Source organism: Colletotrichum orchidophilum, assembly GCF_001831195.1.
Source record: "Colletotrichum orchidophilum strain IMI 309357 chromosome Unknown Scaffold_53.1, whole genome shotgun sequence".
Lineage (NCBI taxonomy): Eukaryota > Fungi > Ascomycota > Sordariomycetes > Glomerellales > Glomerellaceae > Colletotrichum > Colletotrichum orchidophilum.
In genome coordinates this window covers 7995-68942 of record NW_019173009.1, presented here as the reverse complement: position 1 = coordinate 68942, position 60948 = coordinate 7995, and the positions used below count along the sequence as shown (strand labels likewise).

The 60948-nt window shown below is 53.1% G+C and overlaps 12 protein-coding genes across 12 annotated transcripts in view; 7 read left to right on the top strand and 5 right to left on the bottom strand.

The window, feature by feature from the left end:
• Window positions 1-2540: 2540 nt before the first annotated feature.
• CORC01_06850 (chitin synthase 4) lies at window positions 2541-6273 on the bottom strand (the record flags this gene model as incomplete). Its single annotated transcript, XM_022618489.1, has 2 exons — window positions 2541-2974; window positions 3027-6273. The coding sequence occupies 2 exons, from the start codon at window positions 6271-6273 to the stop codon at window positions 2541-2543; spliced, it is 3681 nt and encodes a 1226-aa protein (XP_022474968.1).
• A 10215-nt stretch (window positions 6274-16488) lies between these two features.
• CORC01_06849 (uncharacterized protein) lies at window positions 16489-18819 on the top strand (the record flags this gene model as incomplete). The annotated part of the gene is made up of 1 exon (XM_022618488.1): window positions 16489-18819. One exon carries the CDS (start codon window positions 16489-16491, stop codon window positions 18817-18819), a length of 2331 nt encoding a protein of 776 aa, XP_022474967.1.
• Window positions 18820-24045: 5226 nt separating this feature from the next.
• On the top strand, window positions 24046-26160 carry CORC01_06848 (uncharacterized protein; the record flags this gene model as incomplete). Its single annotated transcript, XM_022618487.1, has 6 exons — window positions 24046-24259; window positions 24529-24643; window positions 24705-24895; window positions 25012-25295; window positions 25358-25894; window positions 25990-26160. The coding sequence occupies 6 exons, from the start codon at window positions 24046-24048 to the stop codon at window positions 26158-26160; spliced, it is 1512 nt and encodes a 503-aa protein (XP_022474966.1).
• Window positions 26161-29327: 3167 nt separating this feature from the next.
• Window positions 29328-32524, bottom strand: CORC01_06847 (uncharacterized protein; the record flags this gene model as incomplete). Its single annotated transcript, XM_022618486.1, has 4 exons — window positions 29328-29867; window positions 29918-31622; window positions 31676-32124; window positions 32186-32524. 4 exons carry the CDS (start codon window positions 32522-32524, stop codon window positions 29328-29330), a joined length of 3033 nt encoding a protein of 1010 aa, XP_022474965.1.
• Window positions 32525-33789: 1265 nt separating this feature from the next.
• On the top strand, window positions 33790-35888 carry CORC01_06846 (OPA3 family protein; the record flags this gene model as incomplete). The annotated part of the gene is made up of 4 exons (XM_022618485.1): window positions 33790-33855; window positions 33945-34651; window positions 35209-35427; window positions 35543-35888. 4 exons carry the CDS (start codon window positions 33790-33792, stop codon window positions 35886-35888), a joined length of 1338 nt encoding a protein of 445 aa, XP_022474964.1.
• Window positions 35889-42898: 7010 nt separating this feature from the next.
• CORC01_06845 (uncharacterized protein) lies at window positions 42899-43452 on the top strand (the record flags this gene model as incomplete). Its single annotated transcript, XM_022618484.1, has 3 exons — window positions 42899-42956; window positions 43016-43332; window positions 43393-43452. 3 exons carry the CDS (start codon window positions 42899-42901, stop codon window positions 43450-43452), a joined length of 435 nt encoding a protein of 144 aa, XP_022474963.1.
• Window positions 43453-45334: 1882 nt separating this feature from the next.
• Window positions 45335-46822, top strand: CORC01_06844 (2-oxoacid dehydrogenase acyltransferase; the record flags this gene model as incomplete). Its single annotated transcript, XM_022618483.1, has 4 exons — window positions 45335-45574; window positions 45651-46001; window positions 46079-46471; window positions 46526-46822. The coding sequence occupies 4 exons, from the start codon at window positions 45335-45337 to the stop codon at window positions 46820-46822; spliced, it is 1281 nt and encodes a 426-aa protein (XP_022474962.1).
• A 1612-nt stretch (window positions 46823-48434) lies between these two features.
• CORC01_06843 (shwachman-Bodian-Diamond syndrome protein) lies at window positions 48435-49078 on the bottom strand (the record flags this gene model as incomplete). The annotated part of the gene is made up of 3 exons (XM_022618482.1): window positions 48435-48491; window positions 48556-48679; window positions 48915-49078. 3 exons carry the CDS (start codon window positions 49076-49078, stop codon window positions 48435-48437), a joined length of 345 nt encoding a protein of 114 aa, XP_022474961.1.
• A 1347-nt stretch (window positions 49079-50425) lies between these two features.
• Window positions 50426-53395, bottom strand: CORC01_06842 (RhoGEF domain-containing protein; the record flags this gene model as incomplete). The annotated part of the gene is made up of 8 exons (XM_022618481.1): window positions 50426-50449; window positions 50517-51067; window positions 51122-51343; window positions 51396-51630; window positions 51684-51902; window positions 51954-52154; window positions 52238-52534; window positions 52598-53395. The coding sequence occupies 8 exons, from the start codon at window positions 53393-53395 to the stop codon at window positions 50426-50428; spliced, it is 2547 nt and encodes an 848-aa protein (XP_022474960.1).
• Window positions 53396-55443: 2048 nt separating this feature from the next.
• On the top strand, window positions 55444-58620 carry CORC01_06841 (calcium-translocating P-type ATPase; the record flags this gene model as incomplete). The annotated part of the gene is made up of 4 exons (XM_022618480.1): window positions 55444-55561; window positions 55625-55782; window positions 55851-58474; window positions 58530-58620. 4 exons carry the CDS (start codon window positions 55444-55446, stop codon window positions 58618-58620), a joined length of 2991 nt encoding a protein of 996 aa, XP_022474959.1.
• A 284-nt stretch (window positions 58621-58904) lies between these two features.
• Window positions 58905-59547, bottom strand: CORC01_06840 (proteasome A-type and B-type; the record flags this gene model as incomplete). Its single annotated transcript, XM_022618479.1, has 2 exons — window positions 58905-59048; window positions 59116-59547. 2 exons carry the CDS (start codon window positions 59545-59547, stop codon window positions 58905-58907), a joined length of 576 nt encoding a protein of 191 aa, XP_022474958.1.
• Window positions 59548-60655: 1108 nt separating this feature from the next.
• Window positions 60656-60948, top strand: part of CORC01_06839 (UBX domain-containing protein) — a gene marked incomplete at both ends in the record, with an annotated part of 1557 nt that continues 1264 nt past the window's right edge. Inside the window, 2 exons of the mRNA XM_022618478.1 lie at window positions 60656-60789; window positions 60847-60948. The exon at window positions 60847-60948 is cut by the window's right edge and continues 1264 nt beyond it. Coding sequence (XP_022474957.1) covers window positions 60656-60789; window positions 60847-60948 — 236 coding nt within the window. The remainder of the gene's footprint in view (window positions 60790-60846) is intronic.

Below are 60948 nucleotides of genomic sequence, written 5' to 3'. Positions count from 1 at the left end.
TCAGCCAGCAAGCAGGGCATTCAGCAAGTGCGTGCGGATGACCCGGACGGGAAGGCTTGGACAAATCAAGGCCGCCAGAGACCAACACCCTATGGTTGCCCTCGACCGCCCCCGTTGAAGACACGTTCTCTATCTATATCCTCGGAGGATACGGATACGGATATACATTGACAATTGGAAGTCGGGAAACCTTGCCAATAAGAGGATTCGGCATGGCCGTTCTTTGTGCTCATTAGATGTTCCTTGGCCGGCTTTGTCCACCCATGTCGGAAGAGAAAAAGTACTGGTCATCGATACCCCAGCTCATCGTCTCGACCTAATCTCGTTCCTTGGTCTCACAGGTCATACTGCGTTTTATTCGCTGAAAAAAGACCTCTAAACAAATCGAGGGGCGGGTATTCCCAACTTTCAGGACTGGAACTATAATCCAGGGCCAACTTCCGCTCTGGCCGACCGTCACAGTAAACTATCAGTCTACCACCCAAACTCGTGACGCGGCGCCACGGGTAGAAGCAAACGACCACCCCACGACCACGCCGGATATGAGGTGGAAAAAGAAACGTAAAAGAGTGTGGTGCACTGAGAATCCAGTCCGCCGCGACTTGGTGGGCCAAAGGCCGTGCGCAAAATCGTCAATCAGCCAGCAAAAATCCTCATGTTGCCGCGAATAACGCACCTAGGGAAACTGCAGAGAAACGAATGAGAACGCAACCGGCCAGCCAGCCCAGCACACCACGCACGTAAAATGCAAAGTGCCATGGGTAAGAAACTGGGAAAGGGCGCAATGTCTCGGCTACCTGCAGCAAGTGTATACTCTTCTCCTACCCTGGCTTTCTCCAGTCTCCCTTTTTGATCAACCGCTGTCGCCCCACCCCCCCCCCCCCCCCCCCCCCCCCCCCCCCCCCTCCACCGCTCCTCAACTCTCCCCCCCACTCCTCGCCCCCCCCGCGCGCACCCCTCCCTCATCTCCTCACCCTCCCTCCCACCCACCGCCCCCCCCCCCCGCCCCCCCCCCCCCCCCCTTCTGAAGTCTGTGTGGTTGTTTAGAACACGCCTTTTCTTTCTCGGGTTGATCATAATCCTATCCTCTCGTTCAGTCCGTCCGTTCCGCCCGTCGGCGGCGGGAACGGGCCCCTTTTTTCTCCACAATCTCATCGGTTTACCGGGATTTCCCATCTGTGTTCAACTAGCATTAAGATCCGCGTCCCGCGTTTCTCGTTTCCAACAAACCCCCCCCCCCCTCCTCTCCCCCGCCTTCATTCATCCGCCAGTTCCATGCGTGACGGAAGGCGAAATTTTTTGGTGAGCATTGCTTGATGGGGGGAGGAGGCCGTGCCTGGATTCGAGGATAGACCAAATGGATCAGGAATTTCTACATTATAGTGCCATCAAACTCGGCCTCATATTACCACAGTCCGTTGAAGATGGGCACGGGGTGGAAGCGGGAGGAGGGGGATGCGAGAAAAGAAGGGAACGAGCAAAGGAGAAAAGATCCGCTGTTGATGTTGCGCACGTTTTGTCACTCTCTGTACTCTCTGCACTCTCTGCTCTCCTTATTCTTTTTTCTCTCCCCGACCCCCCCCCCTTTTCCGCTTCCGTGCCTCTCTATCTAAACTCCCCTCAAACCTCGCACACAAATGCTCGTCCGTCAGTCACAGCCCGCTGCGAGGTCACACGACATCCAACGCCCGACATTGCTTCTTTTCCTTATAGTGTGCCATGTGTGTGTCTGTATATACCTCCCCGGTGGCCCTCCCCTCCCCCCCTCCCCTCCAGAATCCAACAATATCCCAAGACGCGCCGACTGCGATGAATATTGGCTCCCGTCGGCTGAGCCGTCTCATACAAGTTTCGCGGCAAAAGGTACGCTAAAGGGCATAGTCAGGAAACCCAACCTTTTCAACTATTTCTCTTCTTCCCCCTAATTCTCTTCCCTCTCCTCGATTGATAATCCTGCCGTAGATCGTGATTGTGTTGGCTTAAGCTGGCTGGAACTGTGACTGGACGGATCCAAGGACTGATTGTGACAGCGGGAAAGAAGGCGTCTGATGCGCGACACACCCTCTGACTTGTTATTGACGAACTGATGCGCTCCTTTCAAAGAATACCATCCATGTATGTACGTACAAGCCTTAGAAACTTAAACCCCTCCAAGAAGCCCCCCCTTGAGCTGTGGTAACGGCCTTCATGCAACTACAGTGTGGACAATATTCGCGCCTTGGTCGAGGAGACACTACGGTGTAGGCAGGTAGATAGGTAGTCGCACGAGACTTGGGAGAACAACAAAAAACAAGCTTCAAGTTGTGGCAATAAATAACAGTGTCAATACAGCTCCACCCGGCTTCTCTCTCCTTTATTACAAGTTGGCCGAGCCATTCAAATATACGCAATCCTCCCTTCCCCCTCTTTTTTTTAATTCATCAGAAAGAGAGGGGGGAAAAAAGAGGCCTCATTGATTCGCGCCTTTTCGTATAAAAACCCAATAAGTGTATCCTCATGCTTTGAAACACAAAAAACGCCCGGCCGTGTGATTTGCTTTTTTATGCGTCAGAGTAGTATTCGTCTTGGTACTGGTGACCCAATGGTGCCGACCAGGTGTTGCCACCTCCGACGACATTCTCCTTGGAACCCCAGTAGTTGTTGCGCGTCCGGCGTTCGCGCTCAAACTCGGCCCATCTCTTCATGGTGATCTTGCTGCTGTCAAACTCGCCCTCGTACTCGAGGCCGGCCTTCTTCGTCTTCTCGCCTGCTGTCTTCCTGGTATCTCCCCAGGAGAAGTCATCAAATTTCCAGAACGCGTATGTGGGAAGGACAAAGTTCCAAATGGGTAGCGAGCACAGGTAGATAAGCATCCACACAACGTAGGACCAGGAGTGGGCAGTCAGGACAATGAGCACAGCGGGAAGTCCAAGGATTAAACCCAGCAGAACCAATGGGATGATTTGCGGGGGTGAGTGGACAATGGAGATGATGACTGGAATGACTGTTAGCTGCAACCGAGTAGGGCAGGCATTATGAATACTGACCGACGTAGAAGGTGAAGGCAATAGCGGCAGGCAGGACGAGAGTTCCCATGAGCTCGACGAAGATGATAAACTGCATGCTGAAGCAAAAGGTGCCGCAAAGGTCACGGACCAAAACCAGTTCCATCAGGTTGTGGATCGTCGAGTTGATCCATCGTCGACGTTGTGAGAGCAACACGGCAAAGGTATCGGGCACCGTGGTCTTGCAGACGGCCTGTGGCACAAACACCTGCTTACGCTTAGGGAAGGTCCGGAGCATGAGAGTGGTCAGGTATCGGTCCTCGCCGAGCAAAAGAAGGTTCTTCTTGTGCAAAGTGTCAACCACATTTTCAGAGTAGTGCTCGACAATGTCCGGGTTGGCCAAGATGGGGACCCAATAGTCCTGGGCTCCCTTGGGCGCCTTGATTCGGTACATGCAGAAGCAACCGGGCAAACAGGTGACACCGCCAAAGACGGACTCGAAGGACTTGGACAGGTGGTGGGAGATGAAGTACTCAAAGACTTGAATGGCGGAAACCCAGCTGTCACGCTTGTTGGCAATCTTCGTCTCACCGCAGAGACCCATGATTTCGGGGTCCTTGACCATGGCAGAAACCATGTGCGTCAGACTGTCGGGGAAGACCTTGGTATCGGCATCGACCATGAGGACGATTTCGTAGAAGTCGGGCGATATACCCGTCACCTTCCATAAACCGTTGAACATTTCGTACTCGAGCTCCGTCATACGCTCATCAAACATGACTTTCTGAAGGAATGACATGAGAATGATCTGACTGTCACGCTTGCCACGGTTGCCTGGCTTGGACTTGGTCGCCTCATCGGGTGTACCGCACTTGACAACGAGAAGAACAGGGACTCTTTGCTGCTTTTCAAGCGGGATGGCAGATTCGTTGCCGTAGTCATAGAAGCCGGAGTAGATCTTGGCCATGTTGTGTCGCTTGGAACCGCTGGCAACCGCGACGTAAGAGAAGGGTTCGACTTCCTCTGGGAGAATGGTGTGATCCTTCATCATTGCCAAGCAGTAGTCAGGAGTAGACAACGTCTCGCCCTTGCCCTTGATGATACCGTCGCAAATAATGACAATAACTTTATGGCTGTTGGGATAGTCGGTCATGGCGATGGAATCAAGAGTGGTCCGGATACCGAGATGACCTTCGGAGTAGGCGGTAACAAGGCACATTGTGTGGGCAAGTGGGTAACCAAAGGGCATCCAGTCGGCGGGCGGCTGAGGCACGACGGCCTCGTGAATGAAGCCAGCAGGCCCAGGTCCTTCCGTTGAGGGCACATTGCTTGTATAGGGGTCTGAGCGAAGGAAGCTGGTGCGGCTGTCGTTGCCCTGGCGGTACATAGCGTTGGAGTGCATCATGTTGCTGCCAGCACCTGAGCTAGCCATGGTGGTAGGCATTCTCTTTGTGCCAGCCTGCGGAGTTGCGCCTGCTCCATAAACAGCGGAGAACCGAGACGTCGTGGGCAGGAATGTACTCTGACGCTTGCTCGTCCGATCAGAAGAGCCGTTAACACTGCTTCCGATATCGCCAGGTAGTCTGGGAGGTGCGCGATAGATGTCTTCAGACCAGTCCTCAATCTGTTGGTTGCGTTTGCGCTTGTCCTTGGTCTGAGATGTCTTGGCCGCGGCGTAAGTTCGACTAATAAACCACTGAAAGAAGAGGGCGAGGAAAAATCTCGTCAACACAACGGCGAGAATCAGAACCAAGGAGACGTAAAGAACGACCTTGGATGCAATGCAGCCAACAGTCTCAGTATCGACTGATCCAACCTTGATGATCTCTTCAAAGCATTCGGCAATCTGCTTGTCGCCCGAAACCTGGAAAGCTCTGGTGACGTCGCGTCCGCGAATGGCCTTGTTTACGGCCGTAGTCTTGTCCTTGAGCTCATTAAACCGATCTGGCACCTTGACCTGACTGCTGTTGAACCAGTTGAGCAAGTCAAGATCCAGGACGGTACCGGAGTACACAATCAAGTTTCGGGAGCTGTTCTTGATGTCGTTCCATGTGAAGTATACGTCAGCGGTACCGGTCAGGTCCAAGTAAAAGGTGTCGCGACTCTTCTTCGTCGTGTGGCAGGCATAACCAAGGTAGTAAGGAATTGTCAGGTTCGGCTTTGACGAGCCGTCCTGGTTGAAGACAGTGCAGGGGAAGTACCATGCCAAGTCGCCATTGCTGTTCGTCGGGACATCCGAGTTGTCGGCGAGGGTGATGAGGTTCTTGCATCTACCATTGACGTTTTGGAACAAGAAGCTGCCGTCCTTGCCGCCGTTCTTCTCGGGCAGATCGTATAAGACATTGGCGCCGGTGGTCCTGTTGATCATGGGCACACCATCGGCCGGAGGGTGACGAGAGCGGGTCAAGTCATAGGCCGTTCCGTGGAAGATCATGTATCCATCGTCCACATCGTTGACCTGAAGGCGTGTCGGTGGGGTTCCACAGACCACCGCAGTAAAACCGAAAGTCAAGAAACCGACAAAGCCCATGATGAGTAAGATGAGACTGATCAACCCAATCTTCTCTCTCCAAGCTCTCTGCTGCTCCTTTGAGGCCATACCACAGCATTTCAGCATAAAGTTTGGACACCAGAAGGTGATGATGGCGCAGTAGACGTTCCAGAAGCTCGGTGGACGGATCTGCTCGACCTGCTTGTTCCGCTTCCCCTTGCCATCCTTGGTGAGCTTGCCGGACTTGTGGCGACTCGAACGCTTTGCCTTGGTTCGCGACGGTCCCTTCTTTTCCTCGCCACTGTTCTGTCTGCTGTTAACGCCTCGTGGGGGCGAGGCATCCGAGAAGTTGTCGTTTGTTTGCGAGCGGCCAGAAACATCCGTCGTTCCTTCCATATCCTCGACTATCGGATCGTTTCCAGTCGCCGAAGGTAGAACATGCATGTTGGCAGCATGTTTGCGGTAGTAGTAATTAGGATGGTCCTTGTCTATTCTGTGTCGCTCTGGTCGAACCAAACTTTTCTTTCTCGTGAAAGGCTGGTCGGCGGTCGAAGGTCCTGCGGCCGGCGAGTCGTAGGTCGGGGATAAAGGCTGGTTCTCTGTGTTGACATTAGGAGACGGGATCGTCTCGGGGAAGGAAGTCGCAGATTGCCCACGTCGGTGCTGAGGTCGCCCTCCTACGGGATAGTAGCCACCAGTCTCGACATCGTCCAGACGGGTCCGTCGCGACGGCGAGTTTTTGTAGGCATTGCTATTCTCGAAGGGAGAGGTCGCTGCAGGCCTTTCGGGGCGAGACATGGTCCTGTACGGAGATGCACATTAGCCTTTGATTCCGAGACGAAGCCGGACCCAGTCCCAGCGGTTGCAAAGTGATTATTCGAGACGGGAGACTTCACCCTTCCCAAAAAGGCGCTTAATATCTGTTGCGAGTCGAAAACAGGCAACAGAGCGAGTCGATCTCGGTTCTTTTCGCAAGGGTGAGGGAGGAGTGGACCAAACGCAAATGCTGAAGAAATACAGAGATGCGGTGTTTGGGGGGAAGCAAATGGGAAGGTCAAGAAACCACAACAGCAGCGGCGGAAAGAGAAGACAACAGCCAGTTGTAGGTCATTGGCGTTGGCGTTGGCGGGAGGTCATACTCACAGGAGTTGTTGTTGGGAGGAAAGCACTTCCAGGCAAGAATTATGGATGTCTGGGCCTGGCACCCCTGCCAATAGCGGGGGTTGTTCCTTGGGAGACGGCGAATCAATGGGGAAGCCGTCCCTATTTTCGACCTGGCTTTTCTCTGTTTCTGCGCCAGCAAGTCGGGGGTGACAGCTGGACAACAAGGCCAAGCAAGGAAGTTGCCGGCAAAAGCGTGCTTGTTCTCCAACCACGGAGCGACTGCGACTTGCTTGCTTCCCTGTTGCTTTGCGCAGTGCCGCCTCAAAGTAAAAAGAAGCTGAGATGATTATGCTTGTGTGGGTAATCCCAGGTGACCCTTACAATGATGGTCGAGACCCGACAACAAGCGATGAACGGTCCAAAGGGTGGTTGTTGCGTTGTTGCAGTGTCCGTCCGTTCTTCTTCCCTTGGGCCTGGTCCTTACTTTTTTCCTTCTTTCTTGCCGTCTTCTTATTGTGTGCTTGTTGCGTGCTTGTCTGATCTTCCTGTTGCTTTTGTGTACCTTAGCAACAGATGCACGGCCTATGTGCTCCAACTTGGCTTCTTGCACAACTACTTGGGACCAGGGGTGGTGGTGAGTTGTGTCAAGGACTAGCGATGGATGGAACGATGCGAGACGATGATCCGCTATGCAGGTACTGAATTGGACGGATTAAAGGGATGAAAAAGAGCGGATGGAAGTTTCGTCGCAAGTGCAGCGAGATAGAGAGAGAGGGTTTCAAATGGCAACCGACACGATTTTCGAGCAACAACTGCAACGGTGTCGATCTTCTTTCCAGAGGCCGAGGAGTTGACCAAATGTTTCAATATTGTGGAAGCCCAAGAAGGCTGCCGGCTGCGCGACAGTAGGCGGATTCGGGGCGGAGGAAAGTGCACACACACCACCTGTTGAGAGGGTGAGCGATAGATGATGGGAGCGAGCGAGGAAGCCGGGGTAACAGATGCGATCGTACGCACAGTCCGTCTTGATTTGCCTTCTTCTTCTGCCGAATCGGGGGCAATAATACGAATTGGGCGGGGTCCGTCGTCAGTATTACGGTTGCTACTGCTGTGGCCAGGACTGCGACTGGACGAGCTCAAAACGAGGTAGGGTAACCAAATCAAATTGTCGGGATGTCGATTCTGCAGAAGAAAGACGAGTGGAAACGAGAGTAGAAACGAATATCCGTACGTCGACTGATTTCCAAGGCCAAGAGCGACAGATGTGGGCGCGAAAAGTATCCGTAAGCGACAGTTAATTAGGAGGAAGGAACCAGACTGAGCGCCGGAGGGATGAAGTGTTCGGGAGGGACGACGACAACGACGACAACGACGACAACGACGACGCACTTTGCTTCCCAAGGCCCGGAAGGAAGGGATGGGCAATGATGGGCGATCAGCGTGGGCACCGACAACTAGCTTTGGGACAGCCCAGTCCAGCAGGAAAGGGGAAATCAGAAGAGAGTCCGGTGAAGCAGCCCGTCTTAGCCCAAAGACCGTCGGTACTTTCTCCAAGCAGAGAAAACCACGCTTCGAAAGAGGTACCACCCCACATCGCGCCGGCTGTCCCATTGCGTTCCAAACCGCCACATGGTCCAGCACCCTCGCCTCACCCATTTCTCGTATTATTGGATTTTTTTTTTTTTTTTGGGACGCTGGCTTGTGTTGCTACGCTGCTGTCTAGAGTGGCTGGGGGTCCCTTTTGCCAATGCTACGACTCCTTACTTCAAATATATCGACGTCGCCTCTCTTCTGCGCTGCCCTAAATGAACCTGCCCCTGCCACCAGTGGGCAGATTGATCGACCAAAAGAGACTTTTAACATCGTCCTAGTCAGCATCCCGAACCCCACGACACTCATAGTTGGTTTTTTCGGGGTTGTCTCCCGGTTGATGGGGAAAAGGGCAAAGATTGAGTTCGGCTTGACATGGTCAATACTTCAGCAGAGGGGCAGGGGCAGGGGCAAGGGAGTGGGGGATGGGCAGACTCGGTGCTCCAAATTCCAGCCCACGGGGCACATCGAAAGTACCCTCTGAGTACCTCGGCCTTGCAAATTGCTCACACAGGTACCACGAAAGGCCAAATATTGACGACATAGGCGTCAGTCAGTCATTACTCTGGCACGCGAATGACTGCTTTCAATCATCCTTTGGCCTTTGGCGGCCAAAGCTCGTCACTTACCCGTTTCGCACTCTTCTACGTTGTCGCAACGGCCAAACGGCATCGATCTTTTCTGCTTCTTTTTTTTCTGTTGCGGCCATGCCATGATCCCACTCGTTCACTGCCCACCCAACTACTTTGAAATTCGTCATAGTAGACAGACTGGGGGCAGGTGAATTGCGGACTCCATACGAACTGATGGACACTCCAACCCACTCACAACTTGCGTATTGCGTGGATACCGATACGCGCTTGTACCTCCATCCACCCACACCAGGTACGAATAGTCTAAACCAGATCAGCATGCAGGACCGGGGTTGCTATTTTCAAGCTCAAGCCCCTGTTGCCCAGCCGACCGCCCCCCCCCCCCCCAGCCGCCCCAAAAGGAGCTCGGAAATGTTCACCAGACCCAAAAGAGAGTTTGTCTCTGCTTACCTGCATCTCAGGGCTTGGCTCTGTCCTACACCCGCGCCCGACCTCCGTCCAAGCCACTTCTGTTGGCGGGAGGGAACGACAACCGTACGAATACAGGAAAGTGGTCGCAATCCCTGGATCCTCCCAGTCAGGTCGCAGGGCAATTCAACAACCACCTCGTGTTCCCAGTCTTCATTGCCGTTGGCCGCTCCTAGAACCAATGTGCGGGTGGCGACTCTTCTCGGCCGGCACCAAATTGTTAGACATCAAAATATTAGAGAGAATGTTGAGTTTTTCCAAGCCTCTGTTCGCCACGGCTGTTTTCCTCTTCAAAAGCTCGGGAGGCTAATGGCGGGCGCCCAGCCAATCTCTCCGATGGCCATTGCGTGTTCTTCCTTCGTCGGCGGCCCATAGCTCTAGCTGACAGGCCGGCAAGGGAATCGGAATTGGTGATTGATATTTGCCTTCGGCCGTGGGCCGGCTACAAATGGATAGATAACACGGCAAAGAACTATCATGATTTCCGTGTTTCAAAGGGGCTCTGAAGTCGACCAAGGAATGCTGCCCTCCACCAAGATATGGGAATTCCACTGGTCACAGTAGTCGCGCATGCCACTCGCCAGTCGTTCCGGTATTTGTCGTCGTAGTCCGCCAGGTAACGATACGAGCATGCCATGCCGTGGAACTCCATCGTCTGTCTGCATGCCACTCCTATCAGCTCCTTCCCAGCATCTACTGCCCTTGCAGCTGCCACTATCGCTGTCAGGATAGAGACCCTTGGCGAAAACAGCGGCAACACGATAATCACGATCCTAAAACGCGGCCCCGGCGCTATTTGGCTTCGCACTTCCTTGCCGCCTCCACTAGGAACGAAAAACTTAGTTTTGAGCCTCCCTCGAGATGGAGCCCTGCGTCGTTATCGTGAGATCCACACCTACCAGCCCGCGCACATCGCCGTCGTCTCTGCGTATCACTGTCTTCTGCCCGTCCCAAGTAGCGGCCAAGCTTTCCTCCTGGGGCTCTAGGTAATCCATCTATGCACAGGCCAATGTCATTTTAACACCTTTGCGATTCGCGGGGTGCCAGCCTTGCAAGCATCCAGGATATAAAGCAATCTGTATTCGAATAGCGTCTTGAGTTGCTTGCTGAGGCACTGACAGCTTGCAAATCGCTTTAGGATCGGCAGCGTTAAGCTCCACCAGGCGAATCAGAAACCTCAAACTCCTTGTTAAATTCGCTTGCTGCATGCTGTTGGGGGCGTCGATATGAAGTTGCCCGCCATGAAAATCAGATGAGTTTTCGTCTCGTCTCCATCCCAACATTGGCTCTCATGGAACCTTCCAAGGCTCTTCGCCTTGTCTGTCTCATCTCAAAACATCATCCTCTGCATGCATTCCAGAAAATGTTGATCTTGTGCAATGCGGTATGAAGTTTCTCTCTTTGGTATCTGGCAGAGTGGCTTCTGGGGCCTTATTGCGAAAAGCTGCGTCTGCAGACCGTGGCGTCCCACAACAAAATGATATGGGTTGGTTCAACGGTGGTATTGCACGGTTGCCAACTTGTTGTGGCGCCTGGTCATTTCTGTAAGGCTGCGGTCAGGCCAGTGTTAACCTTGGCCCAAAATTTTTCAGCCCCGGTGAAGGCTTTGGGCTAGTAATACTGACCTTGTATCAAACAAGCGACCAAAATGCATCCGTTTGCAATTTGGGTGTTTCGACATCTGGAGTCGTTGGCGGGATTGGCACGCAGGTGGCATCCGGCAGACCAGATAACTATGGATGCTTGGAACTTGGGAGGCAAAAACAGAAAGCGAGATCTTTGTGAACCATAGTAAGCTCCTCGGGTATTGACGCGAGACATCCAATTGGCGAGGACCAGCTGGTTCAGCCTGGCTACAAAACTCCATCCCATCCGGAGATTCACACCATGCTGCTCCGTTTTAAAACACGAAGTCGGCCGTACGGTCCGATTCATATCAGGGCTTACCTGTCTTCAATTCCAAAGGTCTCCAACCGTGTAATAAGTCAGTCCAGAAAAAACAATCTGAGCCCACGAAAGATCATCGTTCTTCTAGATATGTTCGTGACGGTTGTTGGGCAAGCAAGCCTTCACATCGTCATCTCCGCCACGGAGCACGAATCAAAGCCTTCGGAGCGCTGTCTTTCAGCAAAGGAGGCTCGCCAATCGATGACCACTTAGCAGAACCAGCACCAAGGTTCTGGGGTCCTTCATCTCCAATTGAAGCTACCTAATTAGTGCATAGGTGCCATGCGGGGAATAAGGAAACCGGCCATGATTGGTGTCACAGGCTGCAGTGGCTGCGTTACACGTCGTGGCTGTAGATCCGCGATGTCCGCCGCCATTTCACGTAGGACGGTGGACCCACGGACTACTATGTGCGGGCACCATGGACCGACCCCGGACTGAAGCAGAATATGCAGTTGGCAGTGTTTCCGAGTTGCGATGTTGGACCAACGAATTTGTGCGCTCCTGGGTGTGCAAGCTCTCGAAGCTGCAAAAGCTGCAAGGACGCGGAATCACCACAAGATGTCGTCGCAATTGTACACCGAGCACTGTGCGTAGCGGTGAAGCGCCCTTGAAATGGTACCATGGGCAGCCCTGGTTAGGAGTTGAAAAGGGGCTCTCAGCTCGGTCGATTTGGCAATGCACAGTGGTGGATTAACGGTGCTGATCGAAGGTAACCTGAGCTTGTACGAGGGGCGCAGTCAGCCGGCCATCCATGCCCTGCATGCGATTTCGCGATAGCATTAGCGACGGCATCCTGTGGGATGATGCCTCACATGACGAGCAAAATCCGCATCACCCGCTTTTCCTTGTAGAATCTATCTCACGTTTTCCCCAGCGCTTGGTCGGTTAACACTTCGTCACTCGGTGCAAAGTGTGTAGAAGTGGCAAAGGACTCGAAAGAAGCGTGCCTGGCGGCGGAATCAACGGCGCTTCTGTGAGTTCTTACTCGCCATCATGTCCTTTTCTTGCGTCAGCCTGGGCCAGCTACCTACCTTACATTGGAGTTACGTGCTTGTTGGGGTTTTTTTTTCTTTCTTACTGGACTAGTGGCCGTCCCTTGTCCCGAAGCTTCCCCTTTCCAGACTCGGACCTCTACTCAATAGCGGCTGCAGGGTCGTCCTCTAGTGGGGTCATCAACCAGAACCCAGCATTCTCGCCGATTCGGCCATCAGACCCACGCTGGGAAGCTCGACCGCTGGGGCTGACCAGTTTGTAGAATCCACCCGAATATTCATGGAACAGCGGAGGCGTTGGAGACCCCCAAGATTGGACAACTATGCGTATGTTCTTTTAAGCTGTTGATGGCAGTGTGTGAGCTGTAGAGTACTGTCTTGGGCTGCCTGCTCGTTGGGTATCGTGTGCGCACAGAAAGGTTTCGAAACGAACACGGGAAATGCGGGATGCGCAAAGAGTCCGTCGTGCAGAGCCTTGCCGCGAGGCAGATCTTCGCGGGAACACCTAGCTTCGGTCCCAAGTGCTCTAACCATTCTTAGCTGTACGAGGTGTTAAGCAGTGGGTTCTCGAACAACCTTCACTGCCTTTCTGTTGCAGGATCATGTCGGATCCGTTCTTCTGGCAGGCCTCTGGGTGGTGGGGGCTACCCTGAAGTCCCTTCTTTTGGCACTTCTTTTACACAGGGTTGTACGGCGGGGAAGGGGAAGGTATCCTGGTCTCCAATGCCCCGTCACAGTACCTTAGATGAGGACAGGGATCTCGGAGACAAGAATCTTTGCAAGCCTGAGGGTGGTGTTTGCATGCCTCGCACGTTTGGATATCCCAGAGGATGCTTGGTCGAGGCAAATGTGCCGATGCGGATAGGGGGCTGGGCGAGGCCGTGATTGAGAATGAGGCGAGGAGAAGGCCCAGGCTGGGCAATCCCTCGGATCAAGGTGAAACGAACGATTTCATTGCTTCATTAGCCACGCGCGTCGAGCCCAGAGACGAGGAGGCCAGGTAAAGAAAAAAGGGGATACGATGCGATCGTGCCCGAATGGCTTGCAGCGAGGCGGAGGAGCCGCCATCGCCAAAGTCTGTCTTCTTGTGTGTCATTGAGAGGAAGAGCTGCAGGAGCCGAGAGGATCAATGTTTTGTTCCACGTTCTCGGCGAACGGAATTGACCTGCATGTTTTGTATTCCCGTGTCTTTGAAGGCCCAAGAATAGGCGGCATGCTCTCTGGCACTTGGGCGACTTGAATATTGATTCTGCGGAGAGAGGCGGTGACCGAAGGTGACATGACAGCGTAGCGAGCGGCATTGCAAGACAGGTTTGACAGAGGCGAAGTGACAGGCCATGTCGGTCTGGGGTCGGGGGGTAAACCCTTGGCATTGATGTCGATGGAGTTCGATGGAGTTCCGGTCGGATCTACCTTACCGTCTGTGTGCCGAAAGACGTGGGTCCGAAATGGTGAGGTCTCTCTCTGATGGATAGAAGTTGACGATGCAGAAGGTCATAGGAGGTCGCGGGGTTCCCAGACGGTGACACCGTGCCCTGCCTTCCTAGCCAGAAAAAGACGAAAAAGACGAGATCCTAAGAAGCATCTGCCTTGCACTTGCTTTTCCAATGCACGGCATGTGTAAGGATACGTATGTACGTAAGTACCTTACGTATCTGCACTTTGGTGAGGTACCTGACCTTCCTTTCCGCTTTCTTCGTCCTGCCGCTGCAGACCGTACTATGCATGTGCAGTAGCTGCACGTTGGACCCGGGCGACACGGGGCAGGTTGCATCGGTCCATCTGGCCGGTCGAGGAAGTTGCGCGACTTCCGTCCAGAGAAGATGACTACTCCTCCGTCAAGCCGTGAAAGCAAACCAAGCTGCAAGTACCTCGGCGCCAGCCTATCCATACAATCTGTACCTTGCCGTGCTTCCCAGACTTACCTTGAGGTACCTCAGTAACCTACCTTAGGTTCCTGAGGTGATCATCGTCACCAACCACCTCGCCCTCGCATCGAATGCGTCACGGTTGTCACCCACACACGAGCCATCAAGCGGTATGAGGAGACGGTGGGTCAAAGTCCCGCGTACAGACTATGGCAGGGAAAGATGTTTGTTGGAGGTAAGCAAGGGCAATTGGAATCCAGGCACCCTTTCCCACCGAGCCGGGCTGGAGGCTCGCGTCGACACCAGAAGCCGTCAGAGTAGATCCCTCGCAGCCACTCAATGCCATCCAAATCTTCCATGAGGCGCTTCGAGCATTGAGGTGCCCTGAGCATTGAGCATTTGAGCGCCACCCCCATTTACAACGTCGGTGTCATTGTCCCTGACCGCGGGGCACATCACTTGACGTTGCCGCGGGCATGGGCGTGGTCGTTGTAATTGCACCTGAAGCCACGGGGCCGCCTCTTGCTCCTCTTCAAGCACATGCAGCCTGGAAATAAAAGTACTCACTTTCGGTAAGGCTGCTCAGCTTCATCTTGGTCGCCAGCTCCAGCTCCAGCTACGGTTCCAGCTCTGGCTTTGGAAGCTTGGCATTCTCGTGGCTTCTCGTCCTGGTCACCGTCTTGCCCTGCGTGACGTTGCTTTTCGCTTCTCTCTCTCTATCTGTAGGCATCGTTCCCTTCAATCTTCCTTCTTCTGTCCCCCTGGTATAGCACCCGGTCCTATCGGTGTTTACTCTTCCATCACTGTTGCCCTTCCTCATTCCTGCGCAGCATCCCTTTGGCCGCCCCTTCCGACCACCCTGGACCCTGCCTGCGCCAACCTATTCGTACCTGGCTCTGGGAGGCGGTTCGGCGGCCAAGTAGAAGTGTGGCATGCGGCGTGCGGCATGCCCTGTGCTGACTCTCTCACATTGCGTCCGTCCGAGGTTGCTGCACGACCCGGTCTAAGAAGATCCAACGCTGAACTACATTATTCATGCCTTTGCGCCATCCCATTGTCTATTCCATTGTCTGAATTTCGGGCCTCGCTCATCTGCTGCCATCTCTTTTCCAACTCGTCAAACCTTTCATCTATACTTGTTCAGACTCGGGAGCAACATCAAACGAACATTCGGCACTTTTACAGAACTCAGACGACGTGACGTCGGCTACGTCAGTTCCCGGAGAGCTTTTACTTTGAGCAGTCCTGGGATGCCTTGCCCTCTTCTGTACGTACTTCGCGTCTCTTTCTCTTCTCTGCCCTTTTTAGTCCCAACCTACCTACCTTAACCTACCTTAACCCTGCCCTGAACCGTGTCTATGAGGTGCTATTCCTGTCGTCCCCTTCGTGTTCCCGTACTCCTCTTCCTCTTGGCTTGTCAATGGACGGCTTGGTTTGTCACTCAGCCCTCCCTCTTTCGCAGCCAGTCCAGGCTAGCCCCCCTTTGGCGCAAGTGTCCCTCTGGTTCTTGCTCGCTCCCAGGCGCTACAGAAGCACGCGCACCCCCTAGCAGGCACCATTCACCATTGCCCATCCAATCCACGCCAGGCCAACCTGAAAAAGGCCATGGTCTGCTGCAGCCCTGTACGAAACGGGTAGATTGCCTTGTGTGCATCCCTCCTTGGTGTGGGCGAGCGGGTTGGGTGGATGAGAGAGTGGGCATTGTTAGGTGGGCTGGTGCTTGGAACCCGCGCGCTGGGCGGTCTCGCGCAGTCTGAGGGACGGCGTACCCTCTCTCTATGTGCCCGGCGCTGGTGCTCACTGCTGCCTTTTTGGCCCTTCTGGGCGGCTTCTTTCCGGGCCTGTGGTGAGGTGGGCTCCTCTGCATCGCCCTGCTGCCTCCGCCTCTTCCTCCCGTCGTCTCCCAGGTTCCCCCGTGTTTGACTTACATAACAAGTCAAGCATGCCACGCACCACGCATTGCGCTGCCAAGGGCCCATTTCCAAAACCTCAACTCCATGCCTACCAGTATTCAGCTTGATCAATAACTCATACACGCCGGTGGTTTGGCATTCTTCTCTCTTGGAACTGCTCCCACTAATCTGTCTATTCTTCTCCTTGCCTTTAGTTTCTAGTTTGTGCATCTACACAACGCATCAGCCGGTCACCCGCGCATCTTTGTCGTTCGTTGCCGTTCAGCACATCGGGGAAGAAACACAGCCAGCCCACGTCCAACAACCACTTCCTTGCCCCTGACCTCCCTCGCAACGAAGGAACAACTCGCGCGACCACCGAGGCCATAATCTAGTCTTCTTCATTGTTCATGTCGAAGGAAAGCCTTTAGTTACAAGAAAAGGAAAGGGTTCATAGGGCTTACGCAACAACCATAAGACATTTGGACCAGATCTTTCTGCCATCGATATTCCTGCGAAAAGAATAGTACCCTGGTGTCCAGCCTCCAACGATTCAATGGCAGCCACGACGGCACCGACACCGCCCGTCATGACTCCGACTGCAAGTCCGAATCGTCTTCGAAAGCACATCTCCCCCGAGCGGCTTACTTTGGGCGACGAGGCGGGCCGTAAACCGGTGTCGGCAAGAATTCGGGACGCTCCCGCTTCTCCTGTCAGGGTGAACTTTCAAGCCGAGAACTGGGCCCAGCCATCCAATGCGAACATTGAACTGGCGCAACCCTACCAAGCAGAGTTTTCAAATGTCGATCGTTCCCGAGACCTCAACGCCCCTACCCCTCCTTCGCACACCTCGGCCTACGGTCAGGCTGGACGACAAATGCAAAGCCATGAAAGGACGCAGCTGCCTCCCCTCAAAACGTCGAACACCTACACTTCCGAACCCGACTATCTGAGTCCAGCGAGCTCTCTTACACCCAACCAAAGTGGCCACGATCAAGGCTACAAGCCGAAGCGCGGGGCCCAAGGGCCAGACAGCTTCAGCGCTCACAGCGCATCAAGAATTCAAGATGGCAACCGCCACAGTAGGGAGTCGGACACCACCACCTCAAGCAACACCCAACAGCAAGCATCGGCACAGTCTTCTGCAACAACGAGCGCAAGTTCTATCTCTGGTATCAACGAGTCATCCGAATACAAAGATGAGTCTCCCGAGAGCTCGATAATGGAGGGCAACATGCCAGAGAACAACTCTGTCCCCATGTTCCAATACTACCACCATCAAGAGTATCCTCCCCAACGCGTCTCGAGTGTTCCTCATGAGCTTGACGCTCGTCGTTCCTCTTCGAACCCAAGTCTCAACGCTGATGGAACCCCTGTGAATCGTCACCTGACACCCACCGGGTTTGCCAGAAGGACTTCCATGCCGCGTCCTTCATCGGCTTACTCTGCCATTTCAGACTATGCCCCCAGAGGGCGATCCCCGAATTTGACGCCTGGAGGGTCACATATGCGGACGCCGTCAGGCACTCGCAGGTCCCCAGAAACGAGGCCAGCTTCATACGCAGAGCTGTTGAACGTGCCGTACCCGCAGCCAGCTCCTGCCCCGATAAGCTTCGACAACAACCAATTGCGCAATGCCGTTGGCAACAACGCTTCGCTCCTCGGAGCTCAAAAGACGCTGGAAATGTACCGCCAGAACGTCAAGAAAACCAACGACTTCTCCATCCAATACTCGTTTGCGGTCTTCCTGATATCCACCGCTCAAGAGCAGGGTCTGGACCCCAGTGAGCCAGCACCGCGCAAGGGAAATTCCAGCCCCAAAAGTTCCCCCTCGTCAACTCCCTATGACCTCTTGCGAGAGGCAAAGGGTATATTACAGAAGCTGGCCAGTGGTGGATATCCCTTTGCCCAATACTACCTCGCAGATGGATACGCCTCTGGCCTCTTTAGCAAAGGAAAGGAGGACTATAACCAAGCATTCCCCCTCTTCGTTCTCGCCGCGAAGCATGGCCATGCTGAGTCTGCTTACCGCACGGCGCTGTGCTACGAGTTTGGCTGGGGTTGCCGCAAAGACCCTGCTAAGGCTGTCCAGTTCCTCCGCATGTCCGCGTCGAAGCGTCACCCGGGTGCAATGTCTCGCCTTGGCAAGGCTTGTCTTTCAGGCGATCTGGGCGAGAAGCGATACCGTGAAGGTATCAAGTGGATGAAGCTCGCAGCAGAGGCCGCCGATGCCGTCTACAGCGCAGCTCCGTACCAGCTGGCTTGCTTGTACGAGACGGGGTATGGCGATGACATTTTCAAGGATGAGGTTTACGCGGCTGAGCTCTTCACTGCCGCGGCAGAACTTGGCCATCCAGAGGCCAACTTCCGCATGGGCGAGGCCTACGAACATGGGAAGCTCAGCTGTCCTCGCGACCCCGCGCTCAGCGTCCACTTCTACACTGGCGCTGCCGAGCGAGGACATGCAGGCGCCATGATGGGTCTCTGCGCATGGTACATGGTCGGTGCTGAACCGATCTTGGAGAAGGATGAGGAGGAAGCTTACGAGTGGGCTCGCCGTTCGGCCGAGATGGGTATGTCGGGAACCATCTTCAAAGCAGTGACTGAGCGAGGCGACGAGGCTAACCGTTACTGTTTAGGATACGTAAAGGCGCAGTACGCAGTGGGCTATTTCACAGAGATGGGAATTGGCTGTCGGCGCGACATCCTTGAGGCCAACGTCTGGTACGTCAAGGCTGCCGATGCAGGCGATGAGCGCGCGAAGCAGCGTTTAGCAATTATTCAAGCGGCTGTCAGCGGCGGCACCCCAATGGAAGTCGCCCCTCCTCGGAGTGGAAAGATTAAAAAGAGCGGCGAAGACAAGGATAAGGATTGCATTGTGATGTGAGAAGACACATCCAAGGAGGTCTGTCGACGGAATCACACCACAAGACATCGGCGTTGGGCAGGAGGCCAAGAAAATTCAACTTCACTAATAATGACGAGGAGGGGCGCCTCTATTTTCGGGGAATGCCAGAGGGCCGATTTTGCCGACGTTTCTCGACTGTTGGATAACACACCAAAGGCCGCGTCAATTGGCATATCACCATTTTCTTCGTTTTCTCGCACCAAGGGCATCTACAAAAACGGATTAGGGCTATGGGTGGGTGTGACGGGATGTAGTGCGGGAAGTCACTGCACATTGACAGGAGGGGCTGACTTGTTTGTTCCTTTGCATGTCTGTCTCTATGGCCCAAGGACTCGTCACCTCTCTCCCGGTCTGTCTCTCTCCATCACATGTTCGGTCCTTTCGTTTTGTTTCTGGTCTTTTTTCATCCAAGGCGGGGGCTTTCATGAAACTGCATTTGCATAGCATGAGGACCCGGGCACAAGCGGGTGCTTCATGATCTAAACATGGTCGGAACTTCTAGCCTGGGAACTCCAATTGAAAAGGGCGTCTGGAGAGGGGGAACACATTGCGATTGAAGACAGACAGAGTTGCGCAGGTGTGTACACGCCTGGCTGAGCTTTCAGAGGAGCTTGTACATATGAGATACCAAAATCCCCTGTCTCGGACAGGCGTTCTTGAGCTATGCATTTTTGTGTCGATGGGTGACTTCTTTCGTGATGAGTACGTGGCCGGCGTGTTGTGACAATGAGTTGATGGCGTTTGTGGTGACGACGACCCGATTCCTAGGTTGGTCCTGGTTCCGGGGGTGCTAGTGTCGTTGCCTGTCTCGTTCGCCGGGTTTCGGGCCGGGTTTCCTTCAAGAGGGCTCTGTCCACTTGCGTTTCTTGTTCGCCTGTATTCGACCGGTCTCCTTTTTTTCCACAGCGATCCTGAATCCGGACCAGTGTCGGAGGTTTTCCTTCGTACCCTATTGTGGATCATCGTCGTTGCGAGTATATACATCTTTCGTGTCCGTCCTCTGATGCCTCATGTCAAACGCCGAGACAAGACGGTCCGTGCAAGGCCCGATGAACACTCTGACGGAGAATCTCTTTCAGTTTCTTTTCGTACTCGTATCCCACTTGTGTGCAAGGGGTTTCCGAGGTGGAGGCGCCGAGTTGGTTTAAGGGTGGAACTTGTGGTCTTTGCTTTGCTTTCTGTTTGGATATTATTGTGTGTAGGTACTGGACTGTGTGTCAGAGAGGTGTTGAGAAGCTCGGGGCAACTTTCCAATGTCTCGCCAGCGGTATTTCCTTCGGGTTGTGGGTGAGAACGGATTTGGCTACCTAGTCGTTGAGGGGAGGTTTTGTTTGTGACGTGGCTGAGACTTTAACGTAAACACCGGGTGGCTTTTCGTGGTGTAAACTCCCGGTTTGGGAGGTAGCATGCTTCAGAGTCACCACTTTTTTCTGGGTCTCTGGGGCTCAGTTGCTGGATCTTGGGAAAACTTTGGAACTTGAGTCTCCGGGACGAGTTGGGCGCGTTTCGAGTTGACAGTTCAAAATTGACGGTTGGTTTTGTGAATATTGCTCTTATATGCCTAGTGAATGATCTGTGCCTGCACAACTCAAGGGAAAGCGGTCTAGAAAATCACAATTGTCAGGATCTTCATTCTAAGGCTATTTTCCCGATCATGTTGAAATACCGCATTTGAATCTGGCGAAGTGGGCAATGAAATTCCGCGGGAGAATCGTTAGGTGTGCTCCGCCTTTGGTGAGTGGAAGAAGCCAGTACCGTTCGGGCCGGGAAAGTGAAACAATCTTTTTCAAGGCCTTGATGCGTTGGTATAGATGCTCGTATTTGACCATGGCTTCCGGGATGTCTCAATAACCTCTGGTGGGTGTTTTTGGTGAGCGTCGGTTCTACCTCGTTGCTCAAGCCAGTGCCGTGTCTCTCCAAGGAATAGATCTTTTACGTTTGAAATGGCATGTTCTACTCTTTTCCATAAACATGGCAATAGAAGATAGATTTCCAAGGGCAGTTTCATCCTTTCATTGAATACCAAGACCTTTTGAGATCGTTCCTCCACGACATGGAGTATCTAGGTCAGGTTCTGTCAGTGTCAGAGATACGATGGTGGCAGTTGATGTTTCCAGCGAAGACACAAACCCCAAGGAAGAAACATCAGCTTGTTAGTCTCTATTTTTGCTCTTGACATTGACTGTGTTCTCCTTGGTAGTTTGAAAGCGTATGGTCAACGCCGGATTCCAGCCCACTCAAAGGCGATATAGATGAATAGGCAACGCGACTCACTTCATCCTATACGTACAGAATATGTCTGGTATCACTATGGGCGAGCCTGCTTTTGGAGCTCTTAACTCCCCTAGACCTGCTGTTCGTACGGAACTCCCCCCCAAACAAGACTCACTAAGACTCGAGGCCTAGTACTCCTCACTTCTCCTAGTCTGGGGTTGGAGATACTTATAGGAGCTTAACGTGGAATTGTTATGCAATAGAAGATGCCAGCATGACCCAGTTTTGCCGAGTCATTGACGTAAGCCACGGCCTGTCTGGTCTGGATGAACGATGTGCTTTTTGGCCCTGGTCAACGGGATATTTTGCTGCGGAAGACCCCGGCGCCTCCGGCATTCTGAGTCGAGTGTGTGGGATGGATGTTCTTGTAGGGGGTTTCTTCTCACCCTGATTGCTTCTTCTTTCTCGCACACGTATTTCTCACGCCCATGCGAGCGGGTATCTCATAAACTTTGTTTATACACCAGTTTCCGTGGCCAGTCTTACCGAACAGCCATCCTGGCGAGTATCAGCACAGTGTTTAATGAAGTTTATTGGGCACAAGGTTGCAATTATGTCATGAATGATACATATGATTTGGCTTGGCTGGCGACCGGAAAGAGTGGAAGGTTCGAATTGAAAAAGCGCTGATGTTGATGTTTCTCTCAAGTCTCATGACATGTGGCCTGCCGATTTCGCCCTACTCCAAGCAACATTCTTCCGGTTAGGCTTCCGACTACTCTACCGTCGCTCATATCGCCAAGACCAGACTCTAACGTCCCATCATGTCAGCTGGTCACGCACCAGTAAGATGGTCCTCTCTACCATGAAAAGACCAGCTATTCCTTCTGTTTATGTTCCGATTCAGTAAACCAGTCGTCGGGGTTTTCATCTGTGCAGATTTTCTGGACGCGCCAACAATTTGGGCGCCCTTTGGTCGATGGCTGGGCCACCTGCCTTTCGCGAGCAACGCCATTTGGCCCTGACGTATGGAGCTCTCCGCACAACGAGCTGGGAAAGTTCTACGTACCTGGTGGTCTTGTAGAACAGCGAGGGATCGTCAAAGGTGTTGGCAGCGATGCGCACACCTGTACCTATTCACACGCTGAAGCCCTGGGATTTCCGGCTATGAATATCGTGGTACATATGCCCAGGAAAGAGGGGTGGCCCCTGGCCTTGCAGTGCTGGATTAGGAATTGCGCCATTATGGCGATCGTTCCAACGATATTCGCATGTGGTTTGCTGAAGCGGCCATACTCAAGGCAAAGTTTGGGAATAACGGCCTTCTCTCGTGATTCTTATCGGCCTAGGAAATATAGGTCAGCACTGCCATTGTGGATAAATCTTTCGTTTCCAGAGTAGCTTCGAGTGCCGTAATCTACATGTTGTGGCTTATTCCCATCAACCCATGGGTCTGGGATTGCACAGAAGAAGATGTATAGAATCTTGGAAGATGGCGAGTCTCGACTACGTCAGGGCACGGGCAAATGAAGATATCACCTGGCTGAGACAAAACTACTTGAGCCCGTTGCTGGAATGGCATAGTTGGTAAAAGAGATGCGAAGATGATAAAACTGGTGTTTCTCCTATTCAACTCTTTCCTCTCTTTTACATGGTGTATTTCTTGGGCGACTGATGGGCTACTACTAGAGTGCTGAAAGAAAAGGACCTTCACAAATACTGTAATTGTTTAAACTCCAAAATCTCGTTTCAGACCAAGAAAAGTCAACAATTATCCATATGAACTCTTGTAGAGTCGACATGCAGTAGTATTTGCGATCTGGAACACCTCCCATTTGCCGTCCAACTTGTTAGGAAGCCACGATACGTCCGCGGGTACTCTCGAGTCCAGAGGTGAGAGCGCCGGTCGCAGGCGGAAGAGTGGATGTCATCTTGGTTCGTTAGTATCAAAAACAGGTGTGTTTTCTTGCAGAACGGAGGAAGCTTGGACTATTCAACTTAGAGACACTTAATAGCACACATAGTCTTGTGATGAGTAACGATAACGGCCGGGAAAATTTTACTCAAATCCGCTCAGTTCGACATCGAATTATTTTCCTCCGCAATATGTACGCAGTCACGGGCCTAGGCTCCGGCATCTTGAAGGTGCCGTAGCCGTCTTGAGTTCATAAAGTAGTACGCATAGAAACAGTGCAAGCCAAATCTCCATCATTCCCAAGCCCATATTACGCGGTTAACTGGCGAGATACTGCATACTTCACTACTCTACATGGCTTATACAGGCCAAAATGTGCTCAGAGATGTTACGTAACTATGTCGATGTTAAGTAGCCGCCTGAGGCCGGCCTCATGCCCAGGTTTAGAAGCTAGTTCCACTTCAATGTGAGCTCTAGTTATGACAAAGCTTCTCATTAATAAATTCAGCTATACTTGCTCAGGCGAGCCTTTAGAGATATGGGGCAGGATAACTGCTAGGGCAAAGGTCTGCGTATCATTCGGGCAACTGGGAGTGTCGATAGAGTCGTACTTTAAAGTCAAGAAGTGGGTTGAAATAAACTTTACAGGCGCAAAGTATTATTGAGATGTTCTAGTCCCAGTCAGGTTAGTGGCAAGTGGTCTGCCGGCGTGTTGCCGATCATCCCGGCCGGGTCTTAATGACCCCTTATCCCCATAAAACCCGGCCGCCCGGAGCCAAGCTCTACTCCCCCGTTTCATAAGCTCGTTCTCGTTACGACCCTGGCCTAAGGCATTACATGTCCATCTGGCAGCCTATGCAGATAATCAAGATGTGTTTCCTTGCCGCTCTTAGCTAAGGGAGAGAGGCTCAGACTCAGAAATTTACACCAATGGCCGGTTTTTCCCGATCATTGCCTTCGTTCTTCCAACATTCGATGGCGTCGCCCAGCGTGCCTTTGTGCTGCTATCAACTGCCGCGAGGCTCGTCCCTCACGGGAATTTCACTGGAGTTGCTTCCGGCGCGTCAGTCCTTCTCATGGAGCCGCCCAGGTTCTGCGTCGACCCCATTGTCGAGGCAGGAAAGAGCAGAAACATGCAGGTTAATCTAGCGACAAGGAGATCTTCGCTCTCATCTTCGCTGCCATGGATCCGGCTGCACTCCTTGAAACCGACGCAGGCATCAGAAAGCTCGCTTTCGGCCTATTACGATTTCTCGGACAAGAAGAGCTCTGTCACAAGCTTGGGCCCTCGTATGGCCAACCTTCAGCCGTTCGTTTGCCACAAGTTCAACAGCCGTCACTTCTTCCAGAGCTATGCCGAACCTATCGTCTTTCCTCTTGAGCAAGATGCAAGAACCGCACAAGAACGGATGGTGCATCGGGGGCTAAGAGCTCAATAAAAGACCAGCTGTTAAAAGGCTAGGACACTAGAAAAGGTTCGTAATATCATTTTCGGTAAAAGTTTTCTCAAAAACACAAGTCATTAGAACAAAATAGGCGCTAAACCAAACAAAAAACAGCTTGTCGCAAGATGCATAGCATCCTGCATGTTCCTACCAATGAGAAGGTCAATGCTATAAGACCGTTAATTAAGCAGGGCGTAGACCCGCTCAGTGCGATCACTATCATATCATGGTCAGTACTTCAACGCTTCAATAGTCTAACCTGGATGTTTTAGCTGACCTGCAATACTAAGGGTTTCCAGGACACTCTTGATTAGCATCCCGCTCCCCAGAGTCGTGAGCGGTGCCTCTATCGCTAAACTTGCCGAAGAAGCTGCACGACGACTCTCAAGAGCCGCCATTCCCCTGATCGAATCCGCCAACGACATCGCCAAAAGTGAAGACAACAGCCCGAGCGGTAGCCATTCGCCTATTAACACATCGAGTACCACATCAATCTCAGACTAGAGGGGTGATAACGTTGTCTTGGATGACGAGGCAACCACTCTGCGCCGGATTCCTTTGTCCCTCACTAAGGAACACTTGTAAAGGCTCCTTCAGTAATATTCAATAAGCCGACCATCTTTTGCAACACCCTTGGCTTGTTCATGAAGGGTTCATTGGATCTGGACCGCCATGAGAAGGCTCTGAATAAGGCCCTCCGCCGGCATGAGATCATCCGCACGGTATTCTTGCCTGAGGGAGAGCAAGTCATCTTAGCAACTCCAGTAACCCGTATACTCTATGTTGAGGTGAGCGATCGGGCAGCGGCAGAAGAGGCGTATAAGCAACTGGAGAAGAAAGAGTACGATCTCGCCGTGGATGAAGGCCTCAAGATTATCAACGTATACTGAGCCTGGGACGAGGATCTGTTTGTAACCGGCTACCACCGCCTAGTAGGCGACAGCTCGGCAGCTCGATAACTCAAAACTTTCCGCTGTACATCGGGGCGCAACTTTTGGCGCCGCAGCAATACTCCAGCTTTGCCTCGCGGCAGAGATCCGAGGTCCACGGTGGTCAGACAGATAGACACCGACATCACGTACTAGACTTCTATAAACAAGACCGTCCCGGAGGTCCTCCCAATCCAATTGCTTCCCAGCGCCTAAAGGCAGCGATGGGCGAGCAACCACGTCGGGACACTGCGCCTGAGCGCGATTCTGGCCATCCGTATCCACAAGCCGTGCAAGAAGCTCAAGGGCGTGACGCCTATGCACTTCTACCTGACGGCCTCCACCTGCTCCTTGCGCAACTCTTAAATACGGAGGACGTGGCTATAGTCATCGCAGACACCAACTGCGTAAACGTCCAGGACGTCTATAATATGGGTTTCTTGGTCAACCTGCTCCCGGTCCGTCTCGCGCCCCCTGCGCCGGCGCAGACCTTTGTCAATGAGCTCGAGGCCGTCAAGAAGCGCTTGCGCAAGGCGATGCAGCATTCTAATGTCCCCTAAGGAGTCACTCTCGACCGCCTGGGCCTCGTGTTCTCATCGGCGGAGCTGCCGCATGCGCCCCTATTCCAGGCCATCTTCGACTACAGACAAGATGCCGAGTAGACCCGACGGCTCGGCGGTGGTTCTTTACGAAAATCCGGGCTTCTCGGGAGCGCACACCGCACACCGCACACACACCGCACGATGTTGTCCTGGAGATGTCGGACGACCCGGCAAAAGAGCCGGCAAAAGAGCCGCTTGTCACTGTCAAGCTGTAGAACTACATGTATGGGGAGAAGGATCCTGAGGCATTCCTGGATGCGTATGAGGCGATCCTGATCAGCTTCTCGGAGAAAACGAAGCTGGCGTTGTCCAGGGATTAAGGGATTTTTACTGTTGTCCTGGGCTGATTCCAGATTATGAGGTTCTACCCTTTGTATGCTCCAGTGACCCGGTTGTCTGATAGAGATCAATAACACAAGTCTCATTTCTCAATAATACCTGCATAGAATTAGTTGTGAAAGTCTAGGAAGACCCGCTCAGTTGTATTCTCATGTGAAGCAGCAATTCGACGTTAGACTGTTGCATCGCCTTAATGTCGATACAGTGTGTCCGATTCGCGACTTCATCATCCGTCTGACGAGTCACCTGACTTTATATTATCCAGCTTGTTGAATTTTGTTGTTTCCTTTGAGAGTCCAGCGAAGGCTGGGCCGTCCCAGAATCTCCGAAATCTCGTTATCGCCAAAACACACAACTTCAACATAGCAAGTACCATCAGTCCGCAACCAAAACTCGAGTAGCCGCATCTCAAAAGATGCCCTTCGATAGATAACGGCGACTGCGACATTTTCCGCCGAGTCTCGCGTTGTCGAGACTGAAGCCGACTCCAGAATCCACTCTACATCCCCCACCATCAAACCGGTGCATCCCAACCAAGACTCCACAGCCGCAATCTTACCTTGCCCAAAGAGGGTTTCTGTCTCCGCAACTGTGCAGATTCGAGCGCAAACAGCCACCTCTCCAAGACTCCATAGGCAATTTGTCAAGACGCTCCAACAACCATCCCTGCATCTTAAGATGCGGGCGATGCGAGGGCTGCTGGCGCAACGGTAGCGCGTTCGACTCCAGATCGAAAGGTTATCCGTTCAAATCGGGTGTGGCTCATTGTCTTTTGCCTCTTCCGAAGCCACTCGAGGCTTATGTTTTGGTGGTGATAGTGAAAGATGGGGGAGAAGAGGGGTTTTGACGCGCAAGATGTGCGGGACCTGAATGGTGGACTTGCAAAGCAAGGTCGCTTTGGTTTTTCAAGCCCCCTGCCTTCCTGCTATGCTTTTGGACGGCTTGTACAGCTGTGCAGAACCAACTCCCTTCATGGATATGGCGCTGGAAATGCATCGCTTACGCGGGGAAGAGCAGCTTATATTCGATTGTGGGAAGCGCACTCAGAGACATAGAGGAGATGCCACCAGCATCGGCAGAAGCCACAAACACGGCAACTACAAATGATGAGCACAACAGCAAACAGAGAAGGTCTGTTATGCATCGTCTTGAGTTGTCCAAGTTCTGTGAGGGGCAGAACGCCAATGCATTTGGTAGGACCGAAGTTTAAGTAGAGCATTTCAAGAACTACTTTCAGCTTACCAAGGCTTGAGTCAGATGATGATTGATGAAGGACGAACGTAATGCTGCAAGGTCTTCTTATATCTCGTCTCCCCGTCCTAAGTGTTGGGCCTCTTTGCTAAAGTACGCAGTAGACAATGGTTGGAAGAAGTCGAGCTCAATTACACATTGTGCTGAATATCGAGAAACATAGAATCAGAAACCAAGTGTCCTTTTGTATAGACCTTAAGTTCAGCTGGTATAGTTCACGCTATCGAGCGGGTTCAAAAGGCTATCGCCTCGGAAGCGGCCATTGATGAATTATGCACCTCCCGAATAGAAGCACGTATCTATCGCATTGACAGCATATCAGATTTGGACGAATTTGCTGCTGTATGTCTTGGCCAGTGAAGTATTCGACTGTAATGTAATCGATTGGAACAAACACGGCATTAGAGATGTGGTATGAAAGTGATAGAAGTTGGGTCAGGAGTGGGTGTGAAGGGTACATCGAAGGCGAGAAATCATGAAATGATGGATTCATGCCGCACTTCTACGGAGACTTACAGACGATGGAGAGTCGAATCGAGATGTCTTCTACGTATTGGGAGCCCGGTTTTCGGGATGAATTGCAGATCATCTCGGGCCTTGCAGTATCTCACTGTGGTCATCAGCTGTGATCGAGACGAGGGGTCACGGTAACTACACTGAATAACCGGCTTAAACAACAACCGGCTTAAACTTGCAGTCATCGACAAGCGCAAAGATACGAAAGGGTCCTCCGCTCATCAGGATAAGACACTACCCTAGCAGTATACACATGCCGTATTCATGACCCACTTACCAAGAACCATCACCAAAACCTCACCTCAACCACGCTCCTGCCCATTCGGGCACCAACACCGCAAGCCACCGCGACTTCTTTTCCCCCAATCATCCACGTCCGCACAACGCCGCACACCGCCAGCACACGTGACCACCGCCTCGAATACCTCTATATTGAACAGAAAGTGATCATTCTGTCACCAAGGCCCGTGGTGTAGCGGGACATGTCCGGCGTCTGGATAGATATCTTGCCGGAAGTTCCCGCACCCACGGGTCGTGAGTTCGAGTCTCACTTGTAAAATCTCTGCATCGTTACACCTGAGGCTGGTAAGAGTCTCCAGAGATTTTCATAGGTCCTTCGGGACTGAACTTTTGCACTTTTCTTGTGTTTGAATATTCTTTTTGTCAGCGCATTTCATTCAGTACGTTGCGAGTCCTGTGCGGTGCTATAGGAGAACGGCGAGTTTTTCATAACTAGCTGCCCAGCCAGTCTTTGCATTAGTTGACGAGGAGAGACTAGTCGCGTTTACCATATGTCTGATATAGAGAAGCATGCAACCGCCGCATTGTTCCTTGCTTCCACTGGGATTGGAACGTAGTCGGCATTATCTCACCTACGTGCAAGGCATGATGTCAGCAATAAAGGTCATCGTATCAAGAACAAGAGGCAATGACAATTAATGACCCAAGGCTATCTAGGACATAGCCTATCTGGAAGGGGGACGCAAACAGCACCTGTTGAAAATCATCTCATTAGGGAAGATAGCATGTAGCAAGTTCTGGTATATACTCGTAACACTTTATTATGCTCCCAAGACGCCATTGCTATGTCTGCGAAGACCTTTAAACTCCAAGTATGCCCAACAATACCATCTCCACTTCGTGGCGACCATGGCGTGATCTCGTGAGCGCCAGCCGGTTGGCCGGGCTGGCGGAAACATAATAACAATAACATGCGTAACAATGCAGAGTCGGTTCTCGCTCCTGAATCGTCCTAAAGTCGATCAAATGCAGTCCTTCAGTGACGCCGTCTCTTGGATTCGTCGATCTCCTCGCCCATTTCCATGGGGTTGGCGGGATCAATGTAGGCCGACAGCCTAGTGTCACCCCAGCGAGCGCCAACGGTTACCCAGACACCCTTGATAAAGCTGTTGCCCATGACGGTCTCACGGTGGCCTCCCCAGCGCAGTCTGTGGTCACGGTCCATAGCACTGTTACCCAAACCGCCATTTGTGACCCATTCCTTGATTGCGTTCTTGATGAACTCGATCTTGCGACGGAAGTCATTGGCGGCGGGTATTCCCTGCAGTTCTGTTGGAATCTCCGGGCGCCGGCGCGATGTCGTGGTCGTGCGACTAGAACGGGCCGCCGAGGGCTTGGTCTGGAAGTTCAACAGCGTCTGCAGGGGGTAGGAGAACATGGCCCTCTCGTCAAGAGCAGCAGCGCCCAAACTGCCAGTAGTTGCGAGGTTCTGCGCCGCGTCCATGGGAAGGTGCCAGAAGTGACACCATGTTCCTGCGGCGTTCAGAACGATCTTGGTGTGATCGGGGAAGTTGAACTGTGACCTTGTTAGCTATGCCATGTTATTTTCGTGTGACCTGAGCTTACCTGAAGGTGTCCATCACCAAAGACCCAGCAGCCAACATCACCGAAGCGTTGGTAGAACGTGACCAGGTCAGAAGGCTGGGAATTGTTGACAGAGAACTCCATCGGCCGAGTCACACTCTCCTCAGCAGGGACTGGCTCGTCTCTGCCGTAGGCAATCATATAATTGGCAAACTTCTTCCAGAGAATCACACGCTCTCGCTTCCTGTGTTCATAGACATCCTTGCCAGGGTTCAGCTTTCCGGGCGTTCCGTCCTCATAAACCGGCACGCGGAACTGTTTTGAGGAGACAGAGACTCGAGTGAGACCTGACTCGCCGTTGTTCTCGTAGAAATGGATGTCTTGCTTGGGCGGCAGCGGCTGGTGTCTCTCGGGATATGACTCGTCGTGACGTCGTTCAATGTGTCGCTCAGCATCACGCACAAGCATGCAAGCCGAGGGCAGTGTTAGGGTCTTGCTAGCCTCGGTCGTCGGAATGTCCCTCAAAATACAGCCGACACCACCATCGTTCAAAATATAGCCAAGGCCAAACTTGTTCGTGTAATCGACCCACTTCACAACTACATTGGGATGAGGCGGGATGGTGTCCTTGGACGAGATGATGGCCATAGTTCGAGCGTTGAGAGCGCGCTCCAACTCGGTCTGCAGCCTGCGAAGTCGCTCAAGGATCACATCCGGCTTTGAACCTGCTACCGGTTCCGCAGACTCCGCTGGACTGAACAGCGACGCGCTCTCGGTTTGGTCAGAGGAGATCTTGAGATTCTCCAAGAGGCCCGTCATAGTGACTGTGGCTTGGTTTGAGGACTGAGAAGACATGGCCTGGGATGACGTGGCTTGGGTAGGCAGAGAGCCTGCTGACTGCGTTGTCGGGAGTGGTGTCCGGCGTGCACTAGACTTCCTCAACGGAGCCTCAGCAAGCTGGTTCGTTCGAGATTCTGGCGCGCTATGCTGTCTGACTGATCTCGGGCGAGGTGCTTCTGCAGGCTGAAGAGGCTGGACAGGGGCTTCCGGAGGAGGCCGTGGTCTGGCAGAACTTGTAGAGCCAGCCATCGCCGGAGGTCGATTCTGTGCTCTTTGTTGAGCTGCAAAACTCTGAGGAGGTTGACGCAACAGACCTGTCGGCGCCGTTTGCGAAACAGACAATCGAGGCTCTGAGGCTGCATCAGGACGCGAAGACGTCGAGGCAGCAAGGGCGCGAGCGTGTCGTTTCTCACGAAGCCAGTCGTCAAACGGTCTGTAGACAACGTCCTCTCCCAGAGGAATCATGGGAGTCAACCCAGACTTCTCCTCCGCAGCCATTTCCTTCCATGTTTGAGTGTGAACAACCTGCACCGGCGTCCAAGGGCCAACCCCGCAATCCCTGCACATGTCCTCCATATTTCTCTTGGTGACTGCCTGCAGTTGAGCACTCATGCGGTTGGTGTAGAATTCGGAGCCGTCAGGAGGCAAAGTAAGGAGTCTTGTCGAGATATCGGCCTCGACAGGGAAATAGCCACAAGTGAAGAAGGGATGTTGCACGATGATGTCTGGATCGGGTCTCATATCCGCGTCCTCGAGCATCGTGGCTACACAGTCCTTGGCCTCCCCGCTAATGTACTTTTGTGACGTCTCCGGATTCGGCCATTCGTAGTCTCGCTCTCTCGCTCGGCGGTAGATTTCCTCGGTGCTTGTCGATTGGAAGGGCGGCTTGGATGTCAACATGGCAAACCTGATTCGGTTAGTAACTGTTCCGGAGGCATCTCCAAGGTGAAAGAAACTAACATGATGATACCCAAACTCCAGATGTCAACCTGGTGGTCATGCCCCTTCTTTCCCTTCTGAAGAATCTCCGGAGCGATGTAGTTGGGCGTGCCGCACAGAGTGGTCCTTCTTATGGTCTGCATATCGCGGCCGGTAACAAGCAAAGCAGCCAGTCCAAAGTCGCCAACCTTGGCGTTCATTCTGTGGTCGAGGAAGATATTCCCCATCTTCAGATCACGATGGATGATGCCCTTTCCATGCATATACTTGATAGCTCCGGCCACTTGCACAGAGTAGAATCGAACCTCGGGCTCTGTCAACCCCTTGCGCTTCTTGACCATGTCCATGAGAGAGCCGTTGGTGCAGAGCTCGAGAACGAGATACATGCAATCATGGAACGAGAAGGCCCTGAAAAACTGGACAATGTTCTTCTGGTTCATTTTCGAATGAATCTGGAGTTCGGTTTGGAACTACACGGCGCATTAGACTTGAGCCTGGCAAATTGTGTGGAACTGTAAGAGGCTCGCTGACCTTCTGCTGCATCTTGGATGGCATCAGACTCCGCACGATCTTCAGCGCGTACTTCTTGCGCTCCGGCATGAGGTACCCCTGGTAGCACACGGCGAAGCCACCCTTGCCGAGCATTCTCCCGACCTGGTAGACAGCTCCATTGGGACGGTCATTGGCCGGAGGCTCCTCGATACTCGCGGGCGGCTGTGGTGGTGGCTCCTTGTCCTTTGCAGCCTTGAGCTGGACGACCGGTTTCGACGTCTTCATTTCAATGGCCTTGGGCATACGCTGAGCGTTGGCGTCCCTAGGCGACAATGCCTCCAAATCGAGGCCCCCTTTCGCTACTAGTCTATGGGCCATGGCTGTGGCCTCGGACTCTCTAGTAATCGATGCAGTTTTGAGAGGGATATGGCTCTCAAAAACGACGGGCGCCGGACTGCGATCTCAAGGTCGGTCCAGGGTGGTGTAGAGGAAAGGCCTATTGCAGACAATTGTCAGCACACTTGGGGGAAATGCCGTGGATGAATGGATCATGATGAGAGTTTGCACTGTCGAGGATTTGGAAAGAACGGACGAAGTAAAGTCCATGTGCTGTCATCCCCATCTTCAAGCGCAAAAGACCAGAACCGAGCGGGCAAGGCAAGCAGGAACAACACGGACGAGGATTGTTTACATACCAGACTCGGAAGAAGATCATGTGCAGAAAATGCAAAAACGAAGCTCGCAGGCAATTCAATAGCGAATGCGAACTCACGACTGCTGACGAGACGAGTACGTCGCAGAGAACACACCGGGAAATCAGCAGTTGTCGGGATGCTGTGCCGTTGAGACGAACGTAAACTTTTGGTGATGGGGGTGGAGTGAAGGACCCGGTTGGTGTGCACCGCCGCTGTTGACCTTCGCTTCGCGTGCCGTTGCCTGGGAAACTACGAACTGAAAGCGATGTGGGGAACAACTAAGACTGGCCGATGTTACTCCACAACGGACGTCTTCTTTCTGACAGTGATTGCCTTAGTTAAGCAAGCTTGGACGGGCCACCACACTGCACCAATTGATCATTTTTCAACGCCCTGGCGATGTCGACATGTTTTTACTTGCACGTACAACTGGTGACATATACGAAGTGTTCATCAGTTCAGGCCAATTTATTTGACTTCATCTAGCATTACTAAAGAACCGATTTCATCTTCAAAAGCTAATTGGCGGGATGATCATGCCGACAGACAGCTCAGCTCGGACTCGGAGCTCGAGGACCAGTCTCACTCGGCTGGCCGGGATCTGGTGGACCCTGTCGGCTCCGAAGATGGAAAGAAACGGAATATCAAATCAGCGTGCTCCGACTTGTTCCTCCCCTCTGACAGCCCCCCAATCCTGAACGTCGACGTCTTCTGCCTGGAGTGAGCTCTAGTAAACCCGACTTGCTACATCAAATGACTTTTGAATATGGCCGACCTTTGCAATAGCTCTCTCTAGCTTTTTTTGGCCTTCAATTGACCATACCCTTTCGAATTGACAGGGAAAACAGACTGCCAAGACGAGGCCAAGCATAGTAGCACCGAGCTCCCGGAGCTCTCTCCCAACCAACACTTCCATCATTCCTTCGGCCCTCGAAAATTAACCCCACCATGGTACCATTACCTCTCTTCAAGCTCGCCGCACTCTTTGTGCGGCACATATCCAAGTATGGCGCCGTAAGTTGGAAATTCTCAGTCATTGCCTTACTCCCCTCAAGACGTCCCATCCTTCCCGGAAACGAAGCTAATATTGACATCGCCAACAGAACCAAATAAAAGCCCAAGCCCACGACCACCCCAAATTCCGCGCTTTCGCCGCCCGCTACGGCCAACATATCCACCAGCTCAACATGCGCCTGTCAGTGGCCCTCCTACGCAATCCAGACGCCGAGCAACGCGCAAAAGAAAAAGCCGAGGCGGCGACCGTCAAGACGAAAGAACAGGTAGAGAAGGAGGAGGCCAAGGCGCAGAAGGCCAAGCTCGCAGCCGAGAACCCCGATCTCACGAAACCGATACCCTTGACCTCTACATCTGCCTCCGCGTCCGCCTCTTCGTCGTCGTTATCCTCCTCCTCCTCCTCCTCCTCCACCACCACCAGTACCAGCTCGACAAAGGAGCGGCCCAGGTTCAAGAGCGTTTGGCGACGAAAGTTCCGCTCCCTTCCCGAGGCCAAGGCCGTAGACCTCTTCGCGGACGTTATCGGCGACACCTTCATCCTCGGCGTCGCGAGCGCCATCATTCTCTACGAGTACTGGAAGTCGTCGCAGAAACCCGACCAGAACGCGGAGCACATCAAGGCTCTCGACGCCAGGCTCGAGGAGCTGACCCGCCGGGAGGAGGAGCTCTCGCAGAAGGAGGCGGAGCGGACTGAGAGGTATCAGGCCCTGGAGGCCGCTCTCAAGGAGCTGAGGGACCCCAAGACTAAGAAGCCCTTGTTGCCGAGCTTGCAGCTGCTGCCGGCGCCGACGCAGACGTAAGAGACACAGACGCAGACTGCGTCGGCGGCATTAAGGCTTTTGTATATCCGCGTCGCTATCTTAGTAAAAGGGTGGGAAACAGGGGAGAGCTTTGTACGATTTATCATGATACCATCTAGCGGGCGACATGTATCCCCGTGCTGTACCTATCTTATACGGGTACGTGTAATTCAAATTGGCGAGGATTTAGTAGGCCACCTCACTCTCGGAAAGGGCCAAGGAAACATGGCAGGAGTGGAGAGGAAGCTCTTGCCATCGCCAGGTTAAACATTTGACTCACCTCACGTAGAAATTTACCAAGTAACATAAAAAAACAAGACAATTAAAACATTTCAAAGACTCAGATTGAGCGTGGTTCGGACAAGCACCACCACCACCATCACTCAGAACTCCTACGAACCGCGTCATGTTCTGCTCCTCCCTTCGTCAGCGTCCAGATTGGACACCGGCGATCCCTCTCCTAATAAGTAGCACATCGCGATTCCAAGGTACAATGTTGAGTAATATATTCCCTCGTCTCCATTCACTGACAACCCGATAAACAAGAGAGTAGACTAAATACGCACGACATTGCCCTCCCCGTCTCCCAAGACCGGACCTACCGGCTTGTCCTCCTCTCGCCAAAAGACGTAGGTACGCAAGCTACCGAGCAGCGTCTAGAGCGACTCTACAACCTCAACGGAGGCCGCGACGTAGCCATCATGTTCCTCCTCCATCCTGTCGCCGGACAAGCCAAGGACCCGATGGAGGCTTTCATGGACTTGCAAATTGAGTAAGTGGGAGAGTCAACAACCACTAGACAATCACACACACACACACACACACACTTCATCATCACGACCATCCTCACAAACGTGCGTACATACAACTAACTAAAACCTCACAAGGATCCTCGACAAGCTCGATCTGCCCCTACTCCCTCTTACTTCAATCACAGCCCTCCCGTCCACGCTCACGACCCTCCAAACCTCCCTCGGCCCAACACAGCCCGGCACCATCTCCTCGGGAGACCAAGCCACACCCGTCTCCCTCCTCCAGCACATGGCCAGCGGCAATGGGCCCCTCCCGGAACACAGCGCCAACCTCCTCAGCGAATTGGGCCGGTCCCCACGCGAGGTTGCCGCCCTCGCCGACACGGAGCAGGGCAGGGCGCGAATCTTGGACCTGCTGGGTCCGATGGACGGCGCACGGGTTCTCTCGTTCCTGGCGCGGGAGAAGTTGGCCCTCACTTGAAGGATATCCAGTGGGAATTGGGGGCAGCTGTAAGCAGGGTTGGCTGTTTGCGATGCCTTGAGGCCATGATGAGTGGAGAGGAGATGATCACGGTGGGATGGATGCTGGGCTTTTTCGGATGGCATCTCGTTATCCGGTCTCTTGCGTCATTTGACGTGTGTCAACTAGGTATGGAGAGAAGGAGGAGAACCAATTGCCAGGATCGATTGCTCAGCCCGCGCAATATCGTGATAGGGGGAATGGGGAAAGCAGACACGGGGAGGCTGTGTTCCGTGTGCATCACCCAGGGTAGACATGAGACGAGTCGAAAGGGGGCCGGCCGGTGGTTGACCGTTCAAGGCGATGGATGTCATTGTGTCAAGCTGTGGGGAGGCGCCTCGGACTACTGGAGGGAAGGCTTTGACAACTCTGGACAACTCTGAGAGACCGTGAGACCGAACCAACAACCGCCCAAGAAAGAAGGGGGGTAAGGATGAGAGGAAACGGTTCTCCTCCCAAAGATGGGATTTGACAGTCGCTCGCGCCCCAGAAAAGACCAGCTGACACTGACAACCGCGGAAGAGGCGTTTGGGACTCCTGCCAAAATTTTCACAACGCGCTAGTATTACAACAAGACGGGATGAAGAAGGTAGGTCCCCAAGGATCCGTGCGTGGGCTTGCGTCTTCTTGATTTCTCTGACCGTCTGACGGCTAAGCCGGACCATGGGTACGTGCGTGAGTGTGTGTGTGTGTGTGTCGGTTCGTATGGTTGGCCCCTCCCTGGCCATGGGAGGAAGAGAAAATGTGAAGCATTTGATGTCGTGGGGTGGGAAAGCGTCGCAGCCATTACCAAGCCAACGACTTGGGCCTCCCCCTCCTTTCCCGGCTGTGCTCAACAGCCGTGCTGATCAGGGAAAGCCATTCTAGGGCCCCTGTCGGTTTTGTTCTTATCATGATTGGTTTGACGAATATCAGAGGAATGAAGAGAGATGGGAAGAAGAGGGGTTGTTCCAGCAAAGTCTACGTTTGATCAGAGGTAGGATCGATCGGCTTCAACGGTCGATAAAGGTGTCGCATTGTGACACCCGTGTAGAAAAGCGAGCAAGCGCTAATTTGAAGCACGCACTGGTCAATCTCTGTCCTTACCATCTCTCACCCGATTGTTGATGATTGTCAGTATGGTTGTTCCATGGTCCTTTGACACGCTTAATCAATATTCCCGCCTCTTGGGAGCGTCGTCAATCTTGCACAATGTCGAAAAAGCTCTAGAAGTTTTCTTTGGGTCCCACCTCTCTCCCTCCCCCTCATCCTCTCGCGTGTTCGCTGTCATGCAAAAGACGTTGAGGTGGGGATTGCAGTGCCCCTCCAAGGGTCTGGTTCCCTCAGGAACCGGGTTGATGGGGGGGGGGGTGAAACCTGGAAAACCGACACAGGAACACATGTTATGGTGGCTTCAGCACGGCACTCGTCACCCGATCACCGAGTCGTGCCCGCAGAGACCACCGCATCCGAACCACAAGCAAAAGTTGACGGTGAATGACTGGTTAACCCGGCAGGGGAGTTCTAATGCCGTCCGGACCCAGGGCAAGGAGGCGGGCAGTCCCATATTGCTTCCCATTTTGCTTCCCATATTGCTTCCACATTGCAGCCATATTGTCGCCGTTATTGCATCCATATTGCGCTATACTAGCCATTATATCGCTCACAAGCTTGTCGACGAGGCGCTTAGCTCGGATTGGACGCTGGGAGATATGCTTATCTGTCTGCTGAACTGTGCTCGTGGGAAGAGCTCAAACTTTGGCTTATCAAAACCGCTAGCACTAAACTACCTTCATAAGAGACAAACAACTTTTAAAGGCGACGAGGGGGCTAGCTGCGATATGAGACCATCGCTTCGCTTCGTTCGCGCAACCAATGTCGGATCCTCGCCTGGCGATGTCGGTGTAAGCAGCTCTCGGTCGAATTGATCCGGTGGGGACAACTGGTGTTGCATGGCATGAGCAGATCTCGCCAGCCATTGCCGTGGTGCCATGCTGCCAGAACAATCTACCCATGGAGAATCTATTTCTGGCTCCGGACTCTGAGTGCAGGGAGCCCGTCCAGAGTGGAATTGAGGCAAACTGACCGCCTCTGTAGGGTGAACTGTAAAATTCGTCAGTCCAGACTCCAGACTCCAGACTCCAGACTTCGGCATCCAGCGTGAAGCGAAATCAATAATGCTGTGATTGATGCCCGGCGGTTGCAGTAGCACAAGTGACGACGACTCCTTCAACCGGAAGTGCCAGCGCTGCTGGTTGGCCAGGCCCCATGAGAGGGTGGGTATCCGCCATGTGGGTTCCTGCGAGGGGAACCAATAAGCCGCGTCGCCGAACCGCCCTCTTAAATAGAGTTGAACACACCTCATTGTTAGGTACCTTAGCGGCGGGTGGTTCACCTCCTCTGGTCTCGCCAATACTTTTATTTTTAGTCTTCATCGAACAGCAGTTGCGATGTAGAGGAGCGGATGGGCGGGAGATATGGTGCAGGCACTCACATTGTCACATCGGTAAGAGAGTGCACATTTGCACACTTGGCATTGAACAAGACTCAAATAAGACCCTGCAGGCCAGCAACTTGTCTGCCGAAGCGACTCTCGACATGAGCAGTTTTCTGGCCACGTTGCTTGGGGTTGTGGCTGGAAACTATCGATTCGATTCGAATCCTCACAACCCAGCAGCCGGTGACAAACGCTGAATCGGGCAAGTAGCAAGTATAGCGAGTTGCTATTATCGGCGGACAGCACGCAGCATGCAGTCCACCGTGCTCGACCCAAGAGCACATTCCGCACATGCGTCTCTGGAGACGTCGGTGATACACAAGGATTCATTGCCCACGCCAAGACCGTTGACACCGAGGATTTTTCTGGTGCGGGACTGGCGGCGAGAGGCTGATACTGTGGCACCACGAGCAGCCAAGGTGAGGGGAAAGAGAACGACATGCACTCTCAAGTATGAACCCTCCACGCCAAGGCTTAGTCTCGAACGGTCGATCAGAGCTGTCAGCATCGTCTTCCGGGCACTTTCCGCAGAAAGCTGACGGTGCCAGCCAGTCTATCTCGGCGCTTTGTTGAGAATAACGGCTTTACATCCCAAAAGGACCATCTTAAGAGTCAGGACGCTCGGTCCTGTTGCGCCGATGACGGGGTAAGCCAGCAAGACGCCCAGACTTGAGCGTCATTGGTAGCGGGAGCAAAGCCACCTCCCAGACTACAATCTGGTGCCCTTCTCCTCTCCAGCTTTAAGGTTCTGTCGGTAAGGGTTGCTTGACAGGTTTTGATGGCAACGTCACAGTCCCTAGTGTGGTCTGTTCTCAGTCGGAAGTGCAGAGTTCATCCTCACTGCCCCGAGTCGTCTGTTGATCGGGTCAAGACGACATCGACTAGACTGAGCGGGGGCCTGCTCTGTGAGACCAGAGGCGTTGGGAAGGCAGGCGTTCATGCGGTCTACAGGTTTGCTGAGCAAGACGACACCGCCATCTTTCCTCGGTTGTCTTCCGCGCCGTCAACTCGCAGCTCCGACAATAAGGCCTGGTTACTTTTAACAATGTTAGCGAGCGACTGGAGTTAGATATTCAGTTTGGCATCTCGGTCGGTCGGTGAGGAAAGCCAAGGAAGCTACGTACAGTCGCCGGGCATCGATTGATAGTTCTCCATTACTATGTAGCTGCGCCGTACGAATACACTAGTCTCCCGTCATCGACAACGGTGAAGAGCGTGCCCGCAGTGGGGTATGCGACGGCCCCCAAGAGCAGACGAGCAGGGAACAGAGAGAAAAAGAAGAAAGAAAAGTCCGATCCTTGTCAATACTTCCCATGTGGCATGCAGAGCTTTGCCAGCCTCCAGCCAGAAGGGGACTTTCTTGGAGCCACCGGGACCAGGGTCGGTTGTCCACCTCGGACAGGGGGGCCAGTCGTCGACAGGGTTGGGTGTCGGACGAGATGATGACTGCAACCGGACAACGAGCAGCCGTCTGATCTTCTCAAACCAGCTTTGCCTCAGCACAGCCATTCTGGAACTTGGATGCGTCTGAGGCGGTTTTGATCAGCCGTCTCAGATCTTTGCAGAGGATCAGATGGCATGAACTCAGGGTGGGAATTGGGAATGGAGTGGTAAAATCTCTTCTGATCTGAAGTTCGGGGCGGCCTGGGCTGTATCGTCTTGTCGAGTCGAGTGGGTGCGCGATCTCTGTTACGCTTTCGACGCCATCTGGACGATCAGAAGAGTTCGTGCGGCATCCCTCGAAGAGACGTCCCTTCTGACCCAAGGTGGGATGTATCCGTACTTTTGGGTGCTTGCCTCACGAGGCGACGCTGTACGAAGTACGCATAGGTACTTAGAATACTATGTAGAACATGAACAGTCGGACCGCGATGCTTTTCTTAGGCACTGCTGCTGCCGTGGTAAAGTGCTCGGAAACAGACAATGGCGGGTATTGTGTCTTTTAGCCTGTTAATCATCCTGTTCGACTTGCCTATCACAGATTTCTCTGCATTCTCATTTGCTGAAACGGCCGAAGCTAGATTAATTAAATCGACCACATCGATTCCTCTCCTCCAAAAGTGGGTGGAAGAACACGCCCGATTTCGCCTAGGTTGGCACATCGCATCACTGGAGGCTGGGGGGCTTACAGGGCACTCGCCCACTGCTAGAATAGTACCTAGATGGCCTGCTGGGAGTGTCTCCCCTCTGCTGATATGAGGTGCGCTGTGCTGTTCTGCTGTTCATCCATCTTCTGTCCGTGGCTCGCCAGGGGGAAGCAAGTAAGGTAGGGTTCGTAAGATATTGTAGGAAGAAGCGAGGGCAAAGCTGGGATGACGGGAAAGGTACTTGGCTTTGCTGCGTTTTCTTAGGGAGACAAAAGGTATCCATCTCGTCCCTTCCACCGCTGGGATGCGATGATCTGACGGTACACCAGACGACCCCAGTCTCACCCCTGGTCCCGTCCCATGGGGCCAGGGGGCAGGTGCGCTCCATACTCGCCTGCCAGAGGAGAGGCTGCAAGGGGTCTCATTGGCCCCGAGCTCATTCTCTAACCGCCCACGACTTGTGCGTACGGGTCCAATCACGTCGATGCGTTAACCATCTCTGTCACTCGACCCTTTCCTCGACCCCCTCGTCACTCACCCGAACCATTGATATCCATGGCCACCTCACATTGGCATTGGATTTCTTTCTACGGAGTACTGTTCGAGCCATTCACACACACCAATGCTCAACTCGCCTAGCCCGCGCATCGCCTCGTCCCCCACTGCGTATATTGCTTGCAGGAAACAATGTCCCCCCCTCTCTCTCTTTCTCTCAGTCTCACCGCGGTCTCGCGTACCTATCCCGGTCAACGGTGCATCCGTACCCGCCCACCTACATCCTTCACCCACGCATATCCCCATCATGCAGTCAAGTGAGCAGTCAAGTGACGGCTTCAACCCCCCTAGGGGGGCCAGGCCGACTTACCTCTAGTGCGTAGTCTCCAAGACCTGTGTGATCACTTTCAACTGGCTCTCGACTGAGATCATGGCTCGGCCATGGCCGTGGCTGGGTCGGGCGGGTATAGTAGCGCCGTAACACTGCGATGCCAGACGGACGGACGTATGATGCCGCTTGATGCCGCTTTCTGCGCCGCTTTCTGCACTGCACTTCTTTCTTGCATCCAATCCCGCCTAGATGGACCGACCAGATCACGCACCCCGGTTTTCTCCCATCCAAAAGCTGGCGTTTCTTAAAACTCGTCTGCCTCCATCTTTCGCGTGTGCGACCATCCGTCGTTTCTGTCCCTCTTCAACCTCCTTGCTTCACAAGTGTCCCTGACAGCCGTCCTGTCTGATCATCAAACAACCTTCATGCGACGGGGGCGATAGAGCACAGATCCCTGACGAACATCACGTACCGGAGACTCCACCACAACGCTTCACCATCCCGACTACTGCCTCATACCCCCTACCTCACCACGGTCTCCCGGCACTAGGAGGATATCTCCCACAGAGCCTCAACGTCTCGAGCTTCAGCCTTTAGATCTCACAATATCCCGGTCCACGAACATCACATGCCGTCACCGCTGCCCCCATCTGCTGGCCACTGACCACCACCATCACCATCGTCAACGTCGACGCCAACGCCTACCTGACCCCTGGCTTCGCCTCCTAGTTCTGCCTGGCTGGGCTATAGCAGAACCAAGACCCCTCCCGCAACAAGAAACGTCTCAATGCCGCTCGGATGCCCGCTGTCATCATAGATCAGATTGCTCGAACCTGGCTCTCAAGAGAACTCGCTCCAGCATCGAGCCAGAAACACCCGATACTGATACCCTGCCCAGCAAGCTAACCCAGGGCCCATCCTGATACAAGCCTCAACCAGCTTTCTGTGCGGCTCGGCGTCTTGCCCACTGGGCTGGACCAAGCCCACATACTCCTCCACCTCTCACACAACCAGGCACACACCAGCATCTGCACCCTGGTCTGGTCTACCCTTACCCTTCAGTCCAAGTCGTCTCATCCATCCCGACTCTCTCGTCTCAATATAGATCTGTCGCCCTCCCCCGCCTCGTTGTTGGGTTGACACATCTTGTCCTTCCTCTTGACTTTCTCTTCTTTCCTCGTCAGCGCTGCGCACTAGCCTGTCGGTATCCTTCTTTTAATATCGACACTCTTCGATTCATTCGCCTTCACTTCTTTTTTATCCACCCCGCAGGTCCGGTACCTATTCCTTTCCTTTCGCCGTTGCACGGTTTGCCTTTCGACCCAGTCGCCTTTTACACCACTACCCGTTTTATTCGCAAGAGAGGGTTTCGATCTCGACGACCGCGCCTTCGTTCCTTTCATTCGCTGGTTCAACGGGTTGTTTGGGAAAAGAGGAAGGACACATCGAGGGCGCAACACAGGCACCGACGCAACAGGCAAAAGAGGGATTCAAAAGATTTCGCAGCACAACTGAGTAATCAGAAAGAGAGAGGAAAAGAAGGTTCCACGGAAAAGTCAGCAACATTTTTTAATCGAGAAGGATGGGTCGTCTTATTAAGAACCATTGGGCTCGGCTCATCGTTATGAGTGCGGCAGCTTGTAAGTTGGAGACCTCCATGAGGGCCAAAGCATCTTCAATACTAACTGCGTGCGAATAGACCAGTTTGCAGCTGCTCTCGAGGGCTTCTTCTGGCCCAAGATCTTCTGGGACTTTTTGACCAAAACACTGGACCCAGCTGTCAAACCCGTGCCTGTGTTACAAATTATCAATCTCATCATGGCCTTGTTCATGGTGGCCCTGGAGTGGCCTTTGGGATTAATCGCCGGCTCGGCTATCCACCGCAGTCTTGAGTTCCGCCTCATCATCCTCCCTCTCACCACCCTCGCCGCCGCCCTCATCTACCAGGGTACCAACTCCGCTCTCTACTACATTGTCGGGCTAGTCGTTTACTTTTGGGCCTACAGCGAAGGAGAGGTATGACTGGATGCTTCCAATCTGACATCACCCAAGCTTTCTTGCTAACTCGGCACCCAGATTATCTGCGCTAAGCCCTGGACACTTCCTCAAAGAGGCCGCAACGGCCCTCGCGTGTAAACCGCGCTCGCCTCTTCTCGCCGCGGATACAACCGTCTCGTCCTCGCACGGTACATTGACCTGTCAGAGAGACTACCGTATACCCGATGGCGAGCAAGTCTAGACAAACTCGGGAAAACCAACGAAACCTCACCGTTCTTTCCTCGAGCAAATTATGACAACTTTTCTTTTTCTTTTACACGTTTATAACGATCACAAACGGTATCGCGGCATCCAGCGTCGGCGTTATTCCTGACAACAAAGGTTTACATGACTCTTCCTCAACTCTCGGTTATGGCGGCTCGATAACGGTATAACCTTAATCAACCTTTTTTCTTCTCAAAGTCATCAAAACGGGGGTATGCTTTCTCGTAGCAAGGGGTGGTGGTGGTGGTGGTGTTGTGTGTGGATGAGGGCGGACGTGGGATGGAATAGCCGAGCATCGTCGTCGTTCATCCTGTTTCGAATCAGCTTATTATGGACTTACACACATGCGCTGCAGGGGGCTGGCGTTTGTGTGTGGCGCGTGGACCAGGGCATGGGTCCGTCGGGGAGAGGCAGGATTAGAGACAGGAGGCTCCTTGGCAACTCCATTTGGGAGCATGCCACCTCCCATGTTCTGGAGGGTACATTGTATCATCCCGAAGCTTGGTTCAAGAGCATCTCGGGATAGATCCTGGCTTTCGGGGATGGGATGACGCGAGAAGGAAAGATGGAGGAGAAATAGGGACGCTGAGAGAGATTTTGCCTGAATAGCCTTTCCAAAACGCTGTCACAAGACGTGGTCTTGGTCTATAGAGATCAAAGCTGCCAATGCGACATCTAATATCAAGACCGAAAAAAAAAATATGACATTGACAAAAATTCACCAGAACAACCATGGGTCCCTCCTCCTTTTGCTCTTCCCTCCGCTCCATCTTCATGAAGTGACACACGATGTGACGGCAATTTCGGCAAGTATGCTTAACATCCGGTGACATATGGTATAGGTGACATGGGGTTCATCCGTCTCAGATTATCTCCTCGGACTAACCAACTGGGAAAGGGAAGACGGGGAAAAGGTTGCTGTCGACCCGTGATGGGGCTCATGGCCTCTCTCATACTTTACATCCGCAGCCAAGAGCACCGGCGGTTCATGAGTAGCACCAAGATTTCTTCTCAGGCGTCATGCGACCCACAGAGTTGTGGATGACCATAATATAAAGTAACGAGGTAGGTAGGTCTTGAATATACCAGAGGACCAACACACAACGAGCATCTAGACAACGAACCTTTTCAGAGTTTGAGCGGTGGTCGAGAGATGGTGAAGGAAATGCGAGGCATCAGAGGGGTGATGAGAGCCCACTCAAGTGCTTGCCTCACGTCGACCATTTCAGTCTCGATTTGAGAGCCCGTACTCGGCACCTGGCTATGGACAATGCAGCTGTCATCCGCTTTGGGCCTAGTCAAGTAAATAGTGGGCCGCATAGCTGCAGCAGCTCCTCTGTACGTTCTTGCTTCCCTTCTACCAGAGCCTTTCTTTCTACGTGATTAAATTCTCAACTAACTTAAGAACTTCTTTGGGAAGAAATTCAAACTATGGCGTATGCTTTCCGGAAGCTCGTTAGGCAGACGTCCTTGGAATGTCTTCTTCCTTTTTTTTTTTTTTTTTTTCCTTTGGGTATAATTTTCGTCGAAGAAGAGACTATTTTCGGGTACGGGTATACGAAGGCGGCTAAAGCAGAGGTGACGGCTACGGTTTGCCCGGACCAGTTACCGATGCTCCTCGATTTCCCGTCCAACCTGTGGGTCACCCTCAAAGATGTGACTGGCCTACCAGAGTACAACCAAAAAACAGAAAACACAACCACGCTCATCTCGCAACTCCTTTTCTCCACCCACATCATCAACCACACCCGTCACGATGCTCTCGAGAAGACTTGTCGCGACTGCGCGCTCCGTGCCGCTGCGCCGGTACCAGCCGCGTGCACTTCCCCTGCAGCTTCCCCAAATGATGCAGCACGTCCGCAGCTATGCCGACAAGATCGTCCAAGTGCCGCAGATGGCCGAGTCCATATCCGAAGGCACCCTGAAGCAGTGGTCTAAGCAAGTTGGCGACTTTGTAGAGCAGGACGAGGAGATCGCCACTATCGAGACTGACAAGGTAGCTTTGTCCATCCGGAATACCCGAAGCAATGACGTTACCGTTACTGACCACAACTCCTTCTCTTGTTGCACAGATCGATGTCGCTGTTAACGCTCCCGAGGCCGGCACGATCAAGGAATTCTTGGTAAACGAGGAGGACACCGTCACTGTCGGCCAGGATATCGTCAGGCTGGAGCTTGGAGGCGAGAAACCCAGCTCCGGCGACGCCAAACCAGCGTCAGAGACGAAGTCGGAACCCGAATCCAAACCAGAGCCTTCCAAGTCAGAATCAAAGCCGGAACCTAAGAAGGAGGCGCCTAAAGAGGATGCGCCTGCCAGCAAGCCCGCTGCGCCGGCAAAGGAGACATCAAAACCCGCCCCCGCCCCCGAGAAGGAGTCGGCAACCAGCGCCGCGCCGGTCTTTGGTAGCCGTGAGGAACGTCGCGTATGGTTTCCCTGCAACTCCTGCACGTTCTATATCCCCTGAGCAACAAAGCTAACTAAACTTTTTTTTTCCCGCAGGTGAAAATGAACCGCATGCGCCTCCGAATCGCCGAAAGACTCAAGCAATCGCAGAACACAGCGGCTTCGCTTACCACCTTCAACGAGGTTGACATGTCCTCCCTCATTGAGTTCCGCAAGCTGTACCGCGACGACGTCCTCAAGAAGACCGGCGTCAAGCTTGGTTTCATGAGTGCCTTCTCTCGCGCTTGTGTTCTGGCCATGCGCGACATTCCCGCCGTGAATGCCTCCATCGAGGGCCCCAACGGCGGCGACACTATTGTGTACCGCGACTACGTCGACATCAGCGTTGCGGTGGCTACCGAGAAGGGTCTCGTCACCCCTGTCGTACGCAACACAGAGTCCCTGGACATGCTCGGCATCGAGAAGGCCATTGCCGACATGGGCAAGAAGGTATGAGGTTCCCACTCGTCATCAAGGTTCAACGCTAACAGTGAGATATCGCAGGCCCGCGACAACAAGCTGACCATTGAGGACATGGCCGGCGGTACCTTCACCATCAGCAACGGTGGTGTCTTTGGCTCCCTCATGGGAACCCCCATCATCAACCTTCCCCAGACTGCCGTTCTCGGACTCCACGCAGTCAAGGATCGCGCAGTGGCCGTCAACGGCAAGATCGAGATTCGCCCCATGATGTACTTGGCGCTGACTTACGATCACCGCCTTCTTGACGGAAGGGAAGCCGTGCAATTCCTGGTCAAGGTCAAGGAGTACATTGAAGACCCCAGACGCATGCTTCTGTAAGGAGAGCAGCGCTGCTTTTCGTTGAAACACCACTGCATACACACGATTCCAAGTTCGAGAGCATTGCGATGATTGAGAGGAGCCATTGTACCACTACTTACCTTATTTAAACTAGGACGGAATGCGAAACTAGGATTTCTGGGAGGTTTTGTTGTGCCGATGAGTGATTTGTACAATTTGTTCTTAAGATGTCAAAAAGCCACAGCAGCAGGTGGGGAGGAGGGGCCAATGGTCTCAATAGAGCCTCTTTATCGTAAAACTTGAGCTCAACAAGTCAGTCTATTCCTCCCGAGGAGTCGCAAGTCCGCTTTCCACGACAGCAGCAATCCCGATTCCGTACGCCTTGCTCCCGGCCACGACAGCTATCCGTGCAGGAGCTCTCATGAGAATCTTCCATGGCCTGCTCGAGCGTCATCTCAACCCTCAAGCACCGCTTGAGTTTTGGGGCCCCACGGTCGACGTGGGCTCTTGCAGATAGGTAGTCGCGGACCCTCCCGGAGCCTCCTTTGCCTGTCTTTCCGAATTGAGTTTGTATTGTCGGACTTTTAAGCTATTTAGGCTACAGCGATACTGAAAAGAGGGAAAATATTTCTCCAGCAAGGATCTCTCTACTACTAAGCATATTCTCAGGAAGGTGGTGGTAGTGTAGGTTCAGGTACTGCCAGCGGCTCCCCGAAACACTTTAGAAACGGGGGCGCACCACATCACGAGCGGGACAAAAAAGGAAAAGAAAAAAGGACTCAACAAACGTTACCTTACACAGCCAACAGGGGCCTCCCAATACTCCACCCCGCCTTTGACAGTCTTGCACATATCCGAACACATCAAAACCGTATGTAGATTGAATAGCCGTCCGTATAGTAGACAATATGCATGAAGTAAGCCTGATCAAGCTGTTGGAAAGCTCTCTTCAAGCTCTTTTCAAGCTATTTTTTCGATCTTTCCCCCGGCACAAGCGTATTGCGAGAGCTTGCTCAAGAGTCAGTAGCCGTGGCTAGCTTCCAGGTTTGGCTGCATGCTTGAGTTTCTGGCCAAGCTTTTGGTACATCGTGGCGGCGATTCATTCCTCAGCGTTTACGCCGAAAACCTTCTGGACATTAATTTACTGTCCATTTGTGGTTTTACCGCAGTGGTCAGGTACAAGGATCTAAGAAGTCGTTTGAGAGAAGTCGGGTGATCGTATTTAGTTATTCGCTACGTAAAACCCATGCAATCGTCCCCATGCTTGATCATGGCGTTGATGTTGAACCCTTGTCGGGCTCGAAGGAGACTTTTGTAAGGTTGTCACACCTGTTCCATCATCCTCCGTTGCATGTAAATTGGTTGATTAGAGACACGATTAATATTCCCTTTCAAGACGTCTTTTTTCGAATTGTCTTTGTTATGCAGGCTTCGTTGAGCGCAATGCCTCACTGCCATCGCTGTTCACACCGTCCGAAACACAACGCCTCAAACTACGCCCTGGGCCACAAGCACGTCGAGTCCGAGAAAATCGTCGGTTGTTACGCGCGAGGGGTATATGCCTTCTGGGAAACGACGTCGGCCGAGCCTGGGTGGCATTGCCATCTCTCGCGTCTGCCCTAACGCGAGACGGCTGGGAGTTGCAAGACCTCTAGTGGGCGACCATGCCACCCTGTGAATCGTTCTTGGGACCCTGACGGTCGGAGAACTGTTGAGGGCACTGTTAACCAAATGCATCTCGGTTGATACTACGAGTCTAACGGATGGTTTACCTCAATGTTCTGGGTGTCACCCTTTTCAAGAATCTGCTTGATCACCTCATCGTCGACGCTAGTGCCAAACTCATTCTCGAGTGTGGACTTGGAAGCGGTGTCGTATTGGCCCTGAGCACCTTGCCTAGCTCAATGAGTTAGCCGCCGTGCGTAAGTGTGGTCATGCGGGGTACGCCGTGGAGGTGATTGGCAGCGTGTTTCGAAGCTGATAACAAGAGGTCCAGTCACTCAATCGCTATGCCAGAGGCCGAAACCATGGTCGTGGCCGGCCTCGGACCCAATCGGCCCCGGAATGGAATGTTGGCCGAATGGGTCAATGTAGACAAAAAGAAGAGGGGAGAATCGAAGTTGCTACCTACTTGTGCGTGACAAAGATCTTGTACGAGGAAACGAAGTGCGCCAGAGGAACAGACTTGTCGGTCTTCCACTTCTTGTAGAGCTCGGGATCCTCAACGAAGATGATGAAGTCGTCCTCCTGGCCCTTGAAGTGGACCTTGGTCTGGGAAGCTTCACCGCGAACCATTTTGATTGTTGTTGTGGTGGTGTGTGGTTGTGTAGAGTGTGTTGGTAAGTGATTGATGAACTCCAATGGAGGTCTCGTAGGTTGATAGTTTTGTGCGTGAAAGACGAAAGTCGTCGGGTATCTCAAGGTGTTTTTGTTTGGTTGATTGATTGATCTGGAGAGAAGAAGGCCAAATGGAGCTCAAAGTAGGCTGCTGCCTTTTAATATGCGAAGGACCTGAGGAGGGGGAGCTGGCCCAGCTGGGCTTGGAGGAGAGGGCGGGAGCTGGGAAGCTCGTGATTTGGAAGGTACGTCATAGGTGCGGAAACACGCGACTGCCTTTCATCACTGCCCCGCCATTGGGGAGCTTGCCCAGGCAGGGAGCGGGGCAGCAATGTGCTCCGTGCATCGCCCACCTGGTCCAGGCACGTCGCCATTAGGTACCGGGAACTCTGAGCGTTCCTGCATCGCACCACTATAAGGTACCTAGTACGTCACCGCTAATCTCAGACCAAGGAAAATAGGCCAAAGGGGTGTTCACAGGTTGCGGCTGGAATGATCCAGATAGGGAAGGAAGCGTTTGGCCTAAGGTACCACGTCCTCACTGCGTCGCCGCACCGCTCTTGGAGTCCCGGGGTACATAAATGCAAGTCACCTCACTGGCAAATAACAGCTTCCTAAGGTAGGTATGTAGGTACCTTATGTTGGGGCTGGCATCGGGAGCTGGACATCCAGTGTCCCAAGAAGGTCCAAACATGGAGACGGACATCTGCAGAGGGGGGCATTGCCGGGAGTCAAGCCTTACGATGGCCTCACCGATATCATCTGGTGTATCTTTGTGTGTAACTTTTTGAAGTGGGTAATGAACAATTTAACGCAAGGGTATCATTATACTCTCGTCAAACTCGACGATAAAAACAACCTGAACTAAGAATAGCTCCATATGCACTCGGTGCTTCTCCCCCCAGAGTCCCTCAATTAAGATAGCCAAGGAGCGTCAGATGATGACTTCAGCGTCTTTCATTCGCATCCAAGGTCAGTTAAACTGTTCTAGTTCGCCCATTAATTCATACCACGAAAGACGAAAAATCTCGGCTGGTGTTCATCGAAAGAAGCTTCGGATCCCCTGTACCAAATCGTCTCTGTTCAATGTACCAACCTTCCCCCAGCGCATCGACGCTTTGTGGGACAGCCTGGGTGCTTTTGGCGCCCGAGTTTGATGCTCCCTGACGCTCTTCTCTGACGGGCAGGGTGACCTTTTAGCGGTGATCTGGTCTCGACGGACTCGGGGCAAGTTGTTTCCTGACGCTGTGCGCAACATGGCTGGCCTTGATGAAAACGCATCCACAGAGTATAAACCACTGTGTTCTAACCGGAGTTGTTCGACTGGATCTGCGTGCACAAGAATCTTGACCGAATTCAACAACGGGGTCGCCGGAGCGCTAACCGTGCTTATTACCTCGACATCGTCGTCGATTTTGGGCAATCGAGCCTTTGTTGTTTCATTAGCTTCACCATCGGGACCGTGCTCAATGTTGGAACTCTCGGCTCTGCAGAGCTTGGAAGAATGTCCGTGGCGCGCGTTTTCTTGTTTCTCGCCCACATCATCGTCAGGGATGAGCTTCCCCATGCTAGCAACGCTGTTGGACCTCTTCGCAAAGGAGCTGGCGATGCTTGCAACGCTGAGCTTCCGCATCATTGTACTAGCCGAGCTTCGTACCAAATGTTCAGAACGAGATCGACCAGTCATACCGGGGAATGGAAGAATATCTCGACTCCAAATATCAGACATGAGAGCTTCAAGTCGAGCTCTCTCGCTTCGCGGAGGTGCAAGGACTGGGATGCGAGGATTCGTTATGAGAAGTGATTGGGAGCGATTGATGGATGCAGTAGATGCGGCATCTGGATTGTCTCGCATAACGCTGGTATTCTTCAAAATGACCTGACACAAGGGCGACTTTGGGCCGACTGTGGTGGCACGATGGATCGATATTCGGCGGGCAATAGTGCCTGGACAGCTGTCAACGACATAGAACAAAGACTTGTTTGATTATGAAAACAAACCTGGTTTTCTAAACACTGTTCCAAGACTCTTCAGGTTCAAAGACATCGAGCTGTACAGATTAGGATCGATCTGCTCTTGCTCCCCTGTTCTGGCAATCGACAATCGGCTTCTCCATTCCTCTTGCTCTCGAGGCGAACAGGCAGTCATTAGTATCTCGTATAACTGGGAGTCGCACTCGAAAACAAGCTTCCACGAGAATGGAGCCGTGTGGCATTGAAGACCTTTGAAAGGTAAGCAGAGATACGCAGGCATTTGTGAGGAAACGCTACAAACCTCGCCCATTGTCCGTCTCCTCGATTTTAATGCTGGCCAGATTTATGCATGCTTGGATAGTGTAGATCTGGTCCACTTTGCTGGCCGAAGCTAGGCAGAGGACATTGTGGTAGAGGAGACAAGTCATGTACTGTCCTTTGGCGCCGTCTTTGGTTTGCCAGCAAACATGTAGCGCACCACAAACCTCGACATGGCCAAATGACCTGATTCGGTTCTTTGAAGCTGCGTCAAGTTTCTTCCGAGGGCTGTTAATCGCGGACTTGTGGATGCTGTGAGCCGTCAACTTACTTGTTCGGGGAATACCAGTCGATCCTGGAGAACCCAGGTCCTTTCCAGCGTGGACTTCATTCGACTATCATTCGTTGCCCGGTTAATCTCGGCCGTTGCCTCTCGCAATCGCAGAAGGGCGCTCTCGACCTCCATGTGGGAATTCGGACAGTCTGCCACTGGCGTGTGCTTCAAGAGTTCGGCAAACAGCAGAGGATACTTGCAGATACGCTGGATGGGCTAGATATCCATCAGCATGATGCCCGACACTCGAAGCACCATGTCGCTTACCTTGACAAGAAGGTCTCCAATAGTCAGTGACTTCTTTGACTGGTCGGCGTGACTATTCGCGGAACCCAATGATGAAGCCAGTGTCTCGATCCCTCGCTGGTAGGTTTCCCATTGTGGCATTGTCCGATGGGCCGAAGCAACGTCTTTGATCATCATCTCATACTTTGCGCCATATTCTTCGTAGATGAAGAAGCGGTTCATCTAACAGCAGGGTCAGCAACATCTCACAGCCGAGCTAAAACTTAGACTAGAGCACTTGCCTTCCTGCTGAATATCTTTGCCACATCACCGGCAACCTGTGCTTCAGATATCATCCCGGGAACTTCCTGAAGCCAACTTATAGCCCTGTCGTCGTCTTCGGGAACAGAATCAAGACTCCTCAGTCGCTGATGTCTACAGCTAGGGGGCTTTTTGAGCAACAGCGGAATCTCCATCTGTGTGTACTCTGAGTCTGGCACTGCACGGTGCAACTCGCCCAACAACTCTTCATGAAGTTCGACGATGTCTGTGAGATTGCGATTGATCGACGACCTAAGGCCTGGGGGCAGAGTGGGTAGAGAAGCGAGAATTGTAATGTAAACCTATCAAAGTTAGCCTTCTAAGCTTTCTGCAATATCTTGCTGAAGCCAGTCGTGTTAACGCACATTCATCAGGAAGCGGACGTCCGCAATATAGCCTTCCTCGGTGCTGATGAGTTCCTCCAAGATGCGTCTACGCTGCAAAGCGCGTTCAGTCGCCAATGGATCAGTCTGAGCTGGCCAATCGACATGACAACTGTCTTCTGAGAATCTGGTCGCGGTGAAAGAGCCTCTGCTGCTGCGCTCGGTTTTGGAATAGGCCTGGGAGCGGCGACTGTTGCCCCAAGGGCGTGTTATAGCACTGCCGCTAGCAAGACTGACACTAGCACTTTTCACCGCAGCGACGAACCCAAAAGATGAACCTGATGATGATCTCCTATGGCGAGTCCTCCGAGAAAGTGCTGACCTATCAGCCGAATCCAGAAGCTTCCAAGGTAAGGCACCATCTCCATTCATAGGCCGCGGTCGCTGTTTGGCGCGTCGATGAAGAGTTCTCATCCATCTGTAAAAGGGGCCTCGCTTGGAGGACGTGTCCGAGTCCGAAAGCTCATGGTCGTCGTCGCTATCATCAACTGAGATTCGGGGGAATGGAACAAGATCGTCGTGGGAATCGCCGTTGCTGGGCTCTAATCCTAAAGCAGCCATGCTGCTCAAAGTATCCCAAGCCTCGACACCGTTAATGTGCAGACCGTCGAAACCAGATGAAAGGTCGACATTTTCGAAAACTTCGTCAGACTTGATGGAATCTTGTTGTGAGCCGGGAGATGGGGGATTCGACGTGGCGCAACTTGTCTTACGGCTGATTCGGACGGAACTGGAACGGGAGCAGGATCCAAGAGATGCAGAGTCTGGTGGCAAAGCCATTGCGAAGTCCAAGAAAGAAGATGTAAGACTGGGTTCCAAGACACCAAAAAAAGGAAGCAATAGCGGTTCCAAGAGGATTCAAAACATGATGTGCGGTATCAACACCAAGAGATGAATGATGCAAATTTGCTGGGACTGCCAGCTGTGGGAGGCTCGAGAGGGTTGAAGCAGAGGAGGATGATGTCGCCGGCGTAGTATTTCTTAGTCCAGGCATGGGAGGAAAGCCAGCGTGGGTCACTAGAACGAAGGAGGGAAAGGAGGCTTCCAAGGCCGGAAAGCTCTTTCAACGCGATTGATGGGGAGGGCCAGGAGAAGAAGGAAAGGAGCGGGTACGGCACTATAGACAATGTGAGGAAAGCGGACTGTTGGCCGAAGGGACGACTCCGGCCGAACCACGGAGCTGGAACTCAACATTCATCGTTCTTCCTATGCCGGCTTCCAAATGTTGACGACGATCATGCTCTACATACGGTAGCTCGTTCTCGTGAGAAGTCACGGCGTAGTACGGACCTGCGGTGGACAGTCGCACCCGGCGAATCTACCAACGAGCCGGTCGGGAGGAATGCAGCTGCGACATGCAGCCTGCACGCCGGACCAGAGAATGCGTCTTTAATGTACACCGTTGTCGGGTCAAGATCTGTGGATCTTGCGTCGTCGACGCGAATTGGATGCCATCGTAGCACATGTTCTGCCGGAGCGTGAAGCTGCCGCCGGTTCGGAGTTCCTGCTCAAGCTCAATGCAGGCTTGGTTCACCATGGCGTGTCCGAAGATGAAAAACTCGACAGAGCGGTGACGGGCCGCGGCCGCGGCCCATCAGCGCCATGTCTCGATGCGCGGCAAAGCGAGCGAGAGACAAAGAGACCTCCTCGCCAGTCTAGTGATCTAGTTCTCCATCTATCTGGACCGGACATTTATTCTTGCCGCCTAGCACAAGAGTGTCGGTGGCCTGCTGGTCTCTCGATATCCAAACTACCTTACTCAGTTTGTGCTGCATGAGGGATCCGGTCTCTAGACCACAAGACTTCAAAGTGGATGTCAGTCGCCTCCGAGGCCCACGTCTTGGTCCTGCGTCACGCAAGAGATGCGGGCGATACAATGCTTGCAGGCCGGTTGCCGTACATTTGGCGGCGTTGCTAAACCCTGACTCGGTCTCGGCGTGAGCGCCCAAGTGGCTCCGGAGCGGCCTAGTGTCAGTCCACTCAAGACGGTGACGGCAGGTTTCAATCGGATCGGGAACCTCTAGCTAGTCACGTGAGAAACAGATTATGTCATTACACTGCTACTGGTGTGTTCCGGAGGACTCAGGCCGAAAACAAAAAGCAGGCACGCCAGGCACTTCCAAAAATTAGTCAGCACTGGAGTCGCACCAGTGTGTACCATAGTAAGCTTATCATGTCAGCTAGGCGGGTATCGTATCCAGGTTCACGTCAAAGAACTTCCCTTTTCCCCTCCACTCTGCCCTACGCTCCGGATTATCGGCTTCAATTCTATGGTTTTAATTGGCCCCTGCCCCACGTTTTCTTGCCTCGGGGCCGCAGTGGCTGGTCCCCGATATGGACAGATATGGCCAGGGACGCACAGGTGAATGCTGGGACCTTGAGAGTCTTGTTTCTTGTTACAGGGGCCCCCACCACCAGCACTAGCCCGAGAGGGACAAGCTCGGGATCTTTCCTCGACGGGCAAAAAAAAAGGTTCCAGAAGGGGCAGCTAGGCAAACCTGCCACTGAACGAACACGTAGAGCGTATTGGAAACCCAGTGGGAGTTCGGCGACGATTTCAGCTTCCTGCCCCACCGCAACGGCAATAAGATACGCTGGCGGTTTGATCGCAACTTTTCCAGCACCTTCTTCCCTTCCTCCTTTACATCCTTAACCTTTTCTTCCACAAGGTTCGGATCTCGATAGCTCATTCTCTCTTCAACACCAATTGAAGAGTTCCTCCCTGCGCTTCGTCTTCACTCGACAGCAGTCTCCGACGGCCGCTGCAACTCGGCTAGATAGTGACGGTTCTCGACAAGACTCGTCCCGCGCGCAGCGCAGCTTTCGCGATGGAGAGCGCATTCGCCTCGCCCACCGAAAAGGTCCTCTCGACTCTGGGAGTGAACTCCAAGACCGGTCTCACTGATGATCAAGTCATTGCTTCGCGTACCAAGCATGGCAAGAATGGTAAGTACCTTTGCGACTCGATACGAAACCCACGATAGTTTCATGCTAACCGTCCGTCCGCAGTCATCCCCGAAGAACCTCCGACACCTATCTGGGAACTCATTCTTGAGCAATTCAAGGACCAACTTGTGATCATTCTCCTCGGCTCTGCCGCTGTTTCCTTCGTTCTGGCACTCTTCGACAACGAGGAAGGCTGGAGCGCCTTCGTCGACCCAGCAGTGGTACGTAATCTTGGATGCGAATACCCACAATGCCCAGACTTTACCCGGCTAACGATGCCGATTTCCAGATCCTGACCATTCTCATCCTCAACGCCGTCGTCGGTGTCTCACAAGAGAGCAGCGCCGAGAAAGCCATCGCCGCCCTGCAGGAGTACTCTGCCAACTCGGCCAACGTCATCCGCAACGGCCAAGTCTCCCGTGTCAAGGCCGAAGAACTCGTTCCCGGTGATGTCGTCTCCGTTCACATTGGTGATCGCATTCCTGCCGACTGCCGTATTATCGCCATCGAGAGCAACAGCTTCAACGTCGACCAGGCTATCTTGACTGGAGAAAGTGAAAGTGTTGGCAAGGACTGCGATCATGTTGTCAAGGACGAGAAGGCTGTATTGCAGGACCAGACCAACATGCTGTTCTCCGGAACAACTGTTGTTACTGGTCGCGCAAAGGCTGTCGTCGTCTTGACTGGTTCCCAAACTGCCATTGGTGACATCCACGAGAGTATCACCGCCCAGATCTCCGAGCCCACCCCTCTGAAGCAGAAGCTCAACGACTTCGGCGACAGTCTCGCCAAGGTTATCACGGTCATCTGCATCCTCGTCTGGCTCATCAACATCCCTCACTTCAGCGACCCCAGCCACGGATCTTTCACCAAGGGTGCCATCTACTACTTGAAGATCGCCGTTTCCCTTGGTGTTGCCGCTATCCCCGAAGGTCTCGCCGTTGTCATCACTACCTGCTTGGCTCTGGGTACTCGCAAGATGGCTGCAAAGAATGCCGTGGTCAGAAGCTTGCCGTCCGTTGAGACCCTGGGAAGTTGCAGCGTCATTTGCTCTGACAAGACTGGTACCCTCACCACCAACCAGATGAGTGTTAGCAAGCTTGTCTACATCAGCGAGAACGGATCAGACCTTGTTGAGCACGATGTTGAGGGCACCACTTTCGCTCCCAAGGGCTCCATCTTTTTCAGAGGCGAGACGGTTACCGATCTTACCCGCTCTTCCGCTACTGTCCGCCAGATGACCGAGGTCGCGGCCGTGTGCAATGATTCCAAGCTCGCCTATGATGCGGCCAAAGGTACCTTCTCCAATGTCGGTGAGCCCACTGAGGGCGCTCTCAGAGTTCTTGTTGAAAAACTTGGACCGTGTGCGCCGTCAAACAGCAACCCTGAGGATTGTCTCCACTACGCCAGCTCTCAGTATGAGAGCCAGCTCCCCCGTCTGTCTACCTACGAATTCTCCAGAGACCGCAAGAGCATGTCCGTCCTTGTTCAAAACGGCCAAGAGAAGAAGCTTTTGGTTAAGGGTGCCCCTGAGTCTGTCCTCGAACGTTGCTCTCACACTCTTGTCGGAGCCAATGGAAAGCGCCAGCCATTGAACAGCAAGCTCGCCGATTTGATCGCTAAGGAAGTGGTCGACTACGGTAACCGTGGTCTCCGTGTCATTGCCCTCGCCAGCGTCGATAACATTGGCGAGAACGCCTTGTTGAAGTCAGCCAAGTCCACCGCACAGTACGCCCAAATTGAGCAGAACATGACCTTCCTCGGACTGGTTGGTATGCTTGATCCTCCTCGCCCGGAAGTTGCGGCCTCTATCCTCCACTGCAAGAATGCTGGAATCCGTGTCATTGTCATCACTGGAGACAACCGTAACACTGCAGAGAGCATTTGCCGACAGATTGGTGTCTTTGGCGAGTATGAAGACCTCAAGGGCAAGAGTTTCACTGGCAGAGAGTTTGAGAACCTGAGCGAAAGCGAGGCAAACGATGCCGCCAGGAACGCGTCCCTCTTCTCGCGTGTCGAGCCCAGCCACAAGTCCAAGCTTGTCGACCTTCTCCAGCAACAAGGAGAGGTCGTGGCCATGACTGGTGACGGTGTCAACGACGCTCCCGCTCTCAAGAAGGCTGATATTGGTGTCGCCATGGGATCTGGAACCGATGTCTCCAAGCTCGCCGCCGACATGGTCCTCGCTGATGACAACTTTGCTACCATTGAGGTTGCCATTGAAGAGGGTCGTTCCATCTACAACAACACCCAGCAGTTCATCCGCTACCTGATCTCCTCCAACATTGGCGAGGTTGTCTCCATTTTCCTCACTGCAGCACTTGGCATGCCGGAGGCCTTGATTCCCGTTCAGCTTCTCTGGGTCAACCTAGTCACCGATGGTCTTCCCGCCACCGCGCTTTCATTCAACCCTCCTGACCACGACATTATGAAACGCCAGCCCAGAAAGCGTGACGAGCCTCTCATTGGCGGCTGGCTCTTCTTCCGCTACCTCGTCATCGGTACCTACGTCGGTGTTGCGACTGTCGCTGGCTATGCTTGGTGGTTCATGTACAACCCCGAGGGTCCTCAGATCAGCTTCTACCACCTCTCCCGTTTCCATCGCTGCTCTGCAGATTTCCCGGAGATTGGCTGCCAGATATTCTCCAACAGCTCCGCAAAGTCCGCCTCGACTGTGTCGCTATCCATTCTGGTCGTTATTGAAATGTTCAACGCCATGAATGCGCTGTCCTCGAGCGAGTCTCTGCTGTCACTACCTCTTTGGGCCAACATGAAGCTTGTCTACGCCATCACTCTCTCGATGGCTCTTCACTTCGCCCTTCTCTACACTCCCTTCCTCCAGAACCTGTTTTCTATCCTTCCCTTGAACTGGCTAGAGTGGAAGGCGGTCTTGTACATCAGCGCCCCTGTTATGTAAGTTCACCACCCTTCTCACTCGCTCATCCACCATTGCTAACTTTTCCAATAGCCTCATTGATGAGGTCCTCAAGGCTGTGGAGAGATCATACTTCAGTCAGAAGAAGGCGATCAAGTTCACCAAGGCAAAGAAGGAGAACTAGATGGTTAGAGGTCAGCCCAAGCTAGATCATAGATCACTTGTACCATAGTAGTAGCCCTGCCAATATTGCACAGAGCTGTACATAGACCAAAGCAGCCAACGTCCAGGCACAAAAGCCACACAATGAGGATGTAAATCAAAGTCATTTGTCTAGTTCATGCAGGCTTCGGCAGCCATCTCATAGTGGATCATGCCCATCTATTGGTACAGGCTCGGTTAGAAACCGTTTATTTGTAGCGGTTCTATCGAGTTCTTCCTTCCAAAACACCGAATTCCCCGCGAAAATTAGTCTTGTCTGCCCTTGAGCAGTCTCTTGGTGACCTTGTCCTTCTCAATAATGTACACGTGCGCACCCCATCCGGATAGTGCGTCTCGATCAACAGCGTTTAGGAGCGACTGGGAGATGGTTTCGAAAAGCTCCTCGGGACCCTGCGTGACGGCCTGCGTTAGTTTCTGCTTGCTCTGCTCTGGAAAAAGGAGTTCCCATGCCACGTACCAGATCAGGTTCCCATAAGCTCTCGCACATGCCGAAGAGCTGCTCTGACGCCGTACCTGAGACGATGAAGTCCTTGGCGAAGTCGATGCAGCCAATGCTGTCGAAGCCGCAGATGAAGGGCTTGCCCGTCTTGGGGTCGAGGCCCGCGACGACGGGGGAGACAAAGTACGGGCCGAAGCGGCGCTCGTAGAGGGAGCTGCTGACGAGGTTGGCGAAGGTGGTAGGGGCGATGTTACGCTCCTCACGCAGGCGGTACATGTTGACCTTGTAGCGGAAGAGGTCTCCGACGGTCGTGACGTCGGTGGCGAGACCGGTGAGGCCGAGGAAGACATCGCCGTACTGGAAGATTTTGGGGAAGTTGTTTGAGACGGTCAGGGCCTGGAGGCCGAGGCGGAGATCGCAGGCTATTGCGACGCAGTCCTTGCCGACCATTGCGACGCAGGCGCCGCCATCTGTGAGGAGAGGAGATTAGGATGGGGTTCTTGGGAGTTGGTGGGATCTAAGGAGGATTGAAAGGAAGACGAACTGATAGAGAAGGGAGAGCTCTGGGAGGGTTTGGTTAGCTGGAGGGGGTTCCTTTGCATCTCGAGGCTGAGGAGGGGGAAATGACGAGCGTACCATTTCGGGCTCCTGGAGCGTGTGACCGCTGGGTTTCCAGATTGGAATATTTCTTCAAAGCGATGATTTCGGCCGTAGTAACTTCGTGATGGAGCGCAGGGTCAGCCGTGGATAGCCCGGGTGGTGCGTCGGGGTTCGTCGTTGATGGGGAGGATCGTTGGTTGTGGTTGTAGCTGCAATTGAGGTTGAGCTGATGCGGAATGCTGAGGTAGCGGGACGGACGTGGTTGCACGTAGCACCTAACTGCCTGCTCTTGCTGGGTGGTGGTGCTGCTGCTGCTACTGCAGGGCAAGGCAAACACGCATGGCGCGGCCGAAGCGGTCGGAAAATCCACGTACAGCGGTGCTGGAGCTCGCTGATTGGCCTGAGCTTGGCTGAAGCAGCTTTCAGCGATGTGCTCAGCGACGGGCGATGATGCACGTTCCCCTCCCCGGCCGGGGCCCGACTCGCCTCTGCTGACGGAGCACCCGTACTGCCTGCCTCCCATCCAGCCTTACCTTACGTACCTTACTATGTAAGGTACCTCTAGTCCCCTATTGCCTGCGCTTGAATTGGACTATTTTCCACGATTCAATCGTGTATCTTTACCCTTTGTGGCCTCTTCATGTCCATTCTTATACAGCAAGTTTGCCAGCTGACTAGAAGCGCCCGGTATACGTATACAAATGAATTTTTTCGGACATAAGAATTCACTCAGGTTTTCTGTCATTGTGTTTCGTCGTCCTTCTGCCAACTTCTACTTAACTAACACATGAAGCTTGACGCAACGCCCCGCCGAGCCTTGAACCCCGCCAACAACACACTGAATACGATACCACAGATCAGACTGTAAAGAACACTCCGTGACTTCACTGCGACTGAACGCACTTCTTATTGGAAAAGGAGTAGACTTTTCGCCCACGACATAATCTCTCTCGCCAGGATGTCGCACGTGGTGGTGATCGGCACGGATTTGCGGAGAGCTACAGTCAAGGTCAGCCCAGGCACCTACATGACAGATGTTCTCCAGGAGGCATGCAAGAAGCTCAACGTCTCGAGCGATAAATACCTCTTGAAGTACCTTACTCATTCCACAAGGCCCTACCCCGGCGCGTCAAGCTAATCATTTGGTAGGCACAAGCAAAAGACAGTCGACCTCTCCGTGGTCTGGCGAGTGAGTGGCCTCACCCCCGGCGCCAAACTCGAGCTCGTCCAGAAATCCAAGACACCTTCGGT